The sequence below is a fragment of the Littorina saxatilis genome, linkage group LG13, assembly GCF_037325665.1.
Source record: "Littorina saxatilis isolate snail1 linkage group LG13, US_GU_Lsax_2.0, whole genome shotgun sequence".
Taxonomy (NCBI): domain Eukaryota; kingdom Metazoa; phylum Mollusca; class Gastropoda; order Littorinimorpha; family Littorinidae; genus Littorina; species Littorina saxatilis.
In genome coordinates, this window is record NC_090257.1 from 22,284,752 (window position 1) to 22,356,840 (window position 72,089).

Genomic DNA, 72,089 nt, shown 5'->3' on the forward strand with positions numbered 1-72,089 from the left:
ATATCCATACGTGTACTGATTTGGCTAGTTTTAGTTTTGGGGACTGCTACTAGCAATGATTGAGTGGGCATACTGACTACTCAGTTAACACTTTCGCGACGGGAGGTGACTATATTAGTAATAGCGCTGCAACGCCCACGGACGGGAAGTGACTATTTTAGTATTAGACATACAAGGTACACGACTCGTCATTGCTTCCCGGTTTTTGAAGCTTGCAGTAAATTGAGTTGTTTCCCTTGATACACGTGGTTTTCTCTTCCGGCTTGATCAAATTAGTGCAGATTTGCGTGGTGTTTTCGAACAAAAAAAATGAATCGAAGGCGAGCCTTGTCACGGGAGGAGATTCTCCGGATGTTGGATCTTGAGGATCCTGTAGATCATGATACATCGTGTCGTTTTAGCCTCAAGAAAGCGATAATAGCAGTGATATTGAGGAAGAAACAGTCCCGTTGTTGCTAGTACGAGTCGGCAACTACACGTGGTAGGGGGTGATACTGCTAGACGAACATTTATCTCGGAATCGTGCAGGAGCTATGGGGGCGTGGCAGCACTGATAACAATGGATGGCTGGAGCCTTCAAATCCTTTTGGAATTGTTCATAGGTGTACAGTTGGTACTTTGTTGTGCAAATGTGACTTATATTCAATATGGATTACCTAGACATCATTTGGTGAGTGTTACAGTTTTGTTTCATTTGAGTCAGGATGCTGTGAGTGAATGCGTGATTTGCTTGTTTTTTTCTTTGTACTGTCTCCTTATTTCTGTGTACAATGTTAACAATATTTCAGCTAATTCATAGGTTTTACACCTTGTTTGGTTATAACATTATTTATAATACTTTCTGTTAAAAAATAACTTTTAAAAAAAGCAGTGGAAAATAAAACACACACAAAAAAACGTTAAAAAACACAAATTATCCCCCTTTCACCCCCCTTTGCTAAAACAAATCGCGTGACAAACTTATAAATAGCACGACTGAACTGGGCATCCATGTTTGAATTACATGGGTGGGAGTTCCTCCGTCTCAGACGGATTTCCGTCTCAGAGAAATTTTGACAATTTTTTTTTTTTTTTTTTTTTTTTTTTGCGCCCTCATTGATAGTCATCTCATACTGTGTTATGCCAAATGGACTGATAGTGCACTTTTTGTTGTTTCTAATGCTTGCCAGGTCCCTAAAATTTTTAGTTTTTGTTACTTTTTGTATCTCCAACAAGGTTCTTATTTATCAGAATTAAACTCAGGAGAGGCCAGAGAAACCCTTTTAAATTCATAAAATTCGTTTTCGGCCGGGGGCCTTCGCCCCCCTGGACCCCCCACCAGGGCGCTGCCCCTGGACCCCGCCGGGGCCTTGGCGGCCCCTGGACCCCGGCCTTAAAAAAAGTTCAGTCTTGGAACAATTTTGGGCTCCCACCCATGGAATTAGTACACAAAATTTGGTGGTGATTGGACTTAATTCAAGCTTGCTAGACAGATTTCTTTACAGTTACTGATTTTTGGGAAGTTTCTTGGTGGCAAGCTTGGGCAGGCAGGACGTTAACGCCGTGGCAGTGCTAGTCACAATAGTGTTAAGTAGGATGATGTTTTGACTAAAATTATAATCAGGAATGCGCATCACTTTCTGGCATGCATGAATTGCATCAAGGGTAAAAGAAGACATCGCACAAACTTTACAAATTACTGACTGCAAAACAAGCTCTACCAGAATCGATTCTATAATAGGAATATTTACGAGGAAGAGTCTCACAATCACTGAATCAGTAGTAGTTTTTTTACCAGTTGGTGGACATCAAACGATCGAGAGACTCGCTAAAATCGTCTGTCGGGTGTTTCCTCAACCTCAGCATCGGACAGCTCAGGTTCAAACTGGTATGGTTGAAGATCGTGTTCATTCAAAACCTCAAAATCGCTACTGTAGCACGATAGTTCCAGTGAAGAAACGCTGCTTGTTTCACTGTTTTCTTCATGGTCCGCCTTTGCCAATACTGCTGCTGCTGGTGAACAGACTTTTGCAGTTCTTCGAAGGACTGCCGGTTTATGGCTGCGTTTTAGATTATTACTTCCCTTACCCTTAATTACAGGTATGAAAACCCACTTTCATTGATCGATATCTATTAAAACGCTGCTGATTATCTTCTGCAGTGCGAGCGTTCACTTCGTTCTCTTGCAGCTTTTCTTTCAGTTCAACAACTTTTGCTTCTTTCCTCTGTAGCTTCTTCTCGACACCTTTGTCACGTACATAGTTCAATTGTCTTGTGATTTCTGCCACTCTCGCGTTTCTGTCGTTGATTTTTGTCTCAAAATCATCTGCTTTTCTTTTGAGTGTGGCGCACCTTTGTTGTAGCTCCTCTATTTCTTTTCTCAGTACTGCCAGCTCCATCTGGGAATCTTTGTTTACTTCTATCAGCACTGACACGCGAAACTTGAGGTCTTCAACCTCTTTCTGCAGTTCATGTTCCCTGCGTCCTGCTGCAAACAACTGCTTTGCTCCTTCTGCAAGTTTCATTACATAGTCGGGCAGACTGTCACCTTGGCCATTTGGAGATGCACTTGAAGTTGAAACACTTTGGGAGCATGATGGTGATGATGGGAAAGGGGAGGAGTCAAGGAAGCTGGTGAATTGTGTTCGTCCTGCAGGCCTGTGTGCACTGGGCTGAAGAGTAGCATGTTTTTTCTGAAAATGTGCAGCTGCTTTTGTCATGCATGCCTCTGAAGCGCTGTTTCCTGTCAGCTGCAACCACCACTGACATACATCTTTGTAGGACTTGCTTTCTTTTCTTTTCAATGTCAATAGGTCTTTAAGAAGACCATGAGATGGTGGTCTGTATGGCTTTACATGCTGCCCATCCAAAACACTTGGGCGAGTCACGCCATCGAGATAAGGCCCCAAGCTGTTCACACTCACAGGTTTACTTTGCTGTAGAGATGACACACTGCCCAACTCTTGTTTCGCCTTCATAGACACAAGCTTGTACCTGGAACTTGCAAAGGTGAAGTCACTCTCTGGCAATAGTTTGCAGAGGAATTTTGCAGCTTCATGAAAAGTTTTCTTTCCTTCATCCCTCAGACGCAGAACTTGAACAAGAAGCCTGTTTGTCAGTTGAAGTTGAGATGGCAAATTTGGACGCCTCCCTTTGCCAGATGCCAGGAAAACGGCCTTGAGCTGATGATACACACCATCCTCTGCACACACAAGAAAGGTCCTTACAATACACACAAAAATAGATTACAAACACACTAAATGAAACAACAGAAATAGGCCTACACTTTCTCATGACTGACATGACCACAACTATTATTAAATAAAAAATTTACTGAACCATTGTATGAACACATGTTGAGCAATGTAAATATCAAGGTGGTCCTCAATTATTATGAACTAGATGAATACCCGCTTCGCCGGGTACGGCTACGCCGGGAAGAAGTCGATCCGAATACCCGGCTGCGCCGCACGGAGGAAGGGAGATAATCGCGGCTAAAAACACTGGAGAAGATAAGGAAGAGTTACTGGTAGTGGATCCAGACAAAACAAACAAAATCGGTTCAGCACAAAAAACAAAATCGGTTCAGCGCTGCGCGCTGGGAGCACGTGTTGAAATATCTCATCGACCAGGTTGTGTCCCGGGTGTACCTGAATATGCCCACCAAATTTGAAGCAGATCCATCGAGAACTTTTGCCGTGCATCACACACAGACAGACAGACACACAGACACACAGACACTATTGTATATATATATAGAAGTAGAACCACTGGTGAACTACAGAATAACTTAATTACGTGCATAAACATGCTCGTGACATAGGCCTAAACCAAGGACTACTAAAGGGAAGGACTGGCACAGTCTATGTTCAGCCTTTGATAGCAAAGGCCATTTCCTCTCTCACTCTGTCTATCATTGCTATTTTTCTCTCTAAAACTAGCATTTAAGGTGTCCTAAAGGTTATGATCATGTGTTTGCATTATCTTAGTTTGATTTTGTAAAGTTTAAATAGGAATGTTGTGCCAACATTGGGTGTAGAGGGTCTCTCCAGTAGCACACATTCATACTATAGTATTAGCAATTTGAACACCTGTGTCTTTCCTTTGCAATAAGTGTTCTGTACAATGTTTTAGACATGATTTGGGAAAACAACCTGACACAACCACCATTAAACACCCATTTCAAAACTGTGTACAGTGAAACCTGTTAAAAAGTCATCCGCAGAGACCAAAGTACATTAAGTGAAGTTGACTTGATCTGTCATCACAGGTGCATGCCACATCAAGAAAACAGTATTTTGTCACCCCTTTTCTACTCCATTTCTCACATTCTGTTTGAAGCACATCTATACCTCTTGATGGATGTCTGCAACAGCACTCCATTCTTCTGCTGGTCCTTCTCCAGGTTGTGGAGACCACTGAGAAGCACATTTGCCACATGTCCTCTGAGTTTTGCACAGTTCACAAGGCTGAAGTACTCCGCGATGGTGTCCAGCACAGCCATTAGCCGCTGCCGACAGCACGCCCTGTGGCGGGCCGTCTTGACGAAGACGAGTCCATACCTCACCAGGTCATACGTACTCTGGTGAGGTACTGTCAGTGATCCCCTAGACACTTCCTGAATGAAAGCACTGATTTCAGAGGGCACCAAGGGTTCTTCCTCGTCGAACTGAAGTTTTTCCTGGCACTTCCTCTCCACCCACCCTGCCACGTAGGCGGCACTGCTCTCTTCCTGGGCAGAGAGTGAAAGGACAGCCTCACAGCCTTCAACCACCGCCGCATCCTCACACTAAAGAGCTGGTCCTATGCACACATGTGCTAGAGTCTCCAACCTGAAGTCTAGGTCCTCCAGGTAGGTGGCTGCATGCCTGGCCAAACGCTTCTTGCAGGCCCTCATGACATCGGCCGACGTCATGAAGGCATTGGCACCGGTAGCCTGGCGATAGACAGAGAACTCCCCCTCTATTCTGTCACTCTGGAGTTCCCTAAGTAGCACAAACTTGAAGTTGACCTGGCGGAGGAGGTAGGAACACACAGCCATCAAGCCTTGCATTGTCTGCGCCATTGCCCTCTTCGTGTCGTGTGTCATGCACTGTTCGCGGCTCTTCCCATGGCCTGATGGAGCTTGCTTAAACTGCTCATGCAGTGTGGCTAAGTTGGTGGAGGTGAGGTCTTGAACACGCCTGTGTGGATCTTTCATTTTAATGTCTTGCCCTTTGGATGACACGTTGACCACATTCCACCAACCCAGCACACTCTGGATGAAATCTGCTGTGTCATTGTATCCTCGGAGCCTGAGCGCAGCCACCATCTTTTCGTTGAATACTTTGAGGACATGCTGCACGTTCTGAAGCTGAAGCTTGGATGGCTGGACAGAGGCTTGTGTCAGTGGAGAAGTTTTCAGGATGTTGTCCTTCTCTGCACCATACAGCTGCTTGACGTCACTGAAGGAACCGATGACTTGGTTGTCAAATGTCAGCTTCTGGCACCTCTCTGAAATCAATAAAAGAATAAATCACATGGATATGCAGAGAGTGTGTGTACATGCAGTTTGTGTGAGATGTGTGTATGTGTGATGTGTTTGTGTGTGAGATGTGATCATGGAGGCAACACAATATTTTAAATCCTGGCAAATCTTGTATCTAGCATGGCGTCCAAACTGCCGCGGGCGGTGAAACACATGGTTCGTTATTTTTATTGGCTTGAGGTACACATTCATTCAATCTTCACAAAAACAACAATGAAAAGAGTAAAGATTGTTCTTTATTTTGATGAAAAGTAGATGAAAATCCATGCACAAATAGCTGAGATATCACAAAGTGAAAACGACTGAAAATGTTCAATTTAGCATGCTGATGGTCAGAGTGCAGTCTGCCGCTACCTAATATTACTGTCTGAAAAAGTTGATGCGCGATCCAGCGGTTGTACGGAAATAACGGACTGTTCATGTCTATTTTTAACGTTCACAGAAAACGGGAATTCCCGCTCAACCATTCGATGTGTTACTGCCAAGCTTATTCGGGGAATCGTGGTTGTTGCAAGGACTTGAAAACATAGAATGTTCAGCAATTTCTCACACTTGCAGCACTCACACATGTACACATACTTTGAAAATCATCACTTTATTTAAAAAAAAAGGATGAAATTGACAAAATAAACACACGGTGATTCTATGATGTTCAAAGTACATGTACCTGAAAAACCAAAAAACCCAAAACACGTTTTTGAACAAATGTTTGCTAAAATTCCGTGCCACCTCTGCCCTTGGCTTAAGCATGGAGCTTGCCATTTGAACTGAGGGCAGAAACAAACTTTCATCAGTCTCAAATAGCAATATAAGCTGAAGAGACAATTACAAAATAATAACTAACTGTATCGGTCTCGAATAGTAATATAACCTGAAGAGACAATAACAAAATAATAACTAACTGTATCGGTCTCCAATAGCAATATAAGCTGAAGAGACAATAACAAAATAATAACTAACTGCATCGGTCTCAAATAGCAATATAATTTAAAAACGACGTTAAACACCAAATAAAGAAAGAATAGCAATATAAGCTGAAGAGACAATACAAAATAATAACTAACTGTATCGGTCTCCAATAGCAATATAAGCTGAAGAGACAATAACAAAATAATAACTAACTGTATCGGTCTCCAATAGCAATATAAGCTGAAGAGACAATAACAAAATAATAACTAACTGTATCTGTCTCCAATAGCAATAAAAGCTGAAGAGACAATAACAAAATAATAACTAACTGTATCGGTCTCCAATAGCAATATAAGCTGAAGAGACAATAACAAAATAATAACTAACTGTATCTGTCTCCAATAGCAATAAAAGCTGAAGAGACAATAACAAAATAATAACTAACTGCATCGGTCTCAATAGCAATATAAGCTGAAGAGACAATAACAAAATAATAACTAACTGTATCGGTCTCGAATAGCAATATAAGCTGAAGAGGCAATACAAAATAATAACTGCATCGGTCTCGAATAGCAATATAAGCTGAAGAGGCAATACAAAATAATAACTAACGGTATCGGTCTCCAATAGCAATATAAGCTGAAGAGGCAATACAAAATAATAACTAACTGCATCGGTCTCGAATAGCAATATAAGCTGAAGAAGCCCAGGAAACCACAGACGTCACAGAGAAACCGCGTGTGCCCTTCTGACTGCAAAAGACAGATGCAGTTGATGGCGTCTCTCGGGATGTTGCACCAGGCATGGATATAGTTTTGTTAGGGCCTATAAGAGTTTCTTGTAAACAGATTGCAAAAGGATTACTTTTCTAAAGGAGATGAAGTTCCTCTTGATTGGCATTAAAACCTGATATTCCATTGTATTATTGAAGCCATTAAAAAGGCTTAGTATTTTAAAAACAAATAAAACTTTAATCCATGCCCGATCCTCCACCCCCGTCCGACGCAGGGTAGAACCGGTTTGTTTCATCCCTTTCCGATTCTCCACCCTCGTCAGACAAGGGGGAGAAAGGGTTTGTCAAAGCAGAGAGTGATGTATCTCCCTTTCTCACTCGGGTAGGCAAGTTAGGCCTGACCTTGGCCTTGGGAGATCTCGAGGCTCTACCCTCAGAGTTTGATCTTGACGGTCCGCCCAACCCCCGAAGACCCGGCCGAATGAGTGGAGGATTTTTTTGACCTCCATTTGGTTTGGGCTTTAGCGGCTTTGTTCACGGCTGCCTGCGTGACGTCAGTGGCTGCCAAAATCACAGCCGTTTCTTCCTCAGAGGCGCCAGTCGAAACTGACGTCTGATCCGTTTTAGTCTCAGCAACCGTAGCCGCCTTCTCAACGTTATCGGCAGCAACAGCCGCCTTTACTCCACACTGGTTAAGATTAGCAACGACATTCTCAAGACGATCGATCTTTTTAATGAGATTGTCCAAGACTGCAGTCACTTTTGTGATAAAGCCTTCGAGAGACGAAGGTGTAGTCGGCGTCGCAGACGGAGTACTAACAGCCCTGGTGTATGTGGACACCGAGGGCTGCGCCATCTGGGACATGACCTTCTCCTTCGCCTCACCGAAAGAGCATCTCTCCGTTCTCATTTTTTGAATGGTTTTCTCCGTTTTCCACTGGGGACATTCTTTTGAAGCTGAGGAATGTTTACCCCCACAGTTGTGACATGGTTTGGGTCCCTCGCATTCACCCTCATGATTTTCCTTTGTACAATCTCTGCACATTTCCTTCCCCTTGCAGTTTTTGCTACCTTGGCAACGATAACAACGCAGAGGGAAACCGGAATAATTTCAAAAAGAACAACAATTCTTTTGGGAGCAACGGCTGTGCAGAAAGTTAGAGAGTGTTTGTTTCCACTCTTTCCTTCTTTATCCGTTCTGGATACTCTGTGTACGTCGACAACGCCTTGTGACGCCAACCCATCCTTCAACTCCGCACAGCTCATACCTTGGAAGTGGTATGAGCGTGCCACACCCCGAGAGGTGTTCAGGTATGAGTGGCTAGTCACGGAAATCATGAAGGAGTTCGATCCAACGGTCAGGGCAGAACCATGTCGGGACAAAAGAAGACCCGATACCTTCTTGGTGGGGCAATCCACCAAGAAACTACCATCCTTCTGACGTTTCACTGACTGAACTGATGAGGAAACCCCCTGGAACTCGTCGCGATATAACCTTCGTGGTTGAAAACGACGTTAAACACCAAATAAATAAATAAATAAAATAAACCCCCTGGAACCACTTTTCCAAAACAAAAGGCGAAATCTTTTGAGTGCCATTTTGAAACTGAACTACGAGGTATCGGGGCCATGCACCCTGCACCCCTGCTGCAGCAGCAGTAGTTCTAGATTCATTCTCGCTGTCAGAATCTCTATCTTTCCTTTTCTTGTTTAACAAAGACATAACACGTGAGCTCAATGAGGAAACCGGCACGGTTGGCCTAGTGGTAAGGCGTCCGCCCCGTGATCGGGAGGTCGTGGGTTCGAACCCCGGCCGGGTCATACCTAAGACTTTAAAATTGGCAATCTAGTGGCTGCTCCGCCTGGCGTCTGGCATTATGGGGTTAGTGCTAGGACTGGTTGGTCCGGTGTCAGAATAAAGTGACTGGGTGAGACATGAAGCCTGTGCTGCGACTTCTGTCTTGTGTGTGGCGGCACCGCCCTGATATGGCCCTTCGTGGTCGGCTGGGCGTTAAGCAAACAAACAAAACAAACAAAAAGCTCAATGAGGTGGGAAATACACAGTCATGTTGTTGCTCATCAGTGGACATAGAGTGCCACAGAGTAGCCCACACAGCTGCCTCCACCTTGTCTACGTTAGGAATGTTGTCCAGGATTGTCCCACGGTAAACGTTCTGAAGACTGTCGCATTTCTTTTCAGTCAGGCGACCAACACCACGTCCACTAAGCAGCCCCTGCTTCGTAAGTTTGCCAAGGGCAGTGCCCATACATACCTGGTACTGAAGGCACCTGATGGTTGTTGTAATATCTCCGGAATCGATCCAACCTCTTTAGACGTTTTGGGAGGAAGAAAAAGTGGAGGCGGAAAGTGTCCACCCTGTCTCCCACAACCAACAACTGGCTAGCATTCAATGTCTCAAAGAGGCCGCGTTACTCAGTGAACACCTTTTCCCTTACATCGTTCCACAATCTTTCAATGCGCTGGTTGTGGACACTGGTATCGTTGATGAAACTCCTTCGTGACACTCTAGTAAATTAGATTGAGGGGACAAATCCTGTATAAGGGGTTTAGGTCTGTTTGAAAGTAACCGTTAGACCTGCCGACGCACACACATGCATGTATTCTGTCACTTAAGGATTAGCGTTTGGGCTCCAAGTTTGCAGTTTCTTTTTTCTCAAACGCTGAAGCCATGGAGCAGTGAGTACGTCGTTCAGTGCGCTGGTTGTTGACACTGATACCAACGATGAAGCTGCCTCGTGACAGTCCATGATGCTACAAACGACATGATCTCCTCATACAGCTCCCGTTCACAGGCACAGCCGGAATCTGACCCCTTTATCACCCCTTCCTCAGTGCCAGCGGTAATTAATCACCCATCCCCCGGTTCAGCGCTGGCTACACAGTAGTGACTGTACAACCGCGCAATAGCATCACCCACACAAGCCATCTCAGCAGTAGAAGGCTAAGAGAAAAGCTCCCTTCTACTAGCAGGCCAGAGTGCGGCCTAGCTCAACCTCTCGGCAGCTGCGCACTGCTATCTCTGCCTTGCGAGTAAGCTGTGTGTTTTGAAAACACTTCTATCTTGTTAGTTCTCTTGAATTACGATGTCAGCATGTGTGTTATTTACACATAGCCTTGTAGTCAAGACCATAAACTTTCAAACGATACTAAATATGACCACTATGCAGTAGGTGTGCCACTGCTGTAGCCTGCTGAAAGAAGACAGACAGAGAACAGTACACACAGCACAATGTAATTAATGACATGTATTTGAGTGGCTACAGATCGCGCCACGGTCCACTTTTGAAGACAGAACAAATTAAAAACAAATCTGCAAGGTTAATGTTAACAGATGTTCATGCTGACACTTTAAAGACTTTTACCTTGTGTGTGTGAGATATCTTTTCTAGAGCCCGCTTACAGGTATCCAAGTAGGAAAACAGTATTCCAAAATGTCAGCACACGGCAGTTGTTGTTGTTGTTATAGCTAGTTTTACTTCCATGTATCTTGGGGTAGATTTAAAGAAGGCTGTTCACATTATACTGACACCAGCAAACCAGGGTCGGCAACGGATAAATGATATGGACACCCACTGCCCAATGCTGGATTCGAACCCGCGACCTTTCGATCACGAGCCCACGCGCTCGACCGACTGAGCTATCCAAGCTCCCAGCACACGGCAGGTTTTTATAACTGCAGTAGATGTTTATAAACAGTACACATGTACATACATCCAGTTTTTGTCATGGTTATCTGGATTGTGAAAATGAATATCTACACCATACAGGAAAAACAGTTATGAATGCTTCATTAAGCACTCTTTTTTGAGGAGCACTTTGACAGGGACAGCATCAAGTCATGGAATTTTGGTGACACCAGAGTCTGATGTTCCGTCATGAGAACACGCAGTCTTTTTATGGGGTCTTTCATTGCCCAGATTCTCCTTTTCAGTGTGTTAATTGTAGCATGTGTTCCTTCGCCCCCTTGCTCCCCATGTAGTCCCATTCCAAACCTCCAAGCCCGAAGCCAAGGCACACAATGGCATTCCAACAGATGTTGTTTGGGAATCACCCTCACATTTGGAAATGCATTTCTGAAAAACGACATGTAGGCTGTGATGCTGCTTTCAGCCTCTGAAATGTCTTCTTCGCTTACTGGTCTGGAATGAGAAATTCGTCTGTGGACTTCAGAAAACTCCCGCAGTGGGGCACTGCGGTTATGAAATTAAAGGCCCCTCCTGTTTTTGGAACCGCAGGAGCTTTCTAGTTTGCTGTTAGGTAGATTTTTGGTTCCTCTTTCCTGTCATGCTCTCTTTTTCTTCATGAATTCTTTTCTTTTTTCTGCCTTCTTGCTCATTCACCTGTATTTTTTCCAAAAATCTCTTCTCTTGCCGCTTGTCTCGCGATTCATGTATAGTTTAATCTGTTAGTGTTCTGATGTAAGTCCAGCAGTAGATAGGTTAAGCCTATTTTAACATACTGGAAACTGGTAATCTTCCAGTAGGTATTAATTTAGTTTTACTGAAGCCTGCTGGGACACAAGTAATGGGTTAGTGCATTTGTAAACAGGAATCGCTTGACAAGTGGCCCCCTTCATCCCCCCCTTCCTCGTCCTGATATGGCTCTGCGTAGTCGGCTGGACGTTAAGCAACAAATAAACAAACAAACCGTCCGTAGACACCACCTTAACGTTGGACTTTTCTCGGAAACTATCAAAGCGATCGGGCTCATATTTTGTTTAGTCGTGACCTCCAATGACCTCTACACTTTAACGATGGTTTCGTTGACCTTTGACCTTTTTCAAGGTCACAGGTCAGCGTCAAAGGAAAAATTAGACATTTTATATCTTTTCTCGGAAACTATCAAAGCGATCGGGCTCATATTTTGTTTAGTCGTGACCTCCAATGACCTCTACACTTTAACGATGGTTTCGTTGACCTTTGACCTTTTTCAAGGTCACAGGTCAGCGTCAAAGGAAAAATTAGACATTTTATATCTTTGACAAAGTTCATCGGATGTGATTGAAACTTTGTAGGATTATTCTTTACATCAAAGTATTTACATCTGTAGCCTTTTACGAACGTTATCAGAAAAACAAGGGAGATAACTAGCCTTTTCTGTTCGGCAACACACAACTTAACGTTGGGCTTTTCTCGGAAACTATAAAAGTGACCGGGCTCAAATTTTATGTGAACGTGACTCATTGTGTTGTGAATAGCAATTTTTTCCTGTCCATCTGATGCCTCATATAATATTCAGAACTGCGAAAGTGACTCGATCGAGCGTTTGCTCTTCTTGTTCTTCATGAATTCTTTTCTTTTTTCTGCCTTCTTGCTCATTCACCTGTATTTTTTTCCAAAAATCTCTTCTCTTGCCGCTTGTCTCGCGATTCATGTATAGTTTAATCTGTTTGTGTTCTGATGTAAGTCCAGCAGTAGATAGGTTAAGCCTATTTTAACATACTGGAAACTGGTAATCTTCCAGTAGGTATTAATTTAGTTTTACTAAAGCCTGCTGGGACACAAGTAATGGGTTAGTGCATTTGTAAACAGGAATCGCTTGACAAGTGGCCCCCTTCATCCCCCCCTTCCTCGTCCTGATATGGCTCTGCGTAGTCGGCTGGACGTTAAGCAACAAATAAACAAACAAACAAACTTCAGAAAACAGCGCGTTTAACTCTAAATATGTCTTTCTCAGTGCCTCTGCAGCAGCAGTGACACTACTGTCGTCTGTCAACTCTCTGCTCCATTATGAAACACACTGCATACCAAACATACACTGTCACATGAAGACAAAGAAGAAAACTGGAAATATTAGGTCACACTGCTGCACAAAATAACTGAGTGTGATGTCACTTGTAATAATACTATGATTCAATCCTTTCTTTTCTGCTGAACAGTGGGTGAAAAATTTGCCTGTCACAACACAATGCCACACAAATGAAACACACAGCGTACATGTACTCTGATGATCAGAAACTAATACAAGACAAAAAGTCTTTAAGACGAAACCACATGGAAAGTGCTCCAGACAGGGCTCTTCAAGATATAAACTAGATAAAAAATCTGGTTCTGCTGTGAGGCAGTGGCAGGAAGGCAATTAAACCGTGGGAAATTGACTCATTTTCTGCTGCCAGCCAGTGGAACAAAGAAGGCTGAAGCCCCAGCGGGGCCAGGAATGTGATAACAGATAAGCAGGGCAGGGGCTGCGTGGGCAGGTGCCAGCAGCAAACTTAATCATGCTATCTGTGAAAGGGGGAACCGCCGTGGGGGGTAAATGTTTGATGCAGCGGCCCCAAAAGGCTTTCAAGAAGTCCGATCTCTGTCGCTTACACATTGGTCAGTCACATCACACACCGGCACGGTTGGTCTAGTGGTAAGGCGTCCGCCCCGTGATCGGGAGGTCGTGGGTTTGAACCCCAGCCGGGTCATACCTAAGACTTTAAAATTGGCAATCTAGTGACTGCTCCGCCTGGCGTCTGGCATTATGGGGTTAATAGTGCTAGGACTGGTTGGTCCGGTGTCAGAATAATGTGACTGGGTGAGACACGAAGCCTGTGCTGCGACTTCTGTCTTGTGTGTGGCGCACGTTATATGTCAAAGCAGCACCGCCCTGATATGGCCCTTCGTGGTCGGCTGGGCGTTAAGCAAACAAACAAAAGTCACATCACACATTCTTATCTGCTGAAAGGTGAAGACCCACCATATTGTTTTGGATGCAACGAACCATGGACATTAGAACATGTCCTCACCAAATGTGTAGACGTTCAAGAATTTCGAGACAAACACTACAATGCGGAAACGCTAAAGGTTTTATTCCGGGATGTTCCCCCGGACAAGATTTTTAACTTATTAAAGGAGATCAAGATTTTTTAAAAGATTTGAAGTACCAGAAGTGATAGTGATTAGTTTTTAGAACCTTCTTTTACAGTGATAGATCTGAATGTAAATAGTCTGAAACGTAGAACTTGCCATGTGAAGTGAAAAAGAAAATAACTGCATCGGTCTCGAATAGCAGCTAGCATCTGCTGACTTACTTACTGCCTTTCACGCCTGGTGGCGTGTAGGGCAGCGACAAAGGACCTCAGTGTTGTTTTCCTTTGTCGCTGTTTCTGTAACTCACTCGGTTTTACCAGTTAGAGTTGTTGGCCCTAAGCTGAACCCCCAACCTGGAGGACCAGGGTACACATTTTAGTCTGGCCTCTACCTCACGCGGATCTGTTCGGCATGGTTGGACCTACCAGGGACACGAGGTCCCCGCCGACATAGCTCCGGAGGTTGTCAAGGCACACAAGCCCCCACACCACGATCAAGGTAAGTGCACCAGGTGGGGGAGCATCTGCTGAAGGGACATTAAAACCAAAAAAACAAACAATCAAGAAGTCCGAATATGACAAGTTCGGTGCCAAGTAAGCCTGAATGTTCATGAAACAAAGGCGAGCATTCTCATATATTCTCATTCTAAACAGATACGGGTTTAACCCGTTTACACCATAGCGTTCTGTCACATCATAGCGTTCTGTCACATCATAGCGTCCTGACCGGCACGGTTGGCCTAGTGGTAAGGCGTCTCCCCCTTGATCGGGAGGTCGTGGGTTTGAACCCCGGCCAGGTCATACCTAAGACTTTAAAATTGGCAATCTAGTGGCTGCTCCGCCTGGCGTCTGGTATTATGGGGTTAGTGCTAGGACTGGTTGGTCCGGTGTCAGAATAATGTGACTGGGTGAGACATGAAGCCTGTGTTGCGACTTCTGTCTTGTGTGTGGCGCACGTTATATGTCAAAGCAGCACCGCCCTGATATGGCCCTTCGTGGTCGGCTGGGCGTTAAGCAAACAGTGGTAAGGCGTCCGCCCCGTGATCGGGAGGTCGTGGGTTCGAACCCCGGCCGGGTCATACCTAAGACTTTAAAATTGGTAATCTAGTGGCTGCTCCGCCATGACAACCTGCCTTGTTGTCCCCCTCATGCGGTTTATCCCACAAGCCTACGCACTTCGGATGACCAGATCTGGACGTCTCTCTTTGAGGCACCTCCAGTAGTCATCCCCCGGCATGTCATTTTTGAACATGGTTTTCAATTTCAGCTGTTTGACGATAGTTCCAACTTTAATAAGAAATGTTCTTTTCGTCAAGGGGAATCTAGCCTCTGCAGCAGCTATTGCCTTGTTGACAATTTCGTTTTCGATCTCTTCAGGGATCGATCTCCCCCCTTTCCCCTATCCCATCTCCCCCCTTCCCTCGTCGCGATATAACCTGCGTGGTTGAAAACAATGTTAAACACCAAATAAAGAAAGAAAGAAAGAATCTCTTCAGGGATCGATCGTTTCCTACCAGGCCTCACTGCAAGATTTGACCGCCCATGAACATGGTCAGTCAAGGTGCTCCTTGGAATAGCAAATTCCTTTGATGCAGCTTTGATGCTCATATTCCTCTCTCTAATTGCTTCCAATGCATTTTGCAATGCATCTCGGTCGTATTTGCAGTACTTTCCCTGGCTCTTTCTTGGCATCTTGTCCTGTAAGCACACACACACACTTGTAAGGTTATGTTGAGAAGGTCTTGAGATGAATAAAGTATGAAAGAAAGAGAGGGAGAGAGAGAGGAGGGAGGGAGGGACGGAGAGAGAGAAAAAAGAGAGGGGGGAGGGACAGAGAGAGAGAGATGGGTGTGGTCTATTAGTCGCCTAATCACAGCCAGATGACGGGTTGCACATTCATGCAGCAGTTAAGGCCAAAAAAAAAAAATAGTTGTGGTTAAGATAACCCGACCGTCCCTATTTTTTACCGCCGACCCTAGCACTTTTTTTTTTTCCAATTTAAAAAAAAAAAAAAAAAGAATCCCTACCTACCTACCCTATTTTTTTTGGCCATGTTACCTTAACCACAACTTTTTATTTTTGGCCTAATGAAGTGAAGGCTATTTTAGTGTTAAAATACTTCAGCTTCTTAGCTTACTCTCAAAACGTCTAACTTAAAGCATAAACTTAGTCCTTGCTTTCTTTACAAGCACTGAAATATATGACGAATTTCCCCCAGTTGATGGTGACGGATTTCCCCCATGTACACTTTTGGGTGGGGGAACTTCGTCACTCCAGTATTTTCATGTTTACAGTGTTTTGACCTGTTTTGTCGCTAAGAAACTGTTGTAAACTTTAAAATAAAGTGTGTTTATGTTAAAGATTCTTTATATACTTGATTCTATTAAACAAATCATAAATATAAGACTGTAAAGACAGCGGGGTTCTTACTGAAAAAAACAAGTGCAGCGATGAAGCAGACGACACAGTCAGTCGGGTTGGCGCGCAATCATTTGCCCCGTCTGGCTGTACCAAGTGTTCTCATTGGTTGATCCATCTTTCGCCTAGAAAGTTGTTCTAACTTGGGAGAGTCTATTTGGGGAGGTGAAGACTTAGTAGTGCATTGAATTAATAGAAGAAACTTGGGTGATGAATTTCCCCCAAACCGCAAGAGTGCCGAATTTCCCCCAACCCACCTTACCATGTGAAAAAAAGAAAAACTTGCATCGGTCTCGAATAGCATTGACTGCTGAAGAGACAATACAAAATAATAACCATCTCGATGTTACTCTTGTCCAAAATATCGGTTATTTTTAAGAAGAGACGATAGAGATTACACAATGTTTTATTTATAACTCAAGTTGGGAATCCCTCGTGACTTTCTTTGTGCCGAGACCCCCTCAGTGCCTTTCTTTGTGCCGAGACCCCCTCAGTGCCCCACTAAACAAAGAAAGTCGCGAGGGATTCCCAACGTGAGTTACAATAGAACATTGTGTAATTTCTTTAGTACACTTTAATGCGGTAATACGTGTGTTGTTATGTTTTTAGACACATCACTGCGTCTGTTTACATCCCATACAGGACCTAATCCGGAAGTCTGTGGTCAATGGATGTGTTTCGTACATCCGAGCTTGAAAGTAGTCCGATCATTTGATGTCATATTTGTCTGCTTCTGTTGTAATCTGTGCTCTCACCTTATATTGAGTTCACACTGAAACACTCTGGAGAACAAAACAAACAAGAGGATTCATTTTACTCTTGCAAGACTGCAACACTCTGGAGAATCAAGACATCGGCCAAACATGATGTATTTTGGAAACAAATACATGTTGCAATTTGTTTCGAACATTTGACGTCACGAGTTCCAAGTCGGTCTGCTTGCAAATGTGTGTCGCGGGACATTTCAGTGTGCTGTCGTTCACAAAGTTCTGGAGATCGTTTAGGGTGGCCTGGCGTAAAATAAAAAGAAATGTTCTTGCAGCACGTACTCATAAGGCTACAGAAAGTAAGTGCCTGTTGTAGGAATAGATTCAGTTTTTCTTGCCAAAAAAGTTTGAAATGTTTGTTTGGCGGCTTGAACTGGCAATAAGGGCTGATTTTGCTGTTGGGAGCACATTTCTCAACTGGTACAGCCGTACAATGTCTGCATCCTCGCCCTCGAACCACCGGAGTGCTCTCTCCAAGCAGGTCACTGCTTCTCTTGCAGTCACTCGATAAGTTGACACGCGTGTTGTCTTTGGCAAAAAGCATGTAGATTTCTTCTTTGATTGTTTGCTTTTTCTGCCACCTGCTATAACGCAAGAAGCAGCTGAAGCACTTCATGGCGCCTGTAGAAAATCTGGGGTGTCTGGCTGAGATCGCGATTAGCGGGACTCGAGTGTTAAATTGCATGCCTGACTAGGTTGCAGAAGACTGAAGCGCAGTTTAAGCACATGATTGGCGCCTGTGGCCACCCGGACCGTCTAGCAGAGATCGCAATTAGCTGGACTCGAAGGTTCAACTGCACGCCTGACTGGCCATACTGACTGGTCAGACACTTAACCTCTATAGGCACGTGGCCAATTTGACGATAACGATCGTGGCATGAAAGTTCTTGACTGAGTGGGGCTTGTGCGCGTGAAAGGTTTGTTTTTCTTTTGTTCGCAGGTCTCGATCAACCCGTAATGTACACAACCTGAAAACACACACACACGTAAAACACTATTTGGAGAGACTGAGGGAGAGAAAGAGAGAGAGACTGATAAGATAAAATGACAATTTACTGCATGATGAAAGGCCATCGGACCCAGAGAGAGATAGCGTGGTTATAATAGAACATTTTTTCATGATCTGTATTTTTTGGCCATTACGTGACTAATTTGGTAAAAAAAAAATTAAAAAAAGGGTCGGTCCTGTTTTCTTCGGGGTCCAAGAGGTCTCCGCGATATAGCCGAATTCGCGATTTAGTGGACCGCGAGTTAGTGGAAGTCTGCTGTACCAAGATTTTTTTCGCAGCCTTTCTGCATAATGCAGCAATGCAACTGTCAGGAGGTCTACCCTGCGCTCAGTCGTCATTTGCTTTGTGATTGTGCTTAACTTCCTGAGGTAGGACCACAGGCACCCGTCGCGATATAACCTTGAATTGTTGAAAACGACGTTAAACACCAAATAAAGAAAGAAAGACCACAGGCGCTCCAGAGTTTCGCCCACCGGCACGGTTGGCCTAGTGGTAAGGCGTCCGCCCCGTGATCGGGAGGTCGTGGGTTCGAACCCCGGCCGGGTCATACCAAAGACTTTAAAATTGGCAATCTAGTGGCTGCTCCGCCTGGCGTCTGGCATTATGGGGTTAGTGCTAGGTGACTGGTTGGTCCGGCGTCAGAATAATGTGACTGGGTGAGACATGAAGCCTGTGCTGCGACTTCTGCAGGCATGGGAATTGTCCGCCGAACGGCGGATTTCCGCCGAATTTTTTTTTTGTTCCGCCGAAAATGCAAAAGTGTCCGCCGAAAAAATAAAGGGGGGAGGCACACAAAAAAAGCACCGGTTACTTTAGCCTTTGCGCAAAAGCCCGCGAAAACTTTCCGTACTTTGTTCACGCACTGCTACCGCCCGCCTCAGTTATTGAACTTTTATGTCTTGAAAGTAAACCAGATTGCACAGATTGTGTTACAAGTTACATTTTCCTGTTTGTCTCAAGAAGATCAATTTTTTTACAAATTTAAACCATATAATACATGTATATATTTTTTTTCTTCAAAAAAGCAAAAATTGGTACATTTTTGTACTAAAAAATCTGATTCTAAAAACAGAATTTAATGGCAAACTTGGAGCTCAGATGACACCAGATTGCACCATCTGGGTTCTTTGGAGAAATTTTTTTTCCGGGGGGGCATGCCCCCGGACCCCCCTAGTAAGGCTAGGCGCTTCGCGCCGTCGATTTGACGCTTCGCGTCTTCAGTTATAAATTTTCCGCCTTTTATACAATTTTCAATTCCCATGCCTGTTCTGTCTTGTGTGTGGCGCACGTTATATGTCAAAGCAGCACCGCCCTGATATGGCCCTTCGTGGTCGGCTGGGCGTTAAGCAAACAAACAAACAAACAAAATCCAGAGTTTCGCTGTCCGTCAATCCAATGCCTGGTGTTCTGCGTGGTGTGTACTCCAGCTGAAAATAACACATTTACATCAGAAACAGGCATAATAACACAAAAGAGGAATGAGAAGTCCAGTGCTTAGTATTTATTTTCACATGAACGGACATACATTTTTGTTTACAATAATAATCACATTATAATCCAGGAAGCTGATTGTGAGGATAGCCTTTTGTTTGCTAAATGAAAAATGAATGAAAGAAAGTAACCAAAACTAAAAACATATTTTGACATAATTTTAAAATATAACACACACACATGCCTGGCCAGACTAAAATCATAGCGTCTTTGCTATTTCAATATTAAATCAAAATATAATCAACCTGGCAAATCATCTTTTGCCCAAAGGAGTGGAATATTGGCAACACAAACTTGACTTTGTCTGCATTCAGGGGCCCATGGGATTTCTGAAATAAAATTGACTTGTTAGTTATCAACACACATCAGGGAACACAGGATATAACGACACGATATATAACAATTCTATTGCAAAATGTTGTTTTACTGTGCAAGCAAGTTCAATATAAAAACATAGAAAACATTTGTCAACTGTGATGAAAAGTAATACATTTCACCTAACTTACATAATCCTTGGTGTGGTAGTCCTCGAAGCAAGGGGCAGGACACAGGGGGACGTCACGTGAACATGCACAAGTATCAAAAAGTTGAGCTGATGGAACTTTGACACTGACTTTGGAAAATGGTAGTGAGACTGAGTGAGAGTGGAGAGAGAAAAAAACAACAAAACTCACCAGTAAATGGTGGAATTCGGGGAAAACCACGCAGGTTTTGGCACCAGATATCTTCTTCTTCATCTGAAGATTCGTCAATATCAGTCTCAGCATCGTAAAGGTCGTCAATTTGACGATCTTCTTGCTCATCTCCCACCTCCATCTCATGTTCCGCGTTCCGTTCCTCTTCGTTTTCGAAGTCAGAGTCACCAACTTCTTCGTCTTCTTGGTTGTTTTCTGGAGCCACATCGTTCATCAAATCGTTCTCATCTTCTCTTTCGTCTTCTTCCCACCCATCTTCATCTCCCTCGTCTTCGGAACCACTCTGTAAGCACTGTTCTAGAACTTCTTCGAAAGCCACAACGCGATTTCTTCTCCGTCTCTCCGCCATGATTTTCAAATGTGACGGACGGAATTTACCGAGTCCAACTTTCTTTGTTCCAAGGCATCATTGGGCAAACTTCGGAAACGTTCATTCAAGGGAAGTAACTAAGATGAAAGAGAAATGGTTGATGAACACAATGATATGAATTGTTTCCCCTAGACCAAGTGGTTTCGTCTCACGATTTTTTCAAAGTAGTAACGCTCAGACTTGAGCGTCTCGTAACCGAACGAAGCGATGCGAACGCTCAAGTCTGAGCGCCGCGTTGGCTGCGGAGGTCACGAGCGACGCTCATATATGAGCGCTCCGTCGAGAAAAAGTTAATTATCACTTTCTGAATCCCATGTCTGAATTGTACATTTTCAAAAAAGTGCAATTAATCAGCTGGGCACATGGCTGAGGTCTAAACTGTGCATTAACATCACACGAACAACTGTAGAAAATTTGAAGTAATTCTGTCCATTTGTTTAAGAAATATCTTGACAATGCTGTTGTGCATGTTCGAAAACGCGATTTTGAGAAAATCAACTCTAAAGTGCGGCTAAATATGTGTGAGGTGTCATGAACGCAACAACAGAAGAACAACATGCACATGCTTGTCAGTATTTAATAAGGAACTTCAGAAATCATTTTAATTCCCTTACCACAGCTATTCATGACCCCCTGCTAAGTAATCCTCCTCAATATCCATGTTCAACTGCGCCTTATCCAATGCACGCTGACGTCGCTGCTGCGCCGCAACTGCTGGATCCTGGTAGCCGGTTATTCTCAAGGAATCAAGTTTTTGGATGCACACAGTAGCATAATGTCCTGGTTTAATGGCAAGTGCCTCAAAGATGTCCAGTCTCTTTCTTTCTCCATCATTGTAGACTATTGTTGCATCTGCAACGGCCAGATCAATGCGGCGATGTCCACAGAATCCTGTTTTGGGACATCTTTCCCAAATGAGATGATGGAAGGCTTCATTTGTGTTTTGTGTGCCACCATGAACACATTTTTGGAAAAGGGAGTCCTGGGTTAGAGTCTCAAACACAGGTTTGATGGCCTCCATTACATAAGGTGGAAGGGCGTTCTTGTTCGGGTCTCCCCCATTCTGTTTTTTGGACGGACACTAAGTCCCACAGTTGCGATGGTCTCGATTCCTGTGCTTCCATATTGCCCACACCGCTTTCCGCATTCCCGGCACGTTACCTACATTGTTCCGGATTGCAGCCCCAAAATGTCCCTGTATCTTTAAAATTGCTGGCTTTTTTAGTCATTTTCTTCCACCAATGCCCTTCACCTGCTTTCCGTTGTGATTGAACGTTGTAGTCTTGAGGGCCGCCACTTTGTTCATTAGTTGCCTCCCCATCTGCTTTTGGACATGGCCGCAACACTCCAGTTTTGCAATCACATCTCCTTCATAGATAGGGGGATCAGCATTCTTCACTCGGGATTAGGATTTGCTGTCTCCATCACCAAGATACTTCATGTAGCGCAGATCATACTTCTCCTCAGAACGCCGGAATATTCTTTCTGCGCCTTCTGGTTCCATGCTAGGTGCAGAACCGGTGTGGTTCTTCTCACACTTACCACTCTCAGTATGCTCAGTGCGCCACAAAGCAAAGTCTTCAGCACTAACTTTGTTCTTTTTCTTTGCACAAGCATCACAATGGTTGGATAGCGTTTCTGTGTCAATCACTTTGCATTTTTTGCCGTTGACTGATAGAGCGGTAACTATGCCATTTTTGCTGCTGAAACCACGGCGTTGCCAGGTGCCGTCCACTGAAACTGTTACATCTGTTCCTTGTGCATCAGTCAATTCTTGCACAGCTTCTTCCATCGACTTCTCTGCGACAGACTTTGTGGCTTTCAATATCTGCTTTTTGTGATTCTCCCAACTTTTTTTGTGAGGTGGGGACGTGGCATGTTCATGTTACCCAAGAAACGCTCGGCTGCTTTTTCATTTTTTCCAAGGGAGAAGATTGCAAGTGGAAACCGCCTTTTTGCCTCATACACTTTACCACACTTTTTTGATGTGAACAGTTCTTCTTTGTGCTGACACTGACAGGTGAACACAATTTTACCTGCCTGGTTTGTCCTATGTTCAATCACATCTGACAGTCTTTTGTTCGCACCAAGTGGTTGCTTACACAATGGACACAACAATTTCTGGATAAAAGTGACCAAAAGTTCCATGTCTACAAACCTGAACCCAGTCATGCTGTCGTCAGAGTCAAACTCCACATGTTCTTGTTTCAATTTGGCAAAAGAAGCTGATGTTTTGAGGTATGATGTGGAACTGGGCGTAGGAGGTGGAGAATCCGAGCACGTGTGTGGTTTGTTTTGGTTCGAAGTTTCTTCGACGTCGATCGAATCGGGAACTGAAGCAGCTTGTCCTTCACTCATTGTAGCTTTCCTTCTGTATTCAGAATGTTGATTTCCATAAAACTTCCGTTTACAAGATCTATCTGCCCGTTTTATCCGTCGTTTTCCCATGTTTGCTTGTTTGGATGACAACAAATAGCTCAAAGCTGAGATTTCACAGAACGGAAGCCAGGGCGAAGAAAATAGGAAAGCAGAAGGCGTTTACTTAGGCGCGCTGTGATTGGTTGGTCGCCACACCATCTCAGCGCTGGCTCAGTAATGTTCTATTTATATCAACCAATCAAACAATTTGTTACTTCGAGTTTTTGACCTTGCACTGATCAGACAGAGCTTGCCGAGGCCATTAGTTTGGTATTTGAATGAGCATTATGCGTGCGATAGAAGCTGAGTTATGAGTAAACTAAATTAGGAATAGATAATGAGATAAGTCAGAAAGACAAATTAGGCACACATACATTAGAAAGTGCACAATTAAACACATTTATTATTATAAACAAACTACAATTTCAACATGCGGAAGTGAAATTAGATAGGTTTTAGTTTGGTATTATGTAAAAACCATGAAAAATCGTGATTTTTTGCGTTTGACCATGGTAGTACGAGACATGCTATGTCATACATGATCACCAGCTGCTTCTGGGGATGTTCAGCTTGCAGTGACTTGTAGCTCCAGAAGTCGCACGCTGAGTTTGCACACTGGACTCTTTGCTAGCTTTGGTACAGACAACAGTTTCCGGCCTGCTTGGAACTGAAAGGGTCTCAGACGATGCAGGTTCTGAATTAGCAGTACTTCATCTTCATGTGATGATGGAGTATGACCTTGGCCGTGCCGTGCAACAACATGAGTTTGTTCATCAAAATTGCGAACGATGACGTCAAGAGCTGCGAAGGCACCTGCTTTCTTCTGTATTGTCTTTTCAGACTTGTTGGCTTTCAGGTGTCTGATGTGGCCTTTAACATGTTGCACCACATGTTCCATTTCCATGTCCGCAGCAATGTGAGAGTCTGACTTCCCTTGGGTGTTGACAAACATGCCATAGAAAGACTCATGTGCCGTCTTCTCGCTCAGGGTGGCCAGCTGGTGAAAAAGCAATCGCAGAATCTCAAGGCTGTACTTTGACCTGTTGTTGTCCCCTTTCAGTATCAGCATGATGACCGGCACGGTGGCCTAGTGGTAATGCATCCGCCCCGTGATCGGGAGGTCGTGGGTTCGAACCCCGGCCGGGTCATACCTAAGACTTTAAAATTGGCAATCTAGTGGCTGCTCCGCCTGGCGTCTGGCATTATGGGGTTAGTGCTAGGACTGGTTGGTCCGGTGCCAGAATAATGTGACTGAGTGAGACATGAAGCCTGTGCTGCGACTTCTGTCTTGTGTGTGGCGCACGTTATATGTCAAAGCAGCACTGCCCTGATATGGCCCTTCGTGGTCGGCTGGGCGTTAAGCAAACAAACAAACACAATTCAGCATGATGTACTTCAGAAGTCTCAACATGCTGCTTCTGTTGGGGGCCTTGATTGACGCTGCGAAAGCTTTGTACACCAGTCCCAGTTCCAAGACATTTTGGCCGCAGGTGAATGAATCATCTTGCTGGGCTTCAGATAACTGTGGCTGCGGCAGCGGCTGCATGATGGTGACTGTTCTTGTTGAGCCATCTGGCATGTTGACAACTACCTCAGTTTTATCTGGCCCTTCGTGGTCGGCTGGGCGTTAAGCAAACAAACAAACAAACCTCAGTTTTATCCGCGTTTGCAGTGATTTCAGTTGCATCCACATGCTTCCTGGTGTGTGGCCAAACCAAAGTATCCACAAGGTCACCAACATTTTTCTGCACCCAGTCCATTTTGTCTTGACTGGACAGAGACGTCAACGGCTTGTCAATGTAGCGTGCTGGTAGAATCTTGTCGGCCCTATCAATTCCAAAGAACTCACAACGCCGGCCGGGTCATACCTAAGACTTTAAAATTGGCAATCTAGTGGCTGCTCCGCCTGGCGTCTGGCATTATGGGGTTAGTGCTAGGACTGGTTGGTCCGGTGTCAGAATAATGTGACTGGGTGAGACATGAAGCTTGTGCTGCGACTTCTGTCTTGTGTGTGGCGCACGTTAAAATGTCAAAGCAGCACCGCCCTGATATGGCCCTTCGTGGTCGGCTGGGCGTTAAGGCCATGTGAGGGCCAAATCGCTATTTTCCATATATGATGATCAGCACTGTTTGTGTCGCTTTTGTTATAATACTGATGGTCTCTGAATTAAGAAACGTTAATGTGTTTGTTTATTGTGTATGTCGTTGCTATAGAAACAGGAAAGTAAACAGCAGCCATATTGGATTTTAGGAACCGTTTTTTCCATATCCAAATGCTCGATTTCTGTCCAATATTTTGCATAAATATAGATTTAGATCATATCTACAGATTTACCATTTATTTTTTCTGTGAGTATTACAGTTATTTAAAAAAAATTTTTTTTATCATAATGTTGAAATTTTGCGTAAAATTTAATATTAAAAAAATCGTAAAGCCAACATTTCTTTTCCGATTCATTATTCAAATGGTAACTCTGTAGATAGTATGTAAAAGTACAAGTATGCAGAATTTCACAGAAATCTAACCAGTAGATTTGAAATCATGTTGTTCCCAAATGTCAAAACATGCAAACTGAGGAAAAGGCAAAAACGCACACAATTTGTTTTGAAACCATTGATAGTTGTAATTAAACCCAAAATACATACATGTATCACCAAATTCCACACTGAGGAATGTTTTTCACACCTTAGAGACACCGTTTAAAAGTTAGGGAAGACATAAAACATAAGTTATTTCAAACATGTGCAGTACACCTGGAAAATTGTTTGTTCCGAGTTACAAACAATGCATACACACACTCCCAATCACAGCATGCACACCAAAAAAAGCTCGCTCACTCGCTCACATTCACACACACACACACACAAGCTAGCTCCAAATTACGAAACGTACCCAAGTCATCAATTGCACGCGTACAATAACCACAATATATATATATGAGAATAATGTTAACCACAATAACAATGACAAGTCGCCTAAAGCGATATAAAAACATTTAGTCAATCGGTATGAAACTTAAATATCAACACCACAAACCAGTCATCACCAAGACTACGAGATACATTTAGATAGTCTCGGCTAACAATACCGAGACGGATCACGCTCGTCTCCGCAAAGCATGAGACCATATATGTAGTACTTACTAAACCTATTTTCTGTAATTATGAGCACATTGTTAGAGTGAACATGACATTTCTATATATTTTTGAATTCAGGAAAAAATGAGGAATGCAATGCAGTCAAGGTTTAATTTGTTACTAAAAATTAGATTTTAATGACAACTTTAACAAGCAAACTCATTAATTTATTTTTAAGATTTTGAGCTGAAATGCAATATTATAGTCCGGACTTCGTCGAAGATTGCTTTACCAAAATTGCAATCAATTTGGTTGAAAAATTAGGGTGATACAGCGCTGCCTCAACTGCCTAAAAAAATCCGGATATGACGTCATCAAAGACATCTTTCCAAAAAATGGAAAAAAACCATCTGGGGATATCACACCCAGGAACTCTCGTTAAGTTTTGTCAAGATTGGTCCAGTAGTTTCCTCGGAATCACTTTATACACACACACATACACCATGACCCTCATCTCGATTCCCCGTCTAAGTTAAAACATTTAGTCAAAACTTAGAACATGCCTGCAGCATATGCAGGGCCACCTTCCAGCTGCATGAACAAGTTCTTCCAGTCTCTCTGACTTGGCTGCCCGCACTTTGTCTCTCCTTTTACTTTGCTTGTCTCTCACAGCCTTCAGACTGTTCCGCACCCTCTTGTGCATCCTGGCTGCTCCAAGCCTCTTCATGTGATGTCCAGTCTAGAATCCGAAGAACTGGGCAGAGTCGGCAGCAGCAGCAGGTCCAAAGTTGAACTCTCTAAGAGCTGTACCAAGTCGTTTACTCACATGGTTCGCACACTCTTCCTTGTCAATGTGAATATCCTCACCATAGGGCTTGATGTCGTTGAGCTATGTAAAAGTCTTGGAGTCACCGTCCGACAGTAGTGTTGTGTAGCGAAGCTTGTTGGTGTTCACCGATCGACGCCATATGACACGGGCTGCTTCCACCTCCATCATCCTGATGAGCCTGCAAACAAGAACAAAATAAGAAATGTAATTTGCAAACAGAGTATTTTTTAAGTGTGTGTGTGTGTGTGCGCGCATGTGTTATTCACAGTCATTGTCCAGCTAATACTTCAATTATAATTAATGCGGAAAAAAATGAAATAAACATGGAATTACCAAATTACTGAATATTAAATTTCTAGCAGCAGGTATAGGTGCACTGAACATTGTTAGATTGTAAACGTTAAGCATAATGCATTAATTGATACCATTTGAACGTTTTTAAATACACTTGTATTGTGCCACACATACATGTACTATTTGCCATCCCCTGACCACTATTCTAGCTCCCTCAGTTCTGGGAAGCCCGTTGATTCTGAAGACTTGTGAATCTCTCTTGATGCTGTAGATACAGCTCTCTCTCTCTCTCTCTCTCTCTCTCTCTCTCTCTCTCTCTCTCTCTCTCTCTCTCTCTCTCTCTCTCTCTCTCTCTCTCTCTCTCTCTCTCTCTCTCTCTCTCTCTCTCTCTCTCTCTCTCTCTCTCTCTCTCTCTCTCTCTCTCTCTCTCTTTCTTTCTCTCGCTCTCTCTGTCTCTCTCTGTCTCTGTCTCCCTCTCTATCTCCCTCTCTTTCTCGCTCTCTCTGTCTGTCTGTCTGTCTATCTATCTGTGTGTGTTTTCTTATTATTTTCATCACACACATGCACTCCCCCATGCCCTGAACTATTCAAGATACAAATTGGATTTTTACGCATGTGTTACAACTTTCATTATTATTATCATAAATTGATGATCTGTCTTTATGACGCTTTTTTTTTTAATCCATCATCCATGCCTTTGGTTTTGGTTTTCAGTTTCACTGGAATGCATGGAAAATAATATCCACTCATCACTATTACATTTACTTGTAATTTGCTATATATTATTTGAGTAAGTTGCTTAAATTTGAAATACACTCTATTCAAATATGTCTGTGCAAACAGATATAATTTACCTTTATAGTTCACCTCACACTTGTCTAAGTGGTCCACGAGCCAGGCCGCATACTCCTCTGGCTTTTCCTGAAACAGCTTCTGCCCCGTAGACTCCACACCTGGCAGTAGGTACACATGACATGGGCATCAACACAGAGTCCAGTAAGTAAGTCCACAACACACCCAACTCCAATGTGCGAAGAGTGTCCACGAGTAAGCCAGGTGCCATCATAGCTCACAATAATGTTCAGGGTGTCGTCGACACCAAGAGTAGTGCCACAGTATCTTGCATGAACTTCTCGAACATATGCAACAGTGTCACTGAACACATGCTTCCGGAATTTCTCCAGTTGTGTGAATACTTGGCTGGCATGAGTATGACTATGAAAGGTCTTGTGGTGAAGTCCAGCTAAATCCATGTTTTCACAGAAATTTCTGAATGTGGTGGCTCCCAGTCCACAAGCAAGTGAGGAATACACTGCCTGTCTGTTCATGTCGAACACTTTTGTCTTGGCCTTAAATTTTGTCGCAAGATACTGTTCATACACGCTCTTCGCACGAAGAACAGTTCACCTGGGCAAATACTGCCAAGCCACTTGTTGGTCTGGAGTCTGTGCAAAGAGACAAGCACTTGTTACACTGTGGACAGCACAGACTTGCAACCATACTGTCTACTTCGGCAAAGTCTACAACACCCCTCTGGGTTTTTACCAGGGTTTCAGTAGCAGCAGATGACTTTGTGTCAACTCCACCGGACACAAACCTCTCATACGATTCTTTTTTGAACTCACTTCTTGTCTTCGTGCCGAGAATGTTTTCATCGACTCAAGGAATCGACGCGGAAAATGTAGCACTAGCAGACGACCCCAAAACCGGCACTAATTCTGCCACGTCAGCCAGCACAGAAGCTGATTGCGCTGATTTCTTCGCCTTCCATTGATTCTTCACTTGATCTGTCCTCTTTTTCGTAGATTTTGGGGCTCCTCTGGTTGTTGATGGCTTGGTGCGAACCATTTTTGCACAGGAGCGTGTACTTTCACTGCTTGTAAACAAGCGCCATTGTTGTACCACGTGACCCCGGTTGAACGAATCAAGATCACATCATACGTCATACTCTCCGTATAAGGAAGTTGGCGTAGATTGACCTACATTGAAAATGTTCCGTTAGAGCCGAAGTAGTCCGGAAAATAACGAAACAACGGTCACATGCAAACAGGGGAGGCTATGTAGCAAGCAACGTCATGCAGTGTTCGCCCTGTCGTCTGCTCAAATTTGCTGATCAAGGTGTTGAAAATCGGCAATAATAAGGCAAGTTCAAGACAAATGAACGCAATCAGGCGAGGGTTGGTGTATTGAATTTATTTTTATTGCACAAAAAAAACATGTATATGCAACATCAACGGCAGAAATTGAAAGAAAAATGACCACAGTTTTCCAAACAGTCAAAATGTCTAAATGCCCAAATCTGCCCAAAAGCTCAAAAATCACCCCCGCACATCCCCTTAAGCAAACAAACAAACAAACAAAAGAACTCACAAGCAGCTTCCACAATGTACGCATTCACTGGAGAGACGGCCAGCTCGCTGCAATCATTGATTAAATGAGTGGTCATTTCATTGCCATTGGCCTTTGTGCGACACAGACGTATTTTCTCTGCTCCAAGGGTGCCTGTCTCACAGCTTTTCTCGTTGTAGAGGACTTTGTACAGTGTCGTCAGTATCTTCATCTGCAAATGGAAGGGTTCAAATGTGATAGGATGCAAGTGATCGAACCGCTTTTCAGGAGTGTCAGCCATGCATCTCAGTTGTTTTGCCGCGGAGAATCTTTCCCTGGTGAGCTGATCCCCTCCTATCTGCACTCTCGTGGAATCTTGTAGTGGTAGTTGAGCCTCTTCATGCACATCTTACAGAACAGTTTCGTAATAGTCGAGAACATCAACCACCTCTGAGTATTTCTGCTCACTTTTAGGCAGCACTGAGAGTGAAATCACTGCCTGTTTCTTCTCCAAGTTAGGCACACGTGTGGCTGTAGCAGAATCCACCCAGCATTTGTCAAATGCACGAAATGCTGGCAAATGTTCAACGAGAACTTTTATGATGATGATCACAATTTCTTGTATCAAGCCAGCCCAGTCCTCCTCCTGTGGCATGAAGCATGCAGTGGGAAGGCTGATCAGGTCTTCTCTTTGTTGAACTACAGTCTACAGTCTATGACGCTTGGTTTAATTAAACATAGGACACTCACAAACTTCTGAAAGCAATACTAGCTCACCTGTATAGTAAACATTTTTCGATTTGGCCACCCCTGTACGTACCAGTAATAATCCCAACCTTTCACTCAAGTCGTCAAGGAATAATGTCAAAAATCAAATTGAATGATGCACAATATATTTACCATAAAGAGTGGCTTTTGAACATCAGAACCGGCATCCTTCTCGACAGCAGTAGTCCTTTCCTTTGTGTTATTCGCACTGCACCCAGAACCTAGCAGTAATAATTACATTGACTCAGCAACAGTCAAAGTAAAGCATTCAAATTGTGTAGTGTTTTAATTGTACATGTATATTAATGATCATGAATCGTTTTGTAATATTGTACTGACAGATAATTCAATGTTGTGTGAGGTCTAGAGAAAGGGAGAATGTACGTTCTGGCTCACCGATTCCGACAGACCCTAAATATTAACGCAAAATAGGCTTCTGGACTAAACTTTTACTAAAATGAAACATGCGACAAAATCAGAAAAATACTGCATAAATCCATACAAAAAAAAATACAGTAAAGTAAGGTTGTTTTGAACCAATGCCGGGTCTGTCGGAATCAGTAACCCAGAACGTACATTCTCCCTTTCTCTTATACAACATTCTTAAGCTCAATACGCTCTCTCATTTACAAACTTTACTTCATATGTTCTTTCACTGTTAGAATTATATCTGATACATGCAATGTGACTGTCTAAACGAATAGTTAACTCTTTACAAGTGATTCTATTTTTACTTTTTCTTCCCGTCCTATTTGAATCCCCTTTTTTAAAAACTGCTTTTTCAGATCTTCTATATCGAGTGGCTTGTTATATTCAGCTCGTGTTTTTGTTTGAATACTTGCTTTCTTACTTTTGTAGTCATCAAAGTCTGTTTGTATCTGTTTGAATTCTTCGTCAGAAACTTTTGAATCTTCAAGTGCTTTACTGATAGACAGTTTTAGGCTAGACAATTTTGATGATGCAAGAGTGGAAATGGATTCGTGTTTTTCAAGCTTTTTCACAATTTTTTTCATTATAGCTGATGCTATAAATGATAAACCACCAACTGCTGCTGCGACACCACCTAGGATTAGAGAAACTGGAGTCCCTACTCCGGTAGCTAACAGAATTGTTCCCGTTACACCTGCAGCTGATGCAAGGATAGTAGAACCAGTGCTGGCATTAGAAAGGCTGTTGTAAGTTGTTGAGTACTTACGTCTAGCGCGAGAATATTTTTCTAATTCATCTTCTAGTTGTTTTTGTATATTACTAATGTGTGCCAGTCTGAATTGTTGACTTTCTGCTGCACTTTCATCAATATTAGGATAAAGCTTCACACTGCTAGTCATCTTTTTAATGCAAAATATAAAATATTTATCTTAATTCTCACTGGCCAGTGTTTCTGCTAAGCTTTGAAGCTGTTCATTGCTTAACACCTTATCTGTATAGTAGAAAGCAATCAAATCAAGATAAGTAAGATTAATACTTCTTATTTCTGTTAAATTATTTATATCTGCGTTAACAACAACATTTTGGTTTGACGTCTGTTTTTTTATTGTGTTAGAATCCTTTTGAACAGCAATAAATACTCTGACTTCTTCAACATTTAATGGTCTCCAGTTGAGATTTATTCCTCTCATTAGAACAGTGTTTGTGGTTTCTTCCCTTTTCCTGACAACTATATCAAATATCATAGTTGCATTCTGCCCTATTGGAAGCTTGGGTATAAAATCGACACTGGTGTCAGCGTCCTTTTCAACACTTTGTTTTCTGTGAATGAGATAGTTGTTCTTATGGAAAGGTTTAACTGCAACTTCTCCCCTGCTGTTAATCGCAGGAACAAGGCTAACAATTAGTGGTTTAGCATTGATTGACTTACGGAATGTGTCGTCTTTTCCAACAAGAGTGTATGGACTCACAAATTCAAACTTCATTTCCCAGTCAATCTTTTTCATAACAGGACTAAGTACCCATTTTTTATTCTGATGTTTCCACATGTAGAATGTGTCATCGACAATTGGATCAGGTACATTAACATCACGGATTTGACCTAGTTTGAGGAATCTTGGTTTCTTTTCATCGTCGATTTCCTTTCTCTTGTAATGACCAGTGTCTGTAAACTCGAATGCATACACTGCACCAACTTCAGCATTGCTCTCAAAGTCGATAGCGTCTGCTAAATCTTTCAACTCTATAGTTGAACATGCAACAGGATAAGCTATTGTAGGTCCACTCGACATTTTAATACTCAATATTTTATGGAACTATTTCCAATGTAATGTTAAACAAACAATCAACTGGTTGTCCACTTTGATTTTTCAGATCAATGTGTAGGAATTCATGACACCCTTCCTCCAAGTCCTTGAACTGAAGTGTCTTAAATGTTGGCACGTGCATTTTACAAAAAGAGGCATCACTCGGTGGAAGAATCCTAAGCAGATCAGAACGCTGATCATTAAACAGATTATAGGATGTGTTAAGCTCTCTCATGTGAACAAACAGTACACTGTTAACATCCATGTCAATGGGACGTGTTCCCTTGTATATTTTTGTAATTCCAAGCATATCAAGGAGTTTGGTTGGAAACTCAACGTTTACTTCTCTAGTTTTGGGCATAGTAAGAGTAGCAATGAGACTTGCATGATTTAAACTCGCTGTAATACCTACTGGAGCAAACAATTCTTTCTCTAAAGTGCAGAAGTCATAGTAACCATCTTCTACAGAATGTGTTTTACCATTAATTCTAACCCAGTTGTTAGCCTTTTTTTTACTGATATTATACCAAGTAACCTTGTACATAATTTCATGCAGTGCAACTTTCATTCCTCCATTTTGATTGTTGATAGGGTTTGCAAGTTTAACTGGCACACTAGTCTTCACATTTGTTAGTGTGATAAACATTTTTTATTCAACAACAAAAATGATTCAGTATAAATTCAACAAAGACATTAAATACAAAACTGGACCATATTACAATCCAAAGACTATTTCTTTCCATGAGTTGGACTTTGCTGTAACAGAAACACAATCCATTCGCGTTAAAGTGCCTGACCCATTCCATTCTTACCTAAATCCCCCAATCAAAAATGATAGTGTTCCAAAGATGTGGAACTCTCACCCAATGCAGTTCTATCAGAATCAGTTAAACTTTGCAATATTCTGTGCAACCACAGGATGTGGAGTGTCCTATGCAGACCACATGAATAATTCAAACTTACTGACAAAGTGTGTGTACACATTTCACGTTTACTATCAGTGCAGGAGAATCTTGTCTGAACTTCAGGCACCAATGCCGCATGAAAAGAGCTGGAACCCATTCAACAATAGGATAAACATGAAAGTGTATGAGCGTCTCTGCAATGAATTCAATATAGATTTTAAGACCGACTTTAGGCAAAAGCAAGACAAAAACCATGGCATGGGAACACTATATTTATGGGGTGTCCACAGGAGGTATAATTTTGATTACTGGCCAGGTCATACATCTTTTTCTTCAAATGTGCAGGTACAGTTAGGATCAATAGAACAACAGCACCACAATGCATGGACTACTTTTATATTAGACACCGGCAAAGGTTTCACTGGATCAGGTGTTGAAAGGATCAATGAATCTATCCGAACATATGCGTGGTGCTTGCTAGGCTCGCAGGCACAGACACGATCAAACATAATGAGAACAAGCACAGGGTTTGGTGCACAGAAACAGTTGTTATCAAATTTAGAAGATGTCATAAACTCTGCAGTTGATCTGCCTTCCAGCATCAAAAGGTATCAAGACTCTCTCCGTTATGCAAGATCAAAAGTTGACTTTGCTGTTGGTAACGGCCTTTACATGTTACCTTCTGATCTCCAGCTGCAGATTGGAACAATAACAAATTATAACAATGAAATCATTATTGCTAGTGACACCCAGCCGCTTGGAAAGGGTGAAGAACTGAATTCAGAAATCAGAACGATGTTACAGCCATATCACAATGAACAGAAACAAAGCGTGACAAGTGAAGATCACGCTGCAGGTGAAGATCATTCTGTCACTAGTGATGATCAAGCTGTTAGTATTAGTGATGATCATGAATCGCAGAAGACTGCTCTAGTAATTGGTGGAGTGGGTGTAGGCTTACTTTTGCTTTATTCTCGTTAGCAGAACACCTGCAATTAAAACTATTAGAGTCCAGAGATGTTCAGCCATGAAACCAACAACTTTACCTGCAAAAGATAACAGCCAGCTAACAATTGAACCAATGATTCCTGGAAGTGCATCCAAAGCTTTTGCTGCTAGTTTCTTTAATAGTTCTGCAATGTGTTTGAGTTGTTTCTTTACCCATCCCGGATCAGATGGAGATGAAGGTGAAGGTGGAGGTGGAGGTGTGACAGTGCCACCTGTGAGTGTTAACACTAATGTGCTTATTGCAAATCCTAACGCAGTTAGTATACTAGCTATTGTGATTCCCTGCTCTCTGAAAAGCGTTCTAATTCTTTCAGCAAGAGTTGTGTCTTCGTAAAGGATTCTTTGAATTGTATTTTTTATTCTGCTGACCTGTGTTCTCAGTTGTTCTCTATTGTTACTTAGAACTTCTAACCTTATGGCTTTCTCCTCCTGCAAATCTTTTAAACGCTTAGAAATTCTGTTTTTTACTTCTTGTTCTAGGTTCAAATCATCAGCATCAGCAAGTTTTTGTTTCTCTTTGTTTATATCTTCATCCAGCTGACCTAGTTTTGACAGATTATTTGCTATTTCACCTCTGATGGTTTGTAGTGATTGATTAAGGGCTTCTATTTCTCTCATAGGTAATAGTTCATGTGGAGTCTTCAGTGAAGTTTCCTCAGAAAAAGAAGTCTCTATCTCTTGTATAAGTTGATCAGCCTCATCTGCAAGTTTATTAAGATCTTGCAATGGAACAGATTCTATTTGAGTAGCAGTTGGTAGTCCTAGTTCTGCTTGTTGAAGTAAGGAAACAACATGGGAAGATGATGACCGTGTGCTAGGCACAATATCTAATTGCCTAAGTCGATTAGCAGTAAGTTTTTGTTTTAGTGAAACTTTTGATAGAAACTTAGCAGGATTAGATTTATATGTAAGTTGGACTTTTTCTCCTTTATCGCTAGTTGTATATAAATGATTTGCTTCCATTTTGAACTGGTTTGGATCTAAAACATCAGGTTCTTCTCCTAAACTTTTGTAGAAATCTCTAACTTTACCTTCCAGAAGTTCATGTCGTGCCACCTCATAATGCAGTGAATGATGGTAGGGAACCAAAGGGATTGCTTCGCTCATGTCGTCCGCTGGCTCAAATAAATCTTCAAATCCACCTTCTGCCATTTGTAACTTATTTTTTATTTTGAAAATAAAAAAAGATGGCACAATCGTTCGGTTCTGTTCTTGATCCTTACAGAAGGCTGAAAGAACCTCTCGGGGTAAAAGGAATAAGGCAAACAGTTATAGTTACAAATAATCCTTCTACTATTGATCAGAATGAAATACTTACTGTTAGGTTTCCTAATCTAGGTAAGAACGATGTTATTGTACCAGGCACTGTAAGACTATCATTCAAATTAGAATTAGAATCTGGCTCAGATGAAAATAGGACTTTGGCTTATAATGTAGGAAGAGCAATTGTGAGGAAGATTACTGTCAAACTGGAAGGGCGGGAAGTGATGTCATTGAATAATGCAGATGTATTTTTAGTTTACGCAGATAATTGGTTGACTGACAATGAAAAGAAAAACAGAGTGTTTCAAGGGATTCAGTCAGACAATGGGATAAAAGTTAGAATAGGAGCAGGAGATAAAGCTGACAACAAAAAAGATAACGCTGTCAATGTTGCTTTTGGAAACAAATTTTGTATTCCACTTGACTTTGAACTCATAAATTCACATCCTCCCTTCTATCAAGGAGCATTGCGTGACAGGCTGTCATACGACCTGACTTTCAATAGTTATGATCGTGTTATGCTTTCACAAGACCCGGAAGCAAAGTATAAGGTGTCTGGAATTTCTTTAGAGTTTGATGTTGTAAACCATCCTGAACTGGCTAGACTTATAGAAAATCAGTACAGTTCTAAGCTGCCTATCTATTATGAAAGAGTGTTGAATCACAGTACACTTTCAAAAAGCCAGGCTGATCCAATCTGGAACATTAACTTGAATACACCAGCTAGGTCAATGAAGGGAATACTTATGTTGTTTGAGGAACCAAAAGATTCATATGAAAGGCAAATAGAAAAGTTTTACAATCCACTAATCAATAGAGTATATTGCACAATTGAAGGGCAGCCAAACCAAATATTTGCATCTGGCATGCTGCCATACCAACACTATGATGAAGCAAGAAAGTACTTTACTGGAGGAAGATTGAAAGACCCAACATCTGATCTTGTGGCTAAAGATCTACATTTACACGGTGTTGGCGTAGAAGATTTCTTGACAAATAAATATGCGTTATGGCTGGATCTCAGAACAACTGACGACAACAAACTGCATGGAAGTGGAAGGCGAATTGAAAACGGATCAGAAGGAATCACAATACAAATTGAAAAGGAAGTAGGGAGTAGTAGTAAATCAGTTAAGATCTACGTGTTTGTTGTGTCAGATGCGCAGTTAAACATCTCTGAAAGCAGATTACAGGATATTGTTTATTGAACGTGTTAAAATGAAGTATCTAGATTTTCTTCCAAAAGATCCACACTGTTCTTTGATTTGTGGGGCAACAGGTTGCGGCAAAACAAGATATGTTTTGGATTTATTACAGACTGTTTACATAAATCACTTTGAACACATAGTCATATTCTGTCCAACCATAAAGCATAACAGAACATACAAGGAGAGAAAATTCATATGGTCTGATCAAAATATATTTATTGTAAATCCTTCTGATCGTCTAAATGTTTGCTTGGAGCATTATTTCGATCTTTTTCAGAACACGCCAACACTGTTTATTATTGATGACTGTGCAGCAGAACGTGACATTGTTAGAAAGAAAAGTGCACTAGCAAAGCTTGCATTCAGTGGACGACATGCATTAATATCAGTTTGGATATTAACACAAAAATACAATGCAGTTCTGAAAGACTTTAGAGAGCAACTCAAAACAATAACATTGTTCTATTCAAAGGACCGTGACAGTTTTGAAGAGTGTCTTCGAGAAAATGATGTCATTGAAAACAAACAGGAGAGAGAAAGAATAAAGAATAATCTGAAATCTTCTAAGCACTCGAAACTGGTTTTAAAAACTGATCAACCAGTTCAGTATGTATGTTTGTAGAAATCCTTGCTAAGTTCTTGTCAAGTTCTTACTCAAGTTCTTGTCAAGTTCTTACTCAAGTTCTTGTCAAGTTCTTGTCAAGTTCTTACTAAGTTCTTGTCAAGTTCTTACTCAAGTTCTTGTTAAGTTCCTACCTAAGTTCTTACTCAAGTTCCTACCTAAGTTCTTGTTAAGTTCCTACCTAAGTTCTTACTCAAGTTTAATTACTAGATTTTAATTTTATTCTGCATCAAAATAAAATGAACTGTGATGAATTGCTGATGCAGACTGCTACAGATATTGAAATCTGTGACAGTAGGACTATACCTGATAAAAAAGAAAGATTGTATTCACTTGCTGTTTGTGGAAAAACAAAACACTACCTTGGGCAGCAGTTAACTGTGGAAGAAGTACAACATCTTTCCTCAGAAGATATAGAAAAGTATCATGGACGGTATGAATCAGTGCTTGGTTCTAAGATGGTTAGAAGTATTGGACAGACTGTTATAGGTTTGTACACAAAGATTTTTGGACATTTTACACCTCTCGACTCGGAGGAAGACTTAACACATGATCTAACTCATGACCCTGTTGTTTCCAAGTCCCTCGAATCTCTTGCCTGTGGCCTGTATTATCGATTTGGTGCTTTATTAGTACCATTTGTTGCTGGATTAATTACTTTCAAACACATTAATTTTCAGAATAAAAAAGATGACAGATCAGTTGAAGCAGACAGTGGAGCAGACGAAAATACCAGAAGTGAACACAGTGACAAAGAAACCTGGTAGAGTAGAAGCAGGAAAAAAACTAGCCGAATGGAACAGACAAAAAAAGTTAAATCAAAAGGCAAAGCAGAACATTACAAGGTTGTCGTCACCAAGACTGAGACTGGTCTCAAAAACCGGGAAATCTTTAGATGATGCAGTTGTTTTTTATTTCAAATCCTCGAAGTATTCTCCCTTAGCGGCTACACACAGTTTAAGTCGTTGGACCCAGTCAAGAAATGACCGTTTGAAGTCGTTTTTTGGTACCTGGTTCAGACACTGGAAAACAGCCGATCCGAGGGCTGATCGACTGTCAAATCGACGCCCAGCCAATTGTCTTTTCAGATGAGGAAACAAAAAAAGTCACAGGGTGCAAGATCAGGAGAGTAGGGAGGATGTGGCAAAGTTTCAAAGTTTTCTACCTCCAGGTACTCTTTCACCACCTTGGATTTGTGAGCAGGTGCGTTATCATGAAGTAATTTGATCCCTTTCAATCCTGTAGTTGGTCTGGCTCTCTTGTAGTAACGAACGATGCCAGCAAGAACTTTTTCCTTGTAGTACACCCCAGTGATGCTTCTGCCTTTTTCGCGTGGTTTTTGAAAAATGACGCCCTTTGTGTTATAAAATATTGTGTATAAAACCTTCTTGCCGGAGCGACTTTTTCGCACGATCCGAGGGGCATTGGCACCTTTTTTTATCCATGCTTTGTTTTGAGCTTTTCTTTTTGGCTCAAAGAAGTACACCCAAGTTTCGTCTCCAGTCACGATCTCATCCAAGCGTTTTTGATCACATCCGTCGTATATCTTGAGTAGCCGTTGGGCAAACGTAACCCTACACCTCTTGTTCTCTTCAGTGAGGAAATGTGGTACCCATCGCGCGCACACCTTTGTGTATCCAAGTTTGTGTTTTAAAATTCTCAAGACAGACGACGACGAAATGTCCAGTGTTTCGGCGATAAAATGACTGCTCACTCGGGGATCTTCATCAACTGACCGTTGCACATGGGACACCATTTTATTGTCGGTTACAGGTGGTTTCTTCACTTTTCCCCTTGCATCTTCCACAGACGTTTTCCCTGTTGAGAAATGCTTTGCCCACCGAAAAACTGTCGCACGAGATGGTGCTGTGCCAGGGCTTACAGTTCTCAGCTCTTCAAGTATGTCACCGGCCGTTTTACCAAGTGCCATTCTTATTTTGATGTAGGATCGAAAATCCTTCTCTGAAAATGTGCTTTTTGCCGCCATTTTTTAGGCCAGTGTCTCTCGCTTACATGACTAAATACACTGTATCTTTACGAAAACACAACGGATCACAAAGAAATTATGCACAATAAAAACGTTATGTACCAATCTTGATAATGACGTCATTTGTTATAAATGTCGTCATTTGATTCTGTGCAAAAAAGACCAGTCTCAGTCTTGGTGACGACAACCTTGTATTTCTGAAGTTGAGCAGACACCAAACATTCCTGAAGTGACTAAGGTCACACAAACTGATCAAGAATTAAAATCTTCATTTCTATCATACAGAAAAGTAGCTGTAGCAGCTGTTGTTGGAGGAGGTGGATACTTGCTTTACAAACTTTGGCAAGGCAAATATAAAGTGTCAGAAACACCAAAATCAGAAACACCAAAATCAGAAACACTAAAACCAACAAACAAAGCAGTACAAACAATAACAAAGCCCACAGTAGTACCTGCAGTGGATTCATTTCATATGGAATAATTTTAATATTTTAATTTTGATAACATAAAAATGAGTTCTGAAAAGACAATAGTTAATCTAGTTTATCACGCTGCAGTGATTGGAGGCTTGAGTGTAGGTTACACAATGCTGGGTAAAAGTCTCCTCAGAATGAAACCAGCCGACTTGGGAAAGTTAGACTTCGAAGACGGTGCTAAACTAATTGGTGTTGTGACAGCTTCCTTTGCAACAAAAGACTTCCTGGTGAAGCAAGGAATTATTCCAGAAAATATAAACATGTAAGACAATAAAATGGCTAGCTTGGTTATGATGGTGGGAGGTGCGATTGTAAATGCGCTTGCATTTTCTGGCAGCAACTATTTGTTTTCTAAACTGCAAAATGGTGAAGAGAGGGAAAGGCACAACAAAGCCATGGAACAACTGGCGAAAGCACAGGATGAATACGAGAAGAAACGAATTGCGCAGTTAGACTTTATGAATGATAAACTCAGGCAGCAAGGACATGCAAACAAAACCTTTGCCAATGTTGATGCAGCCATTCAAGAATACTATCTTGTAACTGGAAAGAAAATGAAGACAAGTGCTCCTCCAAAACTGGGTGACTTTTATCAGCCTTCAGAAGAGCAGAAGGTGGGCGAGATTGTTTTCATTGTTATTGGTATGGCTGTTGTTTACTTTATTGCGCGTGCTGTCAAATCTTAATATTCTGTCATTTAAAAAACCATGAGTGATGCTTTGTTATCTAAAATATATTATTCCCCAAAAGGATACTGGAAAGGAAGAACTGCTATTGACAAGCTCAGTGACGCAGCAGGTGTTTCTCAAGATATAGCAAAGAAATGGTTGTCAAAGCAGGCAGTTTGGCAGATCTATTTACCTGCACCAAGAAAAATTACACGACCACACTTTGTTAACATTAAACCGAATGACACTCATCAAATAGACCTGCTGTATTTACCACACGACACAGTCAGAAGGAAGAAATATAAGTATGCACTGACTGTAGTTGATGTTGCAACAAGATACAAAGATGCTGAACCGTTGACAGAGAAAAGTGCTATAGCTACAGCTGTTGCCCTGCAAGAAATTTACAGACGTGGACCACTAAAGTATCCCAGAATGATTCAGTGCGATGATGGTAAGGAGTTTAAAGGAGCTGTCAACCAGCTTCTGTTAAAACATCATGTTACAGTGAAGAGAGGTATTCCAGGAAACCACAGGTCACAGGCTATTGTTGAGAGCTTTAACAAACAGTTGGCAGAAAAACTGTTTTCATATCAGTACCATCAGGAATTTTTGGACACAGAAAGTAAATTGCGTAACACTGAATGGGTCAAAAGATTACCATCAGTACTTAGAGCAATGAATCTGGAGGTATTTAAAGCTACAGGGTTAAGACCAGTTGATGCAATCAAACAGAAAACAATACCTGTTGCTCCAAAGTCAACAACACCAGTGGCATTACTACCTTTCAATCAGAAAGTCAGATATTTATATGCACCCGGTGAAGCTGAGGGTGACAGCAGGAAGCGTGCAACGGATCCAATCTGGAGTATTGACATTCATGAAATCAAGAGAGTAGTAGAGACAAATCCACCTATATATTACTTGAGAGAACCAGCACCGCAAAGAGCCTTTGTAAAAGAGGAATTACAATTAGTTCCACGTGGTACAAATGTTAAATGATTTTTTATTTCAGATTTTATAGTGTTAACAAAAATGGAAGCTCTGAGAAAGAATTCTAAGCAACTTCATTTTTTTAATTTATATTTTTATTTTGAGTTATAAAATCAAACTCACAGCGATGGAAGACTCTGTATTAGAATCTTTATCGACAGTATTTGACACCGTTGAATTACAAGTAACGGATCCTCAAAATGTGCAGTCCAGTGTGCAAGACGCCATTGAACAAATTCCAAACAATTTGTTGATTGAACCTCCAGTAAAAGTGCAGATAGTCAGTTTAATAAAATACAAAACAGTCAGTGATGAGGTGCTAGAAGTTCATGTTTCAACCAGACAACTAGCACTTAATTCTATGGCAGAATTGAATGGAAACTGGGCAGATGAAATGATGAAACGGTTTGAGCAAGCTGCAGAGGATGCAAAGATGAAAGGATCCGGATGGTCAGAAGGTGAAATTCTAAAAATAGAATTGAAGCTAAGTAAATTTGCCCCCATCAGAGGTAGAAGTTACATACCTTTACCTCCTGCTCTTGTCAAAAAACGTGCTGTGCTGAACATAAAGAATGATGATGACAAATGTTTTATGTGGTGTGTTCTGGCAAGACTGTACAGTGTAAAGAAAAATGCAGAAAGAGTGTCTAACTATCATGCATACAGAAATAAACTAAACTTTACTGGTATTGAATTTCCTGTCAGCATTACAAGCATTGACAAATTTGAACAGCAAAACAAACCCATCACCGTAAATGTTTACACGTGGGATGAGGAAGATGAACTGAAACCAGTCAGAATATCAAAGAACTCACCAACGATTGGTGATTGTGATACTAACCATGTTGACATGTTACTAATGACTGATGGTGTAAAATATCATTACACTTTGATTCGTACAATGAGTAGACTGATGGCGAGCACAAGCAATCACAATAGTAAACAAGACTTTTGTAGGCGATGTCTCTTGCGTATTCCATCAATTCATGCAGCACTTATACACAAGCAACATTGTAAGAGCGTTGATGATGCGGTTGTGAAGTTAACAACACCACCGCCAGACAGCAAAGTGTATTTTAAGAATGTATGCAAACTACAGAAAAGTCCTTATGTTGTTTATGCTGACTTTGAATCTATCATTGTGCCATATGAAGGACCTTTACCAAAAGACCTACCTAAAACAGTAACTCTAAGTAATCATCAAGTCTGTTCATATGCATTTATTGTTGTTAGTTCAGATGGTAAACATTCTAAACCGCAATTGTACAGAGGACCTAATGCAGCAAAGAACTTCTTACAGCAAATGAACCAAGTGCGAAATGACTGCTCCAAACAACTGAATCTTTCAGACATTGTTATGAAACCTGAAGACCAAGAACAGTTTAACTCTACCACACAGTGTTGGATATGCGAACAAAGTCTAACACCAAACACAGACAATCCAATAGTAAGAGATCATGATCATGTAAGTGGGCAGTTCCGAGGAGCAGCACACAGCAAATGTAATCTACAATTAAAGTTTGATCCTAAGACTTGGAAGCTTCCAATCTTCTTCCATAACTTGCGCGGTTATGATTCACATCTGATCATGCAGGCAGTAACTGATGAATACAAAGCAAGATGCCTCGCGCCCCCTAATTGGCGTAGAGGCGCGTCCCCCGGGTGGTGGATGGGGGAGCCTTCTCTGCTAACTTCAGAGAGAAGGTCGCATCACTCTCGATGCCGTGAACCTAATTAGGTTCTTTTTCTTGTTTCTTCTCTATTTCTGCCTCCCCAAAGTCCTTTTACTTTCCTTTTCTCACCCATAAAATTCTTCACTTATTTTCTAAAGCATGGTGAATCCCGAGTTTGTCATGTGTGACCAGGGGATGAATGGCTGACACCTTAATATTCAGTCGTAAGCACATGCGTTTGGTTTCAGTTTGGGTCGACGCCAAATGACAGTTTTAGGCCCCTCCCTTGTCACGGGGGCTCTCACAAGGGTGACCGTGTATTTCCCACCTCATTGAGCCTGCGTGTTATGACATCTTTAACTTTGTTAAACAAGAAAAGGAAGGACAGACCCGATTCTGACAGCGAGGATGAATCTAGAACTACTGCTGCTGCAGCAGGGGTACGGGGCGCTTGGCCCCGATTCCTCATAGTTCATTTTGAGAGTGTTAGTCAAAGAAAGATTTCACCTTTTATTCTCGAGAAGTGGTTTCAGGGGGTTTCCTCATCAGTTCAGTCAGTGAAACGTCAGAAGGATGGTAGCTTCTTGGTGGATTGCCCCACCAGGAAGGTATCGGATCTTCTTTTGTCCCGCCATGGTTCCGCCCTGAGCGTTGGATCGAACTCCTTCACGATTTCCGTGACGAGCCACTCGTACCTGAACACCTCTCGGGGTGTGGCACGCTCATACCACTTCCAAGGTATGAGCTGTGCGGAGTTGAAGGATGGGTTGGCATCACAAGGAGTTATCGACGTTCACAGAGTGTCCAGAACGGATAAAGAAGGAAAGAGAGTGGAAACAAACACTCTCTTCCTAACTTTCTGTACAGCTGTTGCACCCAAAAGAGTTGTTGTTCTGTTTGAAAGTATTCCGGTTTCTCTGTACATCCCTTCCCCTCTGCGTTGTTATCGTTGCCAACGGTTTGGCCACGGTAGCAAAAACTGCAGGGGGAAGGAAATGTGCAGAGATTGCACAAAGGAAAAACATGAGGGTGAATGCGAGGGACCCAAACAGTGTCACAACTGTGGGGGTAAACACTCCTCTGCTTCAAAAGAATGTCCCCAGTGGAAAACGGAGGAAGCCATTCAAAAGATGAGAACAACGGAGGGATGCTCTTTCGGTGAGGCGAAACAAAAGGTCATGTCCCAGATGGCACAGCCCTCGGTGTCCACATACGCCAGGGCTGTTAGTACTCCTTCTGCGACACCGACTACACCTTCGTCTCTTGAGAGCTTTCTCACTAAGGTGACTACAATCTTGGACACTCTCATTAAAAAGATTGATCGTCTTGAGACTGTCGTGGCAAATATTAACCAGGGTGGAGTAAAGGCGGCTGTTGCTGCCGATACCAGTGAGAAGGCGACTACGGTTGCCGAGAGTGTGAAGGTTCAGACAACAGTTTCGACTGGCGTCACTAACGTCACGCAGGCGGCCGTGCATAAAGCCGCTAAAACCCAAACCAAATGGGGGAGAAAATCCTCCACTCATTCGGCCGGGTCTTCGGGGGTTGGGCGGACGGGTTCGATCGGCAGATCGGATCTTTCCTCCCACCCGCCAAGATCAAACTCTGAGGGAAGATCCTCGAGGTCTCCCAAGGCCAGGGTCAGGCCTGACTTGCCTACCCGAATAAAAAAGGGAGACAAATCGCTCATTTCTTTGACAAACCCTTTCTCCCTCTTGTCTGACGAGGGTGGAGAATCGGAAATGGATGAATCAAACCGGTTCTACCCTGCGTCGGAGGGGGGTGGAGGATCGGGCACTGAATAAAGTTTTATTTGTTTTTAAAATACTAAACCTTTTTAATGGCTTCTATAATACAATGGAATATCAGAGGTCTTAATGCCAATCAAGAGGAACTTCATCTCCTTTTGAAAAGTAATCCTATTGCAATCTGTTTACAGGAGACGCTTATAGGCCCTAACAAAAATATATCATTGCCTGGGTATAGCTGCTTATTGCGGTCTACAGGTCGCGGTAGTGCACTTTGTATCCGTTCTGATTTTCTTTTTAATCAGGTCCAATTGGACACTAACCTTGAGGCAATAGCGGCTCGCATTTCTTGTAATAGAGCTTTAACTGTTTGTTCCTTGTATCTGTCGCCATCTACTACGGTCACAAAAAATGACCTAGAAAACTTAATACATCAATTACCAACCCCGTTCCTTTTGGTAGGGGATTTTAACGGCCATTCCCGACGTTGGGGGAGCGAATCTTCCAACATTCAAGGAAAGATTATCGAAGATGTCATCGATAACTTGGATTTATGCCTTTTAAATTCCGGAGCGGGTACTTTTTTAACTCAATCTGGAGAAGAATCTCATTTGGACTTAGCTATCTGCCACCCATCTTTATTTCTTGATTTGAAATGGTCTGTCCATTCGGATCTGTGTGGAAGTGACCATTTTCCCTGTTTTGTCAGTTTTGAAGAGGATCAGGGCGAGGAAGCCCTTCCACACTGGAAGTTTTCTAAAGCTAACTGGGATTTATTTCGTCTTTCTACTTCAAGACAAATAACCCCAGAAGTTCTAAATTCTGAAGACCCGGCTTTAACTTTTTCCACCCTTTTGGTGCAATGTGCAAAAGACAGCATACCCAAATCTTCCTCTAAACCCAAAGGTCCAAAAACACCTTGGTTTAACGAAGAGTGCCAAGCTGTCAATCAGGAGCGTAAACGAGCTCAACGGCATATGTTCCAATACCCTACGTCAGCCAATAAGATCGCTCACCAAAAACTTCGAGCTCAAAGCCGTTTTATTTACAAAAAGAGTAAAAAAGCCTCTTGGCGCAATTTTTGCTCTAAGCTTAATTTCAAAACTTCAAGCAAGAAGGTATGGCAGATTATCCGTAAGATTAAAGGTAAAAATCGTAAAGAGGTTGTCCAATGCCTCAAACAACATGGTCGAGTAATAACCAACAAGAAAAACGTGGCGAATATCTTGGCTTCAACAATAAATCATAACTCTTCTTCGGAACATTATTCTGGAGAGTTTCAAAAAGTTAAAGATAAATCTGAAGCTACACCCGTTTCCTTTGATTCTGCCAATTTGGAAGATTACAATTCTCCTTTCTCGATGTACGAGTTAAAGGATGCCATTCTAAAATCCAATGACTCAGCTACAGGGCAGGATGATATCCATTATCAACTTTTGGGTCATCTCCCTGAAAACGTCCTGACAGTTCTTTTAACTATTTTTAATCATATCTGGTCTACTGGAACTTTTCCTCCTGACTGGCGAAAGGCCATAATTATTCCCATTCCGAAACCCGGAAAGGATCATTCGGATCCAAATAATTATCGGCCGATTGCCTTAACCAGCTGTCTTTGTAAGACGATGGAGAGACTGGTCCATGAGCGGTTACTATGGCACTTGGAAAGGATCGACGCTTTGGACATAGTCCAGTGCGGTTTCCGAAAACATAAAAGTACAACGGATCATTTGATTCGTTTTGAATCGTTTGTTCGTAACGCTCTGGTAAGCGGAGAACACGTTGTGTCCGTCTTGTTCGATTTGGAAAAGGCGTATGACACAACGTGGAAGCATGGTATTTTATCAGATCTTAAAACCTTAGGGTTTGATGGGAATCTTCCCATTTTTATTTCAAATTTTCTTGCCGAAAGGGAGTTTAAGGTCCGAGTAGGTTCTACTTTCTCCGATTCTTTTGAACAGGAGATGGGAGTTCCTCAAGGGAGTATTTTATCACCGTTACTTTTTAACATTAAAATCAATAACATCGTCAAACACGTCCAGTCTGGCATCGACAAATCTCTTTTTGTTGATGATTTTCAAATTTCTGCCAAGGGAAGAACATTAGCTGGGGTTGAACGGCAGCTTCAGCTGTGTATTTCCAAAATTCAAAAATGGGTTCAAGAGAACGGGTTCAAATTTTCCCTGGCTAAAACAGAATGTATTCATTTCCACAGGAAAAAACATCAAGTTCTTCAGCCTTCTCTTTTCATAAACAACCATAAGATTAAAGTTTCTAAACAAGTCAAATTTCTTGGTCTGATTTTTGACAGCAACCTTACTTTTTTACCCCACATCAAATATTTAAGAACCAAATGTCAAAAGGGTCTCAACGTTCTCAAAGTTATAAGTCACACGGATTGGGGGGCTGACAGGGCAACATTGCTACGTCTGTATCGGTCTCTTGTCCGTCCACAGCTGGACTACGGTTGTATTGTGTATGGTTCTGCAAAGAGAAATGTCCTCAAGGCCTTAGATCCCATCCATCATCAGGGTCTGAGAGTTTGTTTGGGTGCTTTTCGCACAACACCAGTGGATAGTTTGTATGCCGAGTCGCGAGAACCTCCTCTGGAGATCCGCAGACTCCGGCTTTCCATGAACTACTACCTTAAGCTAAAGGCGAACCCCGAAAACCCTGCTCATGAATGTGTTATTAATCCCATTCTGAAGGACAAATTTTTAGCCAAACCTACTGAAATACCAACTTTCGGCATACGTATGCTTTCTGAATGTGAAAGGGCTGTTATAGATATTGATTCTGTCTGTGACGATCCTTTGACAACAAACACTCCACCCTGGCAGTTGGAAAACCCAACCGTCAATTTTTCCCTAACTTCTTTCAAGAAGAATGAAACCTCGGACTCTGTCTTTAGGCAGCTGTTTCTTGAACAGTGCTCAAAGTACACAGAGTATGAATTTATTTTTACTGACGGCTCTCTCAAAGATGATTCAGCTGCTGCGGCAGCAGTTTCTAACAAGAAATTACATCAACCCCTTCAACTCCGGATCCCTAATGGTTCGTCGGTGTATTCGGCGGAACTTAGGGCCATCATTTTGGCATTAAAATTAATTTATCAATCCAGACATCAGTCTTTTTTGATTGTATCTGATTCGCTTTCAGCTCTTGAAGCGATATCCACCAGAAAGTTTACTCATCCTTTTTTAGTCGACATTCACGACCTTCATACTAATCTTATTTCTGAAGGCAAGATTATCAATTTTATGTGGGCGCCCAGTCATATGGGCATAAATGGCAACGAGGTTGCTGACAAGGCAGCAAAGGATGCTCTAGATTTGGCGGTTCCTCGTCTCCCTGAGCAGTCTGTTCCTTTTACTGACTTGCGTAGGAAGACACTTTGTTACAGCTTAAAACTCTGGCAAGACCGTTGGTCTGCCTGCACAGAAAACAAATTGTATAAAACTCTTCCTGACCTTTTAAAGCCACTTCCTTTAGTGGCTTCAAGTAGAAAAGAAGAAAGTGTTTTGGCCAGGTTACATACTGGTCACACTTATCTCACTCATGTTCATCTGCTTAAAAGAGAAGAGGCACCATGGTGCCACGCCTGTGATACTGGTTTTACTGTGAGTCATTTTCTCACCGAGTGTGCTGATCTGTATGATCAACGAGAAAAGTATTTTGGCACCTCGAGCTTGAAAAGTATTTTTACAGAGGTCAGCTCTTCAGCTCTTTTTGAGTTTTTAAAGGAGTCTGGTCTTTATTTTAAGATTTGAATTTTAAAACAACCTACTTTATTTGACATATAGGGTTTTGCTTTGACTTTTTGGTTGCCTTCGGGTGACGTTACGGATTTTATGTATTAGAAGTGTTTTAATCTAAAAATGTGCAATGATTAACTTGTGGGGTCCTGATTTGGCCTATTATGGTCCGCTGGACCCGAAAAGCAACAGCTAACTAACTAACTAAAAAGCAAGATGCATTGCGCAGTCTTCAGAAAAGTATATGGCCTTTACTCTGAATAGTTTATACTTCTACGATTCTGCTCAACATCTGATGGGAACACTTGAGTCTTTATCTTCATCACTAACTGCTTTCCCAATCACATGTAAGTACTTTGACAGTGACTTAGTTAGAAAGGGAGTCTATCCATATGAATACATGGATTCGTGGGAGAGGTTTGATGAAGATGAGTTACCACCAAAGGATGCTTACTTCTCACGGCTGAAGGGTAAAGGTATAAGTGACGAAGACTATGAACACGCTAAGACTGCATGGAATAAATTAGGATGTAATACAATGGGTGATTATCATGATCAATATTTGTTGGCTGATGTTTGTTTACTTGCAGATATATTTGAGAATTACAGAAGAACATGTATGAAGCACTACAATCTAGATCCTTCACATTACATATCTGCACCAGGCATGAGCTGGGATGCATTTCTTAGATTTACGGGAGTAAAGATTGACTTGCTATCAGATCTACCTACACTTCAGATGATTGAAAATGGACTACGTGGAGGAATCAGTATGGCTTCACACAATTACTGCAAAGCCAACAACAAATACTTGGACGACTTTGATCCTATGAAACCTTCTAATTACATCATGTATCTAGATGCAAACAATTTGTATGGTTGGGCAATGTGTCAGACGCTTCCACTTCGGAACTTTAAGATCTATTCAGGACCATTTTCACAATGTGTTGTGCTGACAATATTAAAAGCAGGCCCAGACAGTCGAAAGGGATGGATACTAGAAGTTGACTTAGACTATCCACTATCACTTCATGATCTACATAATGATTATCCTTTAGCGGCTGAGAGGTTAAAAGTAAACCCAAGAGAACCTCCAAAGCTGGTGCCCAATCTGTTTCACAAAAAGAAGTATGTGTGTCACTACAGACTGTTACAGTTTTACATTAGACATGGATTAATTTTGAAGGCTGTTCATCGTATAATTTTATTTGATCAAGAACAGTTTATGAAACCTTACATCATGAAAAACACAGAACTGAGAACCAAAGCCGCTGATGCATCAGAGAAAGACTTTTTTAAACTGATGAACAACAGTTGCTTTGGTAAGACAATGGAAAACCCACACAAGAGAAAGGATGTTAGACTTGTTACAAGAGAAAATGAGGCCATCAAGCTGACATCCAAACCACAGTATCAAGACTTTAAATACTTTCATGAACAGCTGTATGGTATCTTAATGAAAAAACTTGTAGTCAAGCTTGACAAACCAGTATTCATAGGCTTTACTGTGCTAGAGTTGTCAAAACTGTTGATGCTTGAGTTTTTGTATGATTATTTGAAACCAAGATATCCCAAATCGAGAGTACTTTACACAGACACAGATTCATTCTTACTTGACATTCCAGCGGATGACATTTACAAAGATCTAGAAGCTGAAAGTCCTGCAGTAAAAGGAAAAGATTCTTTTTATGACACTTGCGACTACCCTAAAGAATCACCATTGCACTCAAATGTTAACAAGAAGGTTATTGGAAAGATGAAAGATGAAATGAATGGGAAGATAATTAAGGAGTATGTTGGATTGCGTGCAAAGATGTACAGTGTTGCAAGTGAGAAAGGGGTGGTTAAAAAAGCAAAGGGTGTAAGCAAACAGGTTGTAAAGTCGAGCATATCGCATGATAACTACAAGGAAGCACTGTTTCAGAAGCGAGTGTTTCACCATGACAACCCTAAGATCAGTTCCGCGCTTCATCAGATCAACACAACTATTGTAAACAAGAAATCTTTAGATGCTAATGACACAAAGCGCGTTTATTCATCACCAGAATATTCTTATGCAATTGGACACTGGAGAACAAACGCGGCTTCAAATAGTCTGAGTGTGTAATAAGAATTTTTGTCAATCGGGAAAACCCGCTATGACAGCTTTGTTTTGACTGCAGCGGGGAAGAGAACGTTGCTTGTGAAAGGGGAGTGTTTGTGAAAGGGGAGAAGGCTTTGTTGAGTTTCAAAGCAGCCACCAAGTACACTTATCAAAAGCTTGAATCAAATAAACAAGTCAATCGAATAAGTTAACACTCGGCGGCCGCCCGAAGGCAGCCTTTGAAGCGAAGCGAAGCGAAGCAGGGTGTTGACCTATTTTGGCGCAACTGCCAGTTGCGTGACCTGATTGCAGTGTTAGCTCTAACTCTTTTTTCCTACTCTTGTGATTGCTGTTGATGTATATTTGGAACCATTGACGTCACTTTCTCAGCCCAATCGCGAAGCAGGGTGTTGACCTATTTTGGCGCAACTGCCAGTTGCGTGACCTGATTGCAGTGTTAGCTCTAACTCTTTTTTCCTACTCTTGTGATTGCTGTTGATGTATATTTGGAACCATTGACGTCACTTTCTCAGCCCAATAAAGCCTGATATCCTCATTCTTTTCAAACATGGTTTTGAGTTCTTTTCTCATGTTGAAGACTTCATAAAAAGACATCCCAACTGTGCTGAATTTGGCTCTGTATGGAAATAGTAAACGGGCAATCTCCCTCAATCTCCGTGCATACGTAGAAGAAATTTTAACGTTTCTTTCCAACCAGCCATCCCAGGTCTCATTATGAATGCCTTGTTCTGCTTCATAAAACTTAAATGCGATTTCTAGAACCATTCCATATTGCAAATTGAAGCCCATTGAAGTTGCCTCCTGTCTTTGTATGTGTCTATATCCCTCAACTAACTTTTCAATGGCACTTGCTGATGATGTGATATCTTCCGGATTAAAAAAGAACACTTCCTTCCTAACTTTCATGCTTACATCAACAATTTTTGACTTTAAATATTCGTGGAGTTCATTGAACGTCATTGTTGTTTTGGTTTTCTTTGGTTTTCCTCCATACAAATCTGAAAGTTTCCGTTTTGGGCGTGAAGGAAATTTAGGTAGTTTTCCACTCTGAGATGGCCCTTCATTTTTCATTTGCGATAATACTTCAACAAAATTGTTGAGGTAACTGAGGTGCTCTTCAATAGTTAAAAACTGCTCAGAATTCCATTCACTCAATGATTCCGGTATATCCATAGTTGGTGAATGTAAAATTAAAGTTGATGACTGTGTTGAAAAATCTAATAGATTTTGATGAGCAACTTGTGATTCAAGAATTTCTCTCTCTAATTCTTCAGAAATGCTATCTTGAGACATAAATATTTAGCAAATATAGTGACAGTAAAAACACTTCTCTCACAGAAAACACAACTGCACGGCAGGCGAGTCCGGAATGAAATGGCAAAATCACTAGGCTATGTTACTATCAACACCAAGTGGTGGGCGGACGTGACGTAACTGTTGCTATCACATGATTTAATCTTGTCTTGCCATTGGAGGAATCAGTATAGAAGACAAGCTTGCAGGCTGGCTGTTTGTTTTTACCAGATCAATACGGTAGTGTTGGGCTAGGCTACGACGGGCAAATTGGATTAATATTTCAATGGAAACTAAATTTAGCGTTGTATCAGAGAAAGGGAGAATGTACGTTCTGGGTTACTGATTCCGACAGACCCGGCATTGGTTCAAAACAACCTTACTTTACTGTATTTTTTTTGTATGGATTTATGCAGTATTTTTCTGATTTTGTCGCATGTTTCATTTTAGTAAAAGTTTAGTCCAGAAGCCTATTTTGCGTTAATATTTAGGGTCTGTCGGAATCGGTGAGCCAGAACGTACATTCTCCCTTTCTCTGGTCTCCATAAGACTCTAAATGTGAATATAAAAATAAATAAGTTAAAATAAGTTCTACTTCCTACCCCGACGGCCGCGCTCAGCGGCCACTCAGGTAAATAAATAGCATTTATAACGCGCAAATCTTTTGCAACAAAACTCATTGCGCCAACATGGTCACATTCACAAGCAGACATTCATCAAGCCTGTGTACTGACATAATACAAAACAACCATCACACAACTACCACTACCAGACCTGACAAAAACTACATGAACATGAAGGGAAAAAGAATGAAATATATATAAACATATATGGCGTCTGGCATTATGGGGTTAGTGCTAGGACTGGTTGGTCCGGTGTCAGAATAATGTGACTGGGTGAGACATGAAGCCTGTGCTGTGACTATGTGTGTGGCGCGCGTTATATGTCAAAGCAGCACCGCCCTGATATGGCCCTTCGTGGTCGGCTGGGCGTTAAGCAAACGAACAAAATAGCCAACTGCAGAAGCAAATGCTTGCCAAGATTTACTGCAGCTTCTTTCTTGTTTTCGAGACATGTCCACATGAACTCTTCCATACATGCATCAGCCATTTTGGCATCAACATAGTTGCATACATCACCCCAGTTCAAGAGTCTGTTTCGATCAACCACCTTTCTTTTCTGCATTTCTTCTTGAGACATTTTAGTTACAGTGTGAATGCAACCTTTCAAACTTGATTTTATTGCGTTTAGGGTGACCACATCCAAACCGGCTGGAAGAGTGGCATCCAACCACAAAGGGCCATATCAGGGCGTTAAGCAAACAAAAAAAACCAAAAAAACAAATGGGATTTCTGAAATAAAATTGACTTGTTAGTTATCAACACACATCAGGGAACACAGGATATAACGACACGATATATAACAATTCTATTGTAAAATGTTGTTTTACTGTGCAAGCAAGTTGAATATAAAAACATAGAAAACATTTGTCAACTGTGATGAAAAGTAATACATTTCACCTAACTTACATAATCCTTTTCAAAATCTGCCACTCAACAAAAATTGCAGTGTTTCTTACCTAAAAATGTCTGTGAAACACACGCATGTGATACTGGTTTTACTGTGAGTCATGTTATCACCGAGTGTGCTAATCTGTATGATCTACGAGAAAAGTATTTTGGCACCTCGAGTTTGAAAAGTATTTTTACAGAGGTCAGCTCTACAGCTCTTTTTGGGTTCTTAAATGGTTGGTTGGTTGGTTTTTGGGGTTTAATGTCTCTTCAGCAGATGCTAGCTGCTATTCGAGACCGATGCAGTTATTTTCTTTTCCCTTCATGTGGCAAGTTCTACGTTTCAGACTATTTACATTCAAATCTATCACTGTAAAAGAAGGTTCTAAAAATTAATCATTTTCACTTCTGGTACTTTAAATCTTGTAAAAAATCTTGATCTCTTTTAAAAAGTTAAAAATCTTGTCCGGGGGAACATCCCGGAATAAAACCTTCAGTGTTTCCGCATTGTAGTGTTTCTCGAAATTCTTGAACGTCTACACATTTTGTGAGAACATGTTCTAATGTCCATGGTTCGTCACATCCAAAACAGTATGGTGGATCTTCACCTTTCAGCAGATACGAATGTGTAATGTGACTGTGCCCAATGTGTAAGCGACAGAGAACTGTCTCTTCTTTCCTGTTGAGGCGACATTGGGGTAGGCTGTCCGACAGCTGGGGGACGATCTTATGAAGTTTATTTTCTTCACATTCGTCCCATTCACTCTGCCATAGGTACTTTATGTACATGTTGGTGCGAGTTCTGAAATCTGAATGCTTTGTGTGTTTGTCAGTGATGAGTCTTTCTCTGGCTTCTTTAGCAGCTTGATCAGCTGCAGAGTTGCCTCTAATTCCAACATGGGATGGCACCCATGCTAAAACAATCCTTTTGCCTTCTTCAATCAGAGATGCATGTAGCTCTTGGATTTCGACCAACAGTGGGTGATCTAGCTGAGTTCTCTTCACGGCGGTAAGAGCCGATAGGGAATCCGACAGAATCAGGAAGTCTTTCTTTTTTGACTGATATACCTGTTTCAGAGCTAGCTGTAAAGCTTTCAACTCTGCAGAAAATACAGAACTGTCATCCGGAAGACGGGCCGAAAAGGCCCTATCGAGTTTAGGACCTGTGACAGAAGCTGATGCCACTTTACTTTCAGCTTTGGACCCATCAGTGAATATTCGTTGATGGGAAGGAAACTCGGTACAGAACTGGCTAAAACACTGTTTAAAAATCAAATCATTTGTCTCTGACTTCTTTAACCTTGTCAGATCGAGTCGAACAACTGGATCTGGCAATGTCCATGGTGGTGTTTCTGTCCATCGATTTTCACTAACATGATCGAGTTTTATCTTTGATTCGGCCAGATGTGACTGAATCCGAGAAGACAGAGGTGCTCGATCATTTGGGTGACTTTAAAAAAATTCAGAGCATTGTGGTTGAAATACGCATTGGTAGGCTGGATTTGTAGGCATAGCTTTCAGTTTCAACACATAATTTAGGGTGAGTTTCAGGCGTCGCAGCCTCAGAGAGGGTTCTTTGGCCTCAAAATATAAGGACTGTACTGGAGACGTCCTGAAAGCTCCCAGACAAAGACGTATACCCTGGTGGTGTATTGTGTCTAATAGCCTTAGGTTGGATTTTGCGGCTCCACCATAGACGACACAACCATAGTCCAACTTGGATCGGATTAAAGCACGGTAAAGTCTGAGTAGGACTGTGCGGTCAGCACCCCAGTCCGTATGAGTGACCACTTTCAATACATCCAGAGCTTTCAGACATGATGTCCTCAGATACTGGATATGTTTAAGGAATGTTAGTCGACGGTCAAAGATCAGTCCTAGGAATTTAAATTCTTCAACAACCTTGACAGGATTACCATTCAGGACCAGAGAGGGTTCTGGCATGACTCCCCTTTGTTTGCAAAGATGCATACAGACAGTTTTGCTGGTGGAAAATTTGAAACCGTCCTCTGTTACCCATTTTTGCACCTTGTCTATACATAATTGAAGCTGCCTTTCCACTCTATGTAGGGATTTGCCACGCACACAAAGTGCAAAGTCATCAACAAACAAGGATGACTCGGATCCTTTCAGTACTGCCTTTACTATGTTATTGATTTTGATGTTGAACAACATGGGTGATAGAATGCTTCCTTGAGGAACACCCATCTCTTGTTGACAGAACTCTGATAGGTTGGGACCGACCCGTACTGTAAAAAATCGATTACTTAGAAATCCTTCCACAAAAACAGGGAGACGTCCACGAAAACCCATTTCATGCAAATCAGCTAAAATACCGTGTTTCCGTAAGCAGTAAGCCTTCTCGAGGTCGAAAAATATAGCTAGTACATGTTCAGATCTCGCAAAGGCCTCTCGAACGAAGGTCTCAAAACGTACCAAATGATCAGTGGTGCTGCGTCCCTTTCGGAAGCCACATTGCACATCACTTAAGAGGTTTTGTTTTTCTAGGTACCACACCATCCTAGCGTTGACCAATCTCTCCATGGTTTTACACAGACAGCTGGTCAAGGCTATCGGACGGTAGTTGCTGGGGTTTGTATGATCTTTACCTGGTTTTGGAATGAGGACAATCATCGCTTCTTGCCATGAAGGTGGAAAGGATCCACTCTCCCATATGTGGTTAAAAACCTTCAGCAAGACCAGAAGACAACTTTCTGGTGGGTGAGTGAGGAACTGATAATGTATTCCGTCCAGCCCCGTTGCTGAGTTGTTGCATTTTTGTAAGGCTTGTTTGAGTTCAGTTATACTGAACAACTTGTTGTAGTTCTCCTCATTCTGAGATGAGAAGTTTATGGGTTTACGTTCTTGGGTGGCTTTGATTTTTTGACTCACATGCGTAGCAAAAGTGAGTCTATGTACTCACCCGAGTCGTCCGTCCGTCCGTCCGTCCGTCCGTCCGGACGTCCGGACGTCCGTCCGTCCGGACGTCCGTCCGGAAAACTTTAACGTTGGATATTTCTTGGACACTATTCAGTCTATCAGTACCAAATTTGGCAAGATGGTGTATGATGACAAGGCCCCAAAAAACATACATAGCATCTTGACCTTGCTTCAAGGTCAAGGTCGCAGGGGCCATAAATGTTGCCTTAAAACCAGCTATTTTTCACATTTTTCCCATTTTTTCTGAAGTTTTTGAGATTGAATACCTCACCTATATATGATATATAGGGCAAAGTAAGCCCCATCTTTTGATACCAGTTTGGTTTACCTTGCTTCAAGGTCAAGGTCACAGGAGCTCTTCAAAGTTGGATTGTATACATATTTTGAAGTGACCTTGACCCTGAACTATGGAAGATAACTGTTTCAAACTTAAAAATTATGTGGGGCACATGTTATGCTTTCATCATGAGACACATTTGGTCACATATGATCAAGGTCAAGGTCACTTTGACCCTTATGAAATGTGACCAAAATAAGGTAGTGAACCACTAAAAGTGACCATATCTCATGGTAGAAAGAGCCAATAAGCACCATTGTACTTCCTATGTCTTGAATTAACAGCTTTGTGTTGCATGACCTTGACCCAAGGTCAAGGTCACATGTATTTTGGTAGGAAAAATGTGTAAAGCATGTGAGTCGTATGGGCTTTGCCCTTCTTGTTTGAAAATCTGTGCAGTAATTTTCTGTTGATGAGTTTTTCTCTATTGTTGAACGAATATACACTGATGGGTCCAAAGCTGAAAGTAAAGTGGCATCAGCTTCTGTCACAGGTCCTAAACTCGATAGGGCCTTTTCGGCCCGTCTTCCGGATGACAGTTCTGTATTTTCTGCAGAGTTGAAAGCTTTACAGCTAGCTCTGAAACAGGTATATCAGTCAAAAAAGAAAGACTTCCTGATTCTGTCGGATTCCCTATCGGCTCTTACCGCCGTGAAGAGAATTCAGCTAGATCACCCACTGTTGGTCGAAATCCAAGAGCTACATGCATCTCTGATTGAAGAAGGCAAAAGGATTGTGTTTGCATGGGTGCCATCCCATGTTGGAATTAGAGGCAACTCTGCAGCTGATCAAGCTGCTAAAGAAGCCAGAGAAAGACTCATCACTGACAAACACACAAAGCATTCAGATTTCAGAACTCGCACCAACATGTACATAAAGTACCTATGGCAGAGTGAATGGGACGAATGTGAAGAAAATAAACTTCATAAGATCGTTCCCCAGCTGTCGGACAGCCTACCCCAATGTCGCCTCAACAGGAAAGAAGAGACAGTTCTCTGTCGCTTACACATTGGGCACAGTCACATTACACATTCGTATCTGCTGAAAGGTGAAGATCCACCATACTGTTTTGGATGTGACGAACCATGGACATTAGAACATGTTCTCACAAAATGTGTAGACGTTCAAGAATTTCGAGACAAACACTACAATGCGGAAACACTGAAGGTTTTATTCCGGGATGTTCCCCCGGACAAGATTTTTAACTTTTTAAAAGAGATCAAGATTTTTTACAAGATTTAAAGTACCAGAAGTGAAAATTATTAATTTTTAGAACCTTCTTTTACAGTGATAGATTTGAATGTAAATAGTCTGAAACGTAGAACTTGCCATATGAAGGGAAAAGAAAATAACTGCATCGGTCTCGAATAGCAGCTAGCATCTGCTGAAGAGACATTAAACCCCAAAAACCAAAAACCATCGGCCCGTCTTCCGGATGACAGTTCTGTATTTTCTGCAGAGTTGAAAGCTTTACAGCTAGCTCTGAAACAGGTATATCAGTCAAAAAAGAAAGACTTCCTGATTCTGTCGGATTCCCTATCGGCTCTTACCGCCGTGAAGAGAACTCAGCTAGATCACCCACTGTTGGTCGAAATCCAAGAGCTACATGCATCTCTGATTGAAGAAGGCAAAAGGATTGTGTTTGCATGGGTGCCATCCCATGTTGGAATTAGAGGCAACTCTGCAGCTGATCAAGCTGCTAAAGAAGCCAGAGAAAGACTCATCACTGACAAACACACAAAGCATTCAGATTTCAGAACTCGCACCAACATGTACATAAAGTACCTATGGCAGAGTGAATGGGACGAATGTGAAGAAAATAAACTTCATAAGATCGTCCCCCAGCTGTCGGACAGCCTACCCCAATGTCGCCTCAACAGGAAAGAAGAGACAGTTCTCTGTCGCTTACACATTGGGCACAGTCACATTACACATTCGTATCTGCTGAAAGGTGAAGATCCACCATATTGTTTTGGATGTGACGAACCATGGACATTAGAACATGTTCTCACAAAATGTGTAGACGTTCAAGAATTTCGAGACAAACACTACAATGCGGAAACACTGAAGGTTTTATTCCGGGATGTTCCCCCGGACAAGATTTTTAACTTTTTAAAAGAGATCAAGATTTTTTACAAGATTTAAAGTACCAGAAGTGAAAATTATTAATTTTTAGAACCTTCTTTTACAGTGATAGATTTGAATGTAAATAGTCTGAAACGTAGAACTTGCCATATGAAGGGAAAAGAAAATAACTGCATCGGTCTCGAATAGCAGCTAGCATCTGCTGAAGAGACATTAAACCCCAAAAACCAACCAATCTCTATTGTTGAAGCCAGAACGTTTGCTACTTCATTCTTTTGGGTTATAAGGGATCCATTTACCACAAGGTGGTTAATTGATGCAGATCCTTTTTTCCCTTTGATTTTACGAATAGCATTCCAAACTTTACTTGATGCTACCTTAGAGTTTAAGTTAGAGCAAAAAGACCTCCAGGATGTTCTTTTAGAATGTTTTATGACAGTGCGACTCTTAGCGCGAAATCGGAAGAAAGTCAACTTCTTGCTAAGGGTCGGGCATCTGTAGAACCTGTGTAGACTTCTCTTTCGCTCAGATCGGGCTTCTTGGCATTTTTTATTAAACCATGGCACTTTAATGCGGTTGTTTGAAGATGTTTTTGGGATGTACTCAGTGGCAATGTCTTGTAGAGTGTTTGTAAAAATAGATGATGGGTCGTCACTTCCATCAAAGACAGTGTCTTCTGTGAGTTGGACAGAACATTCGGCAGTAAAAGACAGCCAGTTTGCCTTGTTCAGGTTCCATCTCTGGGGGGAAGCTTCTTCCAATCCATCTATTTGAGACATCAAGATAGGGAAATGATCGCTACCACATGTGTCATCATAGACTTTAAATTCAAAGTCTAGAACAAGAGAGGTTCGTCCTGATATGGCTCTGCGTAGTCGGCTGGACGTTAAGCAACAAATAAACAAACAAACAAACAAACAAGAGAGGTGTCGCAAATAACTAGACCTAGTATGGACTTGCATCCTGTTGCTGGATGGAGATATGTTGGTACTCCATCGTTTAAAACGCATAGATTACGATTGTCTAAAAAATCTTCTAGGATTCGTCCTCTCGTACTTAGAGAGTTGCTGCCCCATAGAGGGGAATGAGCGTTAAAATCTCCCATTAAAACAAAGGGAGCTGGAAGCTGATCAATAAGATTTTCAAGATCGTGCTTCGTGTAACATTTTGATGGTGACAGATATACACTGCAGAGAGTGATGGTTTTATCTAATGTCACTCGTGCTGCGACGGCTTGAATGTTTGTACATAGGTTGATCTCACTACAAAGTACACTTTTCTTAATCAAAAGAGCAACTCCCCCAGACGTGTTATTGTCTGAATGGTTTCTAAAAACATTGTATCCAGATACATTAAAATCTTTGTTTGGTTTCAGCATTGTTTCCTGTAATGCTGTAGCAACAGGATGAAATTTGTGTAAAAGTAGACATAATTCTTCATAGTTAGCTTGGACCCCTCTACAATTCCATTGAATAAAATTGGCTATGTTTGTTTAGTTTTAAGAAGTTTCTGCCTCCATACGCTCTTCGTCGGATAAACTCCCAAAATGATTGTATAGTGTGATGGGATTTTTCTCCATTTTTGGGGTGCGAGGCGATCTTTGGGGCAGAGTAACTTTTTCCTTGTCCGGAGGTGTTCGTGGTGTGGATTGAGTAAGGTCCACTACCTCGACGGCCCCCTTGGTGTGAGTTGCCCTGTGAACGGGCTTCTGGGTTGGGGTGGTGAAGCGAACCTCACCAGGAGACCCCATAGGGTCCTCAATTGGGGTGGTGAAGCGAACCTCACCAGGAGCCCCCACAGGGTCTCCAGTTGGGCCGGTGAAGCAAACCTCACCAGGAGACCCCATAGAGTCTCCAGTGGGGATAGCCCCACTTGTGCTTTCATCTGTCTGTGTACAAATACTTTTGTTTCTTGTGGGCTCTGTCCTTTTCAACATGGACGGGCCTGCCTGGACACCCACAGACCTATATGAAATACTGGTCTGGGTGGGTGTTGACTTTGTTGCAGGTCTTTGACTGACTGCTGCCGCAAAACTTTTCTGGAAGGAAAAAACATTAGTTTTTTCAACCTCCTTCCTGGCGTCTGAGAAAGACATCTTTTTCTCCGGTGTTTTTTTTTTGAATGGCCTGTTCAAACTTGTATTTTGGACATTCTCTGGAGGACGGGGAATGGTTTCCCTTACAGTTTGTGCTGGTGGGTGGTGATGTGCAGGGACCTTCGTGAGGATCTCCGCCACATCCCCCGCACACTGCCTTCTGTTTACATCCAGCCTTTGAATGTCCAAATCTTTGGCATTGGAAACATCTCATTGGTGATGGAATATACAAAGTCACTCTTATTTGAACAAATCCCACTTTTATTTTCTCAGGGATATTTGGTGTACAAAAAGTGACGAAAAGGGTGTTGGTGGGTACTCTGATATCGCCCTTTCTGATCAACACCCGGTACACATCAATGACACCTTGATCCTTTAGACCTTCTTTTATTTCAGCCTCACTGAGGCCCTCCAGCTCTCGGCATCGGATGACTCCTTTGCTGGTGTTCAGGCCTCTGTGAGGACTGACCTTGACCGGTCTATCAACAAATTTCTGACCATTCAGACGGAGAAGACCATCTGATGCCTTTTTTGAAGGACATTCAATCAGTAGAGAACCATTTCGAAGCCTCTTAATGTTCTCTATTGTTGATGATACTCCTGCAATAACCTTCTGTATCGCAAAAGGCGAAAGTTTGGAGATGGGCTGTGCCTCATCTGCTGTCTCAACAACAATGAAACGGGGCCAGGCCTCGCTGATGTTGTTCTTTGTTGCTCTGACTCGGACTTCATCGTCAGAGTCAGAGTCAACGCAGTATCTTCGTTTGTTTCTGTTTTGAGTGTTTGAAAAAAAAGAAGAAAAAGAAGAGGAGGTCATGTTTGAGGCCTTTATCTTCATCGCATCTGATCCCCACCCACCACGGAGCCCAACAAGGGGACGCTTAGGTGAAGCGGTTATCCAACTCCAAAGCGCCAAGGATACAGATGGATATACGCAACGATAAGAGGAAACATATGGTATCAATCTGTAATAGGAGATTTAACTCTTTCCAAGCGGAAACGGGTTAGGTAACAACTTGGCATAATGTTCGTCAACTCTTTCCAAGCGGAAACGGATTAGGTAACAACTTGGCAAAGTGTTTGTCCTGACTACCGCCGCCCCCTCCTACCGCCGCTTGCTCCTTTAGCCAAAGGTCCGATGCAATATGCTCAAGACATATACCCAGACTTGACCAGCCGATTGATTGAAACGGGTAAGCCTTCTTCAACCTCCTGTCTTAGATAAAGACTGGGCCAAAAAGATGTGTTGGCGCTACAAAGTCGCAACTAAGTAAACCCCTCAATCATCAGGTCACCAGCCCAAACCTGTACAGGTCGCAGCGCACGGCAAACACGCTGGGTCTTAAGGAGACCACAGAGAAGTAAGGATGTGGAAAAGAAGACTTTTGGTAAGTGAAATAAAGTTGATGGATCCAGTCAGGTAGAAATAAGATAAGAAGAAAGGAATCCGAAATCTGCAGGGAATAGTAGGGATAGTTTTTTGGAAGGAAATATAGGTGAAAGGACTGGTAAGGCAGAAATAAGACAAAAGAAGCGAAGTAAAGGGGTGGGGAAGCTTGGTGATAACACTCCCGCTGCGTGAAGGCGACCCCATGGGAGCGGGTTCTTAAAGGAGTCTGGTCTTTATTTTAAGATTTGAATTTTAAACTTGCGTAATTTATTTGACATAATAGGGTCTTGCTTTGACTTTTTTGTTGCCTTCGGGTGACTTTACGGATTTTATGTATTAGAATTGTTTTAATCTAAAAATGTGCTATGATTAACTTGTGGGGTCCTGATTTGGCCTGTTATGGTCCGCTGGACCCGAAAAGCAACAGCTAACTAACTAACTAACTATCTTCTTCGCCACCAAGTCGGCCAGCTTGTCGTAGTCGAGTTCTGGGATGGTTGTCGTCACGTTAGCGTGTGCCGTCTTCTTCTTCTCTCCCACTGCGTCAGTCTCCAGCTCCCTGGTGCGACGCAACACCTCACTGATCTCAGGCGAGGCCCCGGGATGTTCCCCCGGACAAGATTTTTAACTTTTTAAAAGAGATCAAGATTTTTTACAAGATTTAAAGTACCAGAAGTGAAAATGATTAATTTTTAGAACCTTCTTTTACAGTGATAGATTTGAATGTAAATAGTCTGAAACGTAGAACTTGCCACATGAAGGGAAAAGAAAATAACTGCATCGGTCTCGAATAGCAGCTAGCATCTGCTGAAGAGACATTAAACCCCAAAAACCATCAGGCGAGGCCACGCCTGGAAGACCGAACGCTCCCCGCACCTCCAGCGCCAACAACGGTTTTTGTTTGTTCATGTGCTTCAAGAACACATGGTATAGTTTATGGTTGATGTCTTGTTTGGTGAACTTGGTCTTCACAATGTCGTTAATGTCCACCAACTTCGCCCACAAACGTGACAGGAATGCACTTGGGGCCTCTCCGGCATTCATCTGCACGGTTGAGAACTCCAACAACAAGTCTTCTGGTGTTAGAATGTTACCATATATGGCCTCTAGCGTAGAGAACATGGTGGTCACAGACTTGCAAGCTTTCGTCTGTTCGGCAGCCAGTCCCCGAACGCTCCCTCTCAGCTTGGAGAACGCCTCCCCCTCCTCCGGGCTCTCTCTCAGGTAGGCCTCCGCCTTGTCCTTCCACTCTTTGAAAGACACCTCGCCACCACCCGATGGTTTCACGGCGGTAAAAACTCCCAGTTTGGGAGCGGTTGGCGTTTTCACATGTACAGTGATTGACGGTTGAGTGTTCACAGAGTTAGTCTTGTTTGCTGGTTGGGCCGATTGTGATGTCGATCCCTGCTCTGCCGCTGCCAAAGCCTCTTTAAGACGAGAGACTTCATGCGCCGTCTCCTCCCGTTCCTCGGAGAATGCTGTCGCCTGAGCAAGCATCTTCTGCTGAAGAACTTCAAACTGCTCAGCAAGGTTGTCGAGCTGAGCCTTCAGCGTTGCCTCGAGCTGGACCTTCAGCGTTGCCGCCATGGCGTCCTCTTCCGGTGCTGCTTCCCTCCGGACTTGAAGTTCCGCCGCCTCTTCTTGATCCCCGTGTTCAGACATCCCACCCCAACAGTGTGCAAAACACTACAGCGTTTTCAGCAAACTTGAAGGGCAAACCTGATCCACTGCTGGGTGTTGTATCAGGTGCCGGCTGTGATGAGGCGGTAGTCATCATACTACAGGAATGGACTGTCTCTTCTGTGCTGTCCCGATCAGAGGGAGCCAAAGTAGAAAGAACTCTTTGGACATCATACTCAGCCTGCACAATATACATGTCAGCAACAATCTGACGTCGCTTGAGGACAATGCTATGATCCGAGTCATTACGGATGAAAACCTTGAGACGAGGTAGAGAGTTGGTGGGTGTTTTGCAACTAATCACTTTCAACCCCTCTGCTAAAGGTTGAAAAACTGGCTCTTGTACCAGGACAGAACTTCTTGTACAAGGCAGACATGCTCCCGTTTCACACTTTACCTCTAGGGTCTTTCCCGCAGGGACCACAACATTCTTCCCTACCAGCCGCACTGCACCCAACCGTCCGGTTTCGTTCCTGGACATATCTTTGTAAGAGAAGGCTACTTCACTTTTGAGTGGAAGGACTGTTGCAAAATTTACACCAGCTCTCTCCTCACATTTTCTTGGCAAACAAAGACAAAACATTTGTACCTACAATGAAAGGGACTTTACGGCTGCACTCAGTATCCGGGCAAACCAATACCATGGCATGCACAGTCTCACTCACACCAACAACATCAAAAGGTAAACATATATCCATCCCCACATAGCCTAAGTAAGGTACAATATGTCCACCCGCCCCCTTGACGGTTAACTTTGTCCTCAGGTCCCGGAGTTCCAGATGACGAAGATGTTCGCGGAAGAAAGTTTCTCCCACCACTGTAACCTGTGAACCAGAATCAATCGGACACGTACTGTTCACACCGTTCGCCTTAATCTGTGACTCACACGCTGGGCCTACTAAAGAATCCACACTACTGGTACCACAGTCAGTAAAGTCTAGCTCAGCTAAAATATCAGAACTTTGTAACTGCACAGATTTTCAGAGTCCAAACACTGTGCGGTTACAACCACAAGGCCACAAGGGAGGCAATCTGGATCCCTTGGGTATACGGTTACGGCGTTGCTGGTTACGGTGTTACTGTCAGTCACGACTTTTCCCCTGAGTTCAAAAAGTTCACCCGGATTTAAAGACACTGTGAGGGGACTTTGCAGCCTAACAGCAGTCAACCGGCGGATACCACCGTCCACCGCATCTGCTGCCATTGTCAGCCTATGGGCGCTCTCTTGTGCAGTCAACGGCGGCCCCCTCTGGTTGACTGGTTCCCGTTTAAAGAATATGATGCTCTTGGAGCTATCTTGGCCTTCTCTGAGGCAACCTTCCCTGGATTTGGGGGATTCTGGCAGTCCCTAGCAAAATGGTCATCTAAGAGACCACATTGCCAGCAAGGTCCCCGAGGTCTCCTGCCAGTTGGTCTGTCCACTCGCAGCTTGGAGGCCACCATCTCCGCTAGCTTGTCGTAATCGATCGGGTCGGGTGTGACATGTTGAGCTGAGGAGTGGACAGTGACCGGTTTCTGTCCATGCAACGTCTCGGTGGTGCGACGCACTGTCAACAGAACATCGGTGAGGGCGGGCGCTGCTGTACCCAGAAAACCAAAAGTTGTTCCTGAGCTCCAGGGCCAGCAAGGGGAGGGAAGGCTGCAATCCTGTACAGAAGATCCTGTACAGCTTCTTCTGCAGCTCCTCATCCGTCATGGAGGCAGTCTTGTTGATATCCAGCAACTCCTCCCACAGCTGAAGGAGAAAGTCTGCGGGCTGCTCTTTTGCCTTCAGCTTTCTGCAGGCAAGGGAGATAAGGCGGGCTTCAGTGTCCTCAACACATCCAAACAAACATCTCAAGTTGGCCAAAATGTCAGCGTTTGTCTTGGCAGATTTGACAGCATTCAAAGCTACCCCCCTGAGGCTTGCCAATATTCTCGGGTCGCAGGGCTGGACGTCAGGCGTCAGGAGGAGTGACTCGATCTGCTGCACCCACGCCTGGAAGGTGCATTCGTTGCCCCCGTTTGGGGCAAATCCAGTGAAAATCTTAAGTCGCTGCGTTTGATGGGGTGTGGTGACGTGGACCGTCACAGGCTGCTTGCGCTGTCAGGTCAGCTCGTCGTTGACCTCAGCCAGGCGGTGTCGGAGATCCTCCATCTCAGCCTTATTTTAAGATTTGAATTTTAAAAGCTTAGACACGTTGGGTTTCGATTTCGCTATTGTGTTCCCTTCGGGAGACGTTCCTGATTTTGCTTATTGAAATTGGTTTAATTTAAATATGTGTAATGTTGTCACTGCCCTACACGCCACCAGGCGTGAAAGGCAGTAAGTAAGTAAGTAATGTTAAACTTGTGGGGTCCTGATTTGGCCTATATGGTCCGCTGGACCCAAAAAGCAACAAGAATCAAATCAAATCAAATCAACTTTGTGCATATGTCAAATATGATGTCGGCCTCTTGAATAAACATGCTTTCGGCTGTGATTTGAACATGTTTGACTTAACTTTTGCAGTTTAGCTTGTACAACAGCAAAAAAACTTGTTCAGTAAACTGTACTAGTACGCTGTTCTGACCTTTAGGAAATAAATATGGCAAATTAATGTTTACAAATTGCTGTCAATAAAGAAGAGACGATAAAAAATAATTACCAACAAACTATGGCCAATTAAAACGTGTGCAACAAAAAGAAAAGGATCTTCGACCTTCTTGCTCTGTGACTAATATTCAGTGTCAATATTTTGACACAGGTTATGCGTGGGAGTGGGTCACCGGTCTTTGTTCTTTTCTCTCTCTCCACACTGAACCAAGACGAAGTAGGGACACGCCCGTCTAGGGTTTCGCTAACCTAACTGTCAGTTGGCCAAAGTCAACTTCGTGAAACTGTGTCCTGGGTCCGGTAATATGTAGCTAGTCATCGGTCGGCTGACCGTGAAACTGACGGTGGGTCGACGTTGAACCGCAAAAGTCAGTAATATGAGCGCGAACAACTGCCGGTCCAACTGAAAACAGTCGCCCGACTGCGGTTGGGCTTACAGGCACCTTTTTCGGTCGATCGACCGCAGTGTCTCTACTTGTTTTAACTTTCTGAGCGTGTTTTTAATCCAAACATATCATATCTATATGTTTTTAGAATCAGGAACCGACAAGGAATAAGATGAAAGTGTTTTTAAATTGATTCCGATAATTTAATTTTGATAATAATTTTTTTATATTTAATTTTCAGAGCTTGTTTTTAATTCAAATATAACATATTTATATGTTTTTGGAATCAGCAAATGATGGAGAATAAGATGAACGTAAATTTGGATCGTTTTCTAAAAACAATATTTTTTTTACATTTTTCAGATTTTTAATGATCAAATTTTCTCACCCTGTCCTTTACCACCCAAAAAAAAAATAAAAAATTTGAGTTTGGAAAAAAAAAGTTTAGGGTCGGCGCCGAAATTTAGATACCGGTACCGCCAAAACAGGACCGATGTTTACATCGGAAGTTGTAATGTTCTAAAAATACCACTGAGCGGCTGACTGTCTAGTCAGCCGACTGTCAGTGCTACCGCGCTGCACATATTACCCGTCAAAACACGGCCGGTCAGCAGACTGCAGTCAACTGACTTGACAGTCAGTCGACTGTGGTTGCTCGACCGTCCAAAATACGCTGTTCATATTACCGGCCCCAGGTGGTGCCATCCTGCGATATGCACGGCCTGTGTTGCATGGTAGTCAGACTCTGTGACACTTTTTTTTAAGAGAGAGAGCGATAGTGAGAGAGAGAGAGAGTGTGTGTGTGTGTGTGTGTTGCATGCTAGTCCAAGTTTTGAAATTGAGAGAGAGAGAGAGAGTGTGTGTGTGTGTGTGTGTGTGTGTGGTAGTCCCCGTGACACAAGTTTTGAAATTGAGAGAGAGTGTGTGTGTGTCAGTTGCATGGTAGTCCCCGTGACACAAGTTTTGAAATTAAGAGTGTGTGTATGTTGCATATTTGTCCCCGTGACACACATTTTGAGAGAGAGAGAGAGTGTGTGTATGTTTTAATTGCATGGTATAGTCCCTATGACACAGATTTTGAAACTGAGTGTTTTTGTGTGTGTGTTAATTGCATGGTAGTCCTTCTGGCACACATTTTATGTGCGTGTGTGTGTGTGTGTGTGTGACATTAACAAACAATTTAATGTCCACTAATATGAATACATGTAAAGGGAAAATGTCCGAGATATCTAAGCCTGTCTGTCAACGTGTTTGGTATGTTCTTCCACACATACCAAAAATCCTCAGCATGTTCGCTTTCTGAGCTGAGAGATTTGTTTCTGTAACGATGTCAATGTGCGTGCTGCAGGAATAATTATATAAATCATAGATGTCTGCATCAGTGTTAAAGGCGCAGTTCTTAACGTAAAAAGAAAGTTGGGTATAAGATCAAGATTTTTAATGGTGAATATTCCGACTCTGACCTGTCGAGTGTGTGCATCCAAAAAGTCAATTATTGATAATTCAAAAATATACAACTTACATAATCCGAATGCGACCACCAAAATAACTTGCCCTGAGCATTCAGACATATACTGTTCAAAAAAAGAAACGCATAGCTTGTAATATTTGGTTAATTTAGTTATATGGCTACAAGGATATCCACCAAACTTCAGAAAATGTTTATCTGGTCGTCGACCTTTCGTCCATTGCCACAATTGAGCTCTGCACGTGACGCATGCGTTATCAGTGGCTACAATGTCAAAATTGCTCATTTGGCATGACCACTCGTCATGCTTCAGTGTAATCTCGTGAAACTCGGGGAATATTGAGCTCTCACCATGTCTTCCAAAACCCATAAAAGCAGATTGTTCGCCACAAAGAAATCAGACGACAATTCAGCGACGAAAGATGGCCCGATTGAGCAGAGAAGACCGCCAAATTGCATTGGGTCGTTTACAAGCAGGCCAAAGTCAAAGTGCAATCGCCAGGCACTTCCACGTGTCCCAGAGCACCATCAGTAGACTGTGGGTCAGGTTTCAAGCCACTGGCTCCGTTGCTGACTTGCCACGAGCGGGAAGACCAAAAGCGACAACTGCTGCTCACGACCGCTTCATACGGCTCCGCCACCTCCGGAATCGTTTCCTGTCGGCCTCATCTTCTGTCCAGGCTCTCCCCGGGCCACACCGATTATCGGACCAGACCGTGCGGAACCGCCTGCATGAAGCTGGTTTGAGAGCTCGCAGACCTCACAGAGGAGTTGTCCTCACCCGCCGCCATCGCCAGAACCGAGTGCAGTGGGGTAACCAGCACCTTCGCTGGACCGTCCGGAATCACTGGAGACACGTGTGGTTCAGCGACGAGTCCTACTTCCTGCTCCAGCGACATGATGGTTGGAGGAGGGTCTACCGGAGAGTAAACGAACGTTACGCGCCCAACTGTGTGGATGAGGCACCCGTTCATGGTGGTGGAGGCGTCATGGTGTGGGGGCGATCAATACCGCTGGAAGGAGCACCCTGGTGCACGTCCAAGGGCGCATAACTGCCCAGCGATACGTGGAGGAAATTCTACGCCCACACGCCCTTCCTCTTCTGGCTGACCAGGATCAATCAATCAATCAATCAATGACGCTTATATCGCGCATATTCCGTGGGTACAGTTCTAGGCGCTCTGCAGTGATGCTGTGTGAGATGAAATTTTATACGGCCAGTAGATTGCAGCCATTTCGGCGCATATTTACCTTTCACGGCCTATTATTCCAAGTCACACGGGTATAGGTAGACAATTATTAACTGTGCCTAAGCAATTTTGCCAGGAAAGACCCTTTTGTCAATCGTGGGATCTTTAACGTGCACACCCAATGTAGTGTACACGGGGGGAGGGTTCGGACACCAAAGAGAGTCTGCACACAAAGTTGACTCTGAAATAAATTTCCGCCGAACCTGGGATCGAACTCACGCTGACAGCGGCCAACTGAATACAAATCCAGCGCGCTACCAACTGAGCTATATCCCCGCCGTATTGCCATATTCCAGCAGGACAACGCTCGCCCGCACACAGCACGACTCACCACCCAGTTCCTCACCGACCACCATGTCCAGGTGCTTCCCTGGCCATCCATGTCGCCAGACATGAACCCGATAGAACACCTCTGGGATGAATTGGACAGACGTGTGCGCAGGCGAGAAGAAGCGCCGGCAAATCACCGCGATCTATTGCAGGCACTTCAGGAGGAGTGGGACACCATCCCACAGCAAGATATCCGGCATCTGATCCAGTCCATGCCCAGAAGGTGCCGGGCAGTTGTTGCTGCTCAAGGCAGTCACACCCCCTACTGACTTGACAGCCTCGGCACCCAATCGTATTGATTCACTGATTGATTTGAAGATGCAAATGAACTGTGTGTGCATTCAACTGTGTCCATACCAAATTTCAAACAAATAATCTAAATATTGGATTTTCTGTTAATTTTTTCGAAAAATAAAACAAATTTGGCAAGTAGCAACTCTGCGTTTCTTTTTTTGAACAGTATTGTTGCTATAGTAATCAGGTATACATGAGGCGTGACAAAGGCACACTGTCCGGTTTGTTATGGAGGATTGAAGACAATCACAAAAACGTATTACCTTGAAAAGGCGCGCCAAGGAAAATAGAGAGCGAGAGCAAGCAGTAAACCCCCCCGCGGGTTAGGGGGAAGAATTTACCCGATACTCCCCAGCATGTCGTAAGAGGCGACTAACGGATTCTGTTTCTCCTTTTACCCTTGTTGAGTGTTTCTTGTATAGAATATAGTCAATGTTTGTAAAGATTTTAGTCAAGCAGTATGTAAGAAATGTTAAGTCCTTTGTACTGGAAACTTGCATTCTCCCAGTAAGCAGTAAGGTCATATATTGTACTACGTTGCAAGCCCCTGGAGCAATTTTTTGATCAGTGCTTTTGTGAACAAGAAACAATTAACAAGTGGCTCTATCCCATCTCTCCCCCCCCCCCCCCCCCCCCCCCCTTTCCCCGTCGCGATATAACCTTCGTGGTTGCAATTGAAAACGACGTTAAACACCAAATAAATAAAGAAAGCAAGCAGTAAAGCTAGCTTGAAAGAAAGTTTCACGCATTATTATAATAACGCCATTTTTCATACCTTTTCAGCGATGTGCACTTCCTCTGCACACAAAACATCGCCGTTACAATGTGTTATAATATATCCCGTTCATTGCACCGACAACAAAGAAAGCGTCGAACCATAAACACGACAAATGTCTGAAATCGAGTCAAATTTAATTGAGGTGTGGAAGAAGGGAGATTACTGCGGTCTTTGAACAGCTCACGGGTTTTGATTATGGGCCTTCTGTATCCTAATCCCGTCAACAGTAATGGAACACATGGAAGAAAAGTAAAAGTTCTGTTCGCACAAAATGAATTTGTTATGCGCAACAAAGTCCTCTCTCTCTCTCTCTCTCTCTCTCTCTCTCTCTCTCTCTCTCTCTCTCTCTCTCTCTCTCTCTCTCTCTCTCTCTCTCTCTCTCTCTGTGACTGGCACGACAGCATCATGAACTCGGAGCGATTTGAATTTTATTCGCTCTTTAAACAAGAAATTCGCGCTGAAGTGTATATATAGATCATATTCAGCTCCGCTGTTTTCGAGATGCTTACATACAATTTCGATTCGGTATTTCACAAAAAAAACACTCACAAATGCCGCTGACTTGATGTCAAAATATTAAGAGAAAAAAAACCAGAGTGAAGATGCG